This window comes from Pipra filicauda, unplaced genomic scaffold (assembly GCF_003945595.2).
Source record: "Pipra filicauda isolate LSUMZ 115617 unplaced genomic scaffold, ASM394559v2 scaffold317_size908105_pilon, whole genome shotgun sequence".
In the NCBI taxonomy this organism is placed as follows: Eukaryota; Metazoa; Chordata; class Aves; order Passeriformes; family Pipridae; genus Pipra; species Pipra filicauda.
In genome coordinates, this window is record NW_024104440.1 from 76,782 (window position 1) to 137,729 (window position 60,948).

The 60,948-nt window shown below is 41.7% G+C and overlaps 4 protein-coding genes and 1 long non-coding RNA gene across 8 annotated transcripts in view; 3 read left to right on the forward strand and 2 right to left on the reverse strand.

Moving 5' to 3' along the window:
- The window catches only part of TXNDC11 (thioredoxin domain containing 11), a 23,187-nt gene extending 21,105 nt beyond the window's left edge, over positions 1 to 2,082 (forward strand). Inside the window, exon 10 of the mRNA XM_039383575.1 lies at positions 530 to 2,082. Coding sequence (XP_039239509.1) covers positions 530 to 1,157 — 628 coding nt within the window. The 3' untranslated portion in view covers positions 1,158 to 2,082. The remainder of the gene's footprint in view (positions 1 to 529) is intronic.
- Positions 1,179 to 9,809, reverse strand: SNN (stannin). The gene is made up of 3 exons (XM_027711202.2): positions 9,662 to 9,809; positions 8,665 to 8,791; positions 1,179 to 3,893 (listed from the first exon to the last, which is right to left on the reverse strand). Exon 3 carries the CDS (start codon positions 3,813 to 3,815, stop codon positions 3,552 to 3,554), a length of 264 nt encoding a protein of 87 aa, XP_027567003.2. The 5' UTR covers positions 3,816 to 3,893; positions 8,665 to 8,791; positions 9,662 to 9,809; the 3' UTR covers positions 1,179 to 3,551.
- LOC120323683 (proline-rich protein HaeIII subfamily 1-like) lies at positions 7,455 to 9,960 on the forward strand. The gene is made up of 2 exons (XM_039383579.1): positions 7,455 to 7,476; positions 9,152 to 9,960. Exons 1-2 carry the CDS (start codon positions 7,455 to 7,457, stop codon positions 9,958 to 9,960), a joined length of 831 nt encoding a protein of 276 aa, XP_039239513.1.
- A 19,468-nt stretch (positions 9,961 to 29,428) lies between these two features.
- LOC113982729 lies at positions 29,429 to 48,551 on the reverse strand. The gene is made up of 3 exons (XR_005564395.1): positions 48,456 to 48,551; positions 32,676 to 32,875; positions 29,429 to 30,363 (listed from the first exon to the last, which is right to left on the reverse strand). It is a non-coding gene; the product is annotated as an uncharacterized LOC113982729 (long non-coding RNA).
- LITAF (lipopolysaccharide induced TNF factor) lies at positions 44,562 to 59,301 on the forward strand. Of its 4 annotated transcripts, XM_027711200.2 has the most exons (5): positions 44,562 to 44,645; positions 48,657 to 48,771; positions 56,902 to 57,084; positions 57,485 to 57,641; positions 57,964 to 59,301. In XM_027711200.2, exons 3-5 carry the CDS (start codon positions 56,907 to 56,909, stop codon positions 58,070 to 58,072), a joined length of 444 nt encoding a protein of 147 aa, XP_027567001.1. In that variant the 5' UTR covers positions 44,562 to 44,645; positions 48,657 to 48,771; positions 56,902 to 56,906; the 3' UTR covers positions 58,073 to 59,301. The 4 variants fall into 4 exon arrangements, with proteins under 4 accessions (XP_027567001.1, XP_039239512.1, XP_039239510.1 ...); XM_039383578.1 differs by lacking the exon at positions 48,657 to 48,771; XM_039383576.1 differs by lacking the exons at positions 44,562 to 44,645; positions 48,657 to 48,771 and adding an exon at positions 48,953 to 49,001.
- The last annotated feature ends 1,647 nt before the right edge of the window (positions 59,302 to 60,948 follow it).

Below are 60,948 nucleotides of genomic sequence, written 5' to 3' on the forward strand. Positions count from 1 at the left end.
AAACTGCTCCTTGCAATGCCTTTCAGATGCTGGAACACACTAAGCTCCTGTTTCCAGGATAACATCTATAGGGTCAGAGTAGTCATTTCCCAGCAGGTAGCTCTGTAGGTCTGGACTTCAATTCTAACAATACATGTAGAATTAGGAACACTTAAATGTTATCCTTCAACTTCCAAATATGAATTGTCAGTATGCTCTGATCACACCTGCCCAGCAGTAATGCTACCACACGGCCTTCAAGTTCTTAACCCTTGATGCCATGATTGGGATACTTTTTGGTTTTTACCACTCTAGGCAGAGATGTTTATGGCACCCAGACTAGAAGACAGGTAAAAGAGTTCATCAGAAGAAAATCTATGTGCTCTTATCCTTATTACATGAGTTTAGGTTTCTCTTAGCTGCCTTACCAATTATGCTTGATCAAAAAAACCCAAGATATCAAGTTGGAGTTGAACAGCAGATGCTTAGATAAAATTATCATTGCTTATCTATCTGAATGTTTTACTATGACTTGTTAATGTCTTTCTAGGAAGGAGCAAAGTGTGAAGTTCCCTGAAGACTTTTCAGTTAACCTTCCCAATCTCCTTAAATTTATTTTACATCACTCAAGTCTTTCTGCATCAGAGCCCTGTACCAAAGAGTGCCGACATAAAGAGTCAGTTCTGCAGCAAGGACACATCTCACACTTGGAGAGAGAAATTCAGAAGCTGAGATCAGAAATCAGTGCCCTCCACCAGGCACATGACCAGCTGGAAGCACAGCTTTCTGAAGCTCGGAGGGAGGAACAGAGACTGCAGCAGCAGAAACACACACTGGAAAAGCAGCACAAGACTCTGCAGCTCCACAGTGAGCAGTTACAGGCCACATATGACCAGAAGAATCAAGAATTGTTAGAAATGGCTGAAAAGCTTCAAGAATTAGCTGATGCATCAGAAAACCTCCTTAAAGAGAATGCTTTACTGAGAATTCTGGTAGCATCGAGGGAAGGAAAGCTACAGAGCAGAGATGAACTTAAAGAATCCCTTCAGTCTGAGCAAACACTTTCTGAAGATAACAATATATCACCTTCAGCAGCTACTGCCATGTTAGAGGAAAAAAGGACTGATAATACTGATACCATAGAGACAGAGCACAGTAGTGGAAACAGGACAGAATGATTGCTTACATAAAGTCAAATGTTTGGGTAGGTATTTATGCAAATTTTATTGACAGTCATTGTAAATAAAGACTTCTTCCCCCACATGATCTAGGAAAAAAACAATCAAATGGAATATTTTTGTATACTTGAACAACTTATTAGATACCCCAATCTTGAGAGAAGAGGAGAATGGAAAACACTTTCTGCACTTTACTATTGCACTAACTTGCAAACACCTATCCATTTAATTTAAAGATGCTGATTTTTAGGGGCAGCAGTGTGAAGCACCTCTGACTAAGGACCAGTTATTTTTCACTGGCTTTCTCTTACAGCTGCTAGAAAAGAAATTAGACCTTTGATTTATACTTTTCCATAATTTCTGAAGTTTGCCCTTGACACTGCATTCTCTTTGCTGAATTAAAATAGAGATACTTCATCTGTGTAATCAGTAAACTTGAATGGACAAAGTCATCCTGCTACAACTGTTCTGTTCTAGAACTTCAGCACTTTGTATCACTTTTGTATCCCAGTATTCTGACTGTCCTGAAACCCACAAGAGCCATGTGTGAACTGTTCTCTGCTGAAAACTAAAGAAAGTCTTACTGAATTAATCCTTTTCTCTTTGATTTACAAGAGGTCTGGAATACAGCAATTGAAGTGGACAGATCTGGCTACACATGCAAGTCTCAGTAGACCAGAATCTTAAAAAAAATGTGTCAGGTTAAGAACATCTATCAGCTGTACCCCATATGTTGTACTCAAGAGGCAACAGCAGGAGCTTTTTGCTACTGACAGCATTCATTTTGCTTTAAATTACAGCCTTAAAAAAAAAAAAAAAAAGGCAAATGTAGCACTAAAAATGCAATTCAACATCTTAGTGTAGAAGAGAGGACAAGACTTTTTGTCTAGGTCATTATTGTCTTGCATATAAAGTTCTCAAGCAAGCTTGCTAGACCTTAGTTACTCCGTGTGTAGAGGTATAAGAAGCAAGTTGAATGCTTCCTCTAGAGCTGAATTAAGGCTAGACAATTAAGTGTTTAAAAATACCAGTATGCAAAGGAGGCCATGTATAAAGTAATAGAAAACAGGCCAGTGGCCTCAAAGCACGTGTGCCTACACTAAGAGTTTAGAACATGTAAGCTGCCATTGGTTGCTCAGTGTTGTCCCCCGTCCTCCCCCCAAACCTTTGAGGTCCAGAATGTCCCATTTAACACATTTTTACAGTACTGTAGCTGAACTCTAGCACAGAGCAGGAAATGTATGTTCTTACCTGGAAGGACTGGGCCCTAGGTAGCTAAAAACTTCTACAAACTGACCAGCAATCGCCCTTGCCCCTATTACCAAGAGTAGGAAAGACTGAAGCTTCTCTTGCAGAAGTACAGTTAAATCCAGGGAGTTATCTACAAGATACATTAATTGAATTCTATAGGTGACTGTGGATTAAAATGCCTTTTTATAACAGGCTGTTAACATACATCCTACCTGCTAAGTACACAAACCAGGGTTCTAGGAAAAATTCATACTGGTTGCACTTAAGCCCATTTTGATAAGGAACCACTTCTGCAGTTTCAGCACACAGACCTACAGAAGAGAAAAGCCTGCTCTACTGCCATTTCAGACCCCTGGAAACCTTCTGGACCATCCCTGAGGATTCAGTATCCATCATTAGTTCCCATTAGCATGGCAGTTTCTTTGCAGTAGGCTACATAGAGAACTCAGTTCTAGCAGCCAAAACTTAACCTAGATAGCTGCAGCTAAAGGAAATCCCTTCCTTTCTTGTAGCTCCTCTGTTTCCTCCCTCAGCACATTACTGAAGGCTTATCCCTTTTCAAAGTAAATACTCTGCACCAGTCCAATAAACTGTTAAAAGTAGGACTTCTGACTTTACAGCTGTGCACTCAATCTGGTAGCAGAAGCAAGGTTTAACTGCACATTTGGTTTTGAAGGTCTGGGATCCCATCCATGGTTGTGGTTCAGGAGACCCCTTGTGTATTATATACAGTTGCATCATATTATTCCCATATGCTACAGAACACAAAGCAAAAGTTTCTGGTGGCCTATTTACAATTCACAATTGTAAAGTAGTTCACATTACAGTAGTAGCTCCATCAAAATAGGCTCAGCTAAACATTCAAGTAAAAAAAACTGGTAGTAGTCTCTTCACACCAGTATATCCCTGTGCCCATTGCCGGCAATGGACGTTATGCCAGGCGAGTCAGCTCCCGTCATAGAGGAATTAGGATACACAGTTGATGCAAAGTGCAACTTTTCAGTGCATGCAGTTGCAAACAAAGCTTATTTAGTTCTCATCAGGGTGTTTTCTGATGAGTGGTGTGCACGTGACCAGGTTCTTCACAGTATAGATTCTTGTGCTGGTTACACACGTCAGTCCATCGACACGTGTTGCTCCAGGTTAGCTGTGAACTTCGGTGCTGTTGGGAGTCAGCTTAGCTTTCCTCTCCACACAGGGTCCTTTAGCAGAGTACTGCACCAGCAGGAAGGGCTCTTTGGTTTCTCCTTCGCCCACAATGCTTTCCTCATCCTCAGACTGGCTGAGTTTCTGCAGCCTGAGGTAGCACCAGCAGCCCAGGATCAGGGCCCCCAGCGCCGCGATGGCGATCAGGATCACGATCACAGTCACCACGCCCGTGGAGGGGCTGTGATCTGTGATAGACATGGCCAGGAGCTCAGACTCTGCACTTCTTTAGGGAGATCCTTCTGTCCTCACTGTCAGTCTTGCTGCATCTTCAAACTCCTGCAGTGGAAAAAATAACCAATGAAGTTGTGCAGTTTCACCACACTCAGCAACATTATATTAATGGCTGGTATCCTTCACATGGCACGTGACCCCCCTGCATTCACTGCTTTGTGCTGCTCACACTCACAGAATCACGGGATCTTGTTTCAGCTCTTGACGTGCCTGTCAAGATAGCACATGGTCAGCCTACTAAGAGGTAACAGTTTTTACTAGAAGATACGAGACAAGACATTGGTAAGGTATTTGTGAAGGGATCTGCAATGCTGATGCATTACTGTAAGTCTGTCCATAACACTGGTCTGCTTAGAAGGGCTGACTACATGGTAATTAATTGTTCATTGAGCTGATAAAAAACAACAGATGTTGCTTTATATACATTTTTCATAAGAAGCAGGTAGAGCTATATTTATTGAAGACTAACAAAACACAATGGGAAGATGATTATTTTAAGCTCATGTTCCTCTTAGGGGCTTTGAAACAAGAGCAAGGTGTTGTGTTAGGAATGCAGCTGAAATTGGAACAGAGGCAGCAGGCAGGAAAATGGGAGAGAAGAGCTACAAGACTTCCTTAGTCTGCTGTAGTTTTAGCAGGATAAAAATACATAGGTCATGTCATTTGCTACTTCCACTTCCAAATTTAAGGGGTCATGTGAGCCTTGTCTTCAGTGTCAGTTATTGTTTACAAAGCTGGTAGCTTCACTTCCTTCAACTAGGACATACAACAAAGTCAGTTACTCATTACCTTTTCTTTCCTGTACCCCAGCTCTTTAACAAAAGAGAAACTCAGGGAAGACTTTAGTAGAGACTGAAGCCAGTCCTCCCCAGGAGCATCTCTTACTTCTGTACTGCTGTAAAAATCAGGTTAGGGCTCAACACTGCAATATCAGGTACAACATGAGGTTCTAAGGTCAGATGCAAGTGCACATCTGCATTTCACCTGACCTGTAGCCACTGACTGGCAGTGGAGTAACAGCTTCCAGCTGCTCTAAGTTCCAGTCTGTTGAGGGTAACATTTTTCCAGGAAAAGCTCTCCCTCACTGTTGCTGTTGCAGTCTCTCACTCACTGCAGCATCTTCATCCAAACCCCTCAGGAAAAGCCAGTCTTACCCAACCTTGAGCCAGAACCATTAGTTTATGGTGTTACCCACTGCACTAGAAGCCTCACCAGTGTTTCAACATGAGTCAAGGCAATTACAGTGCAGTACCTTTACTAAGAGAGCTCAAGCTAGAGACTAAGTTTGTTCCCTGCTGTCTCATGGAATGAGAGACCCATGTGCATCACCATTTCAGCAAGGACACCTCCACTACAGACAAGTTTAGCATATGTCATTAGGGTCCAGTGTCACATACTCTGGTTACATTTCCAGCCCTGTAAACTACAGCAGTCAATAGCTTGCAGTGTATCTGACACAACCAACCAAGTTCTGCAGACCCGATTTTGCCCAAATAATAAAACCAAAACTGACCACACCACACCCCCTCAGCAGAGCTGTGCCCACTGCAGCCGGAGAGGTGTATGATTTGTCATAATCACCTTGCTTCTGCAATGCTTATTCAACACAGGGTGATCAGCTGAGGGTGATTAAGAGTGACTTTCATGTAGTTCATTTTCCTCGGGGCATGTCTGAACAGCAGCACTGTTTGATCAAGCCAAAACAGTACAGCATCAGCAGAAAAGAGAGTTTACTTTGCTGCCCATGCAGGCATGCACGGCCACATTAAGGTCTCTTCTGCAGCTTCCACCTTTGTTAGCAGCAAACCTACTGTTTCTCTACAGCAGTTTGGTGCAGCATATGTTATGTTGCACAGTTACTGTCACCTAGAAAATAGCTTTTAGAAGTGGAAACTAGCATTGCAAATGCTACCCCTCTGCCAGTCTTCAAGTGAATAGACAGCATCAGCTATATAAATGATGAAACTTTGCACATCACCATCCTCTGTATCACCAGGATCTTTAGGCAGTCTCGGTTCAGGATGCATGAGACTGATTTATACTTACTGACCAATTTTTAGTCCAAATTTGAGTGCAACACAGCAACTTACAGATTCCTCTTAAAGATCTTTCTTGGCCAAACCCATAGGTTTTTAACCTTTAAAGTTCCAACTGTTTTTTATTTGATTAAAAACCCAAAGAATTTCACTTCTCAATGAGATAAAGTGTAGACATCGTTCCTTCTCTGCAGGCATATCCTTCTTTTCCCACTCAAGGACTTTAGAGTCAGCACCCTTTATAAAGTCATGTATTAAGCATCTGTACGGATTTCCAATGGCACAAACAACTAGCTAATAGGGCATAATAGTAGCTCTGAATTGCTGGAAAGCTACAGTGTTGTTGATAGCTCACACTGCTCTTCCTGGCTTTAGGTCACTGAAGGTCTCCTCCAGCTTTAGTGCTATCCTTGGCACAGAATATTTGCATGTTGTAACTACACTGGTAAGAACTTCCAGAGAGTCCTTTGGTTTCTGTGTTGTTTTCTAGACACAGAACTCCAACCTTGCTACTCTTTCCACCAGCAACTGACTGAAATCCAGATTAAGCTGTCTCCATAGTCTGCTTCTTGATAGGAGAAACATTGCACTCTGCAGAATCCCCTTAAACTTATCCAGAGGAGATAAATAGTTTTCGGACTCACTTTCTCCTTAAAGCCTACCTGAGCTAAAACCCGTGAGCGTACCAAGAGTGGCACTGACTTCCCTTATCACTTTTACTGTGAGATATTATGAGCTGTAAATTCCTCATCTTCAAAGGGATTGCCAACACCAGCCATGTGTATTTGGTGGCACTTGTAGTGCTCTGTCCCTTCCCAGCACACTTGCTATCCAAACAAGCACCTAAGCATATTTACTCATTAGCCAGATTAGTCAGATTCACTGCCGTGAACTCCAAATAGCCTGTTTCAGTTCTTATACCAATCAAGCAGTGAAAACATCAGCTAGAAACCATTTTTCCATAAATAACTGCTTCTTTTCTCTTTTTGCTTAATAACCAGCTTCTACTCAGAAATTTCACTTGTGAAGTTTTATTATCCAATTCAGAAGCTGTAACTAAAGGACAAACAGGCACAGCTTAAATTGCAGAAGGCTGTTAGGGGACAAATGCAATGCAAGGCTGGCATTAGTTTCTAAACCAGGTTTTTCATTATTCCAGGCATTGTGCTGCTAAGTTCACTAATTGTAATGCCTGCAGGCATGTTTCTAACAAGAAATACTCCTACTGTTCAAGGCAAAGCTATATATAAAGGAAAAGGCTTCAGATCTGCTATAGTTCACCCAAATATACCAAAGTCCTCATCAAGCAGTTATGTTCAAGGTGCAAATATTAAGTCTTTGGGCTTTAATTTTTTTGGGGAGGAGAGGTGAGGAGGTGGGAGCTGTTTTATTACAGTATTCCACCTTAAGTAAGTTGAATGGGGCAGGGCAAAGGAAATGAGAATAAAACTACCAGAGTGACCTTCAGCTCAAAAAATTAAAAAAAAAAAAGGCTGCTTAGTTAAAAAGCCTCCATGTTAAGAGACAGAAAAACAACAGCTTGTAATCAACACACTTCTAATAGTGAACAATGGTTTCTCCTGTATGTGCCAGTAAGATTGCTTTTGAGGAATGCTGCATACTCATCACAATAGCATCCTTACTGCCAAGGGAAGACAAGGGGAGAACCCACTGGGGAAATCTGAGCTGTACTTCTACCACTGGCACACAAGTGTTTACAGCACCCACACTATCCAGCCACAGAGAGTGAGGCCTTTACAGTATAGGAGTGCTCAGACTTCACCACTTCCAAATAAAAAAAGTGGGATCACTGTTATTCTTCATTAACTCCAGCTTATACCACCTCTTTCTGATAATGCCAAGTTACCTTGCACAAGCTGGAGCTTGGCCAGAGGCTATTTTAGAAGCAGGGAGCTGTTTAGTAGGTGCCTTCAGTGCAAATCATCTTTTCCCAACCCTTATTATACTTCTGATGAGGAATAAAAAAAGCAGGGAAGGCAGCTAAAAAAGTCTTTTCTGTGGCTAATCAGTTGTAGACAGTATTCCAAGAACGTGGCATTCAAGAAACTGCTAGAAAAAAACAGATACCTAACAGTGTTGACTGAACAGCAGTTCCCACATGAAGTGTAGTAGTACCTTAGACTTAATCAAGACTCACTTTCAAAGCTTTACACCAGAAGTTAGCATTTTACAGAAGACAGTAAGATGGAGAGATGAGAGAGCAGCAGTCTAAGATGTTCCTCAGACACAATGACAGTTTCAAGAGCAGACAGACCTCAGTAGCACAGCAAGTGGAGTAGGTTTGTGCTGTAACTGCCTGTCAGGCAAGTCAGCCGGTTAATGTAGAACTAGAAACAGGCTTCTCGTGTTAAAACCACATTTGCTCCAGAGGCAATTGCATGGCTGGGAAAACATCTGTCAGACTGCAGATTTGTATCTGTCAGTGCCACATCCACACGGAGCTCTAATGGAAGGTCTGTCCTGACACGATAACAGAGTCACTTCCGACATTCCGTTACCAGCAGTACCGTGCCGTACACATCCCGTGGCGCAATTCTGATATATTAGAAAACTGCTGAGATACCAACTTTGTTTGCTGATAAAAAACCGCCGTTTTTCTATTTACATTCAAAGTAGTTCTCCAAATGTGTGAGGTTTTTTTTTCTATGGGCTCTATCTAACAGCAACTAGACAGCACCCATAGGTTTCTGACAGTCAGGCACTTGTTATACTCAGCTCAACTCTTCAGACAGCAAGTGCCCCAGAAGTTAATCACGTACCTGCAACAAGCAGCTCAGGAGCTCAGGGTAGGAGCTGTCTACACAGTTTCAGAATCACCTTATTAGAAAAGCAAAGGTCACACTGCTTTTGGATCTTGTCTGGCAAGTCTTCCTCCTCGCTCCTCCCCTGTGGAGAAGGATCACATTGGTCTCCAGCTGCTCCGCATCCCGAGTCCCTTTCACTCCTGGCTTTCCCATTACATAATCGCGTCTAACTATCAGCTTTTGCTACAGGCGGTCAGGGAAAGATCCCTTACTGCTTCACCTACCTGCTAATCAAGGCAAGAGTTTCACAAGTGGTTTAGAGTTCTTTAGGTCTATTCAAAAGCAGCATCTACCAACAGATGCAGATGTCTCTACACCTGCATTCGTGTCGGGAAAAGGAACAGCGCGAGCCGGCACGGTACACTGCAGATGCTCAGAGCGAGCAACGGGACTCAGTCTGAACAATTTGCGCTGCCATGAGCTCCAGGGTTATCCACCTAAGGGTCAGTCCAGACTGCAGCACATAGCCAGCTCCTCGCACGGAGCGAGCAGGGACGAGCCTCCCCGGCCGGGAGGAGCCCGGCGCCCACCGCGAGCTGCCGCTGCCGAGCCGTGAGGCATCGCCGTGTGACTGCAGCGCGGCCGCACAGCGCCGGGGCCGAGCCCGGGGCGCGGGGGCCAAGCCAAGCACGGGCGGCCGGGCCGGGGGAGCCCCGAGCCGCCCCCGGGGCCCACGCGGGGCCTGCGGGGCGCTCGGAGCGCGGCGGGGACCCGCCCGCGGACACAAAGAGCGGGCAGGGGCGGCCCAGGCCCCGCGGGGGGAACGCGGGCGGCCCCCGCCCGCCTCACCGACCCCCGCCCCGGCGGGTTCGCCAGAGCCCCGCACGGCGCCCAGCGCAGCCCAGTCCAGCCCAGTCCAGCCCAGCCAAGCCAAGCCAAGCCAAGCCTACCCCCGCACCGCCCCCTCCGCTCGCCCCGCAGTCACGGTCCCGCACGGCCCCCGCGCACCCACCGGCCTCGCCGCGGCAGCTCCTTCCTTCCCTGCCCGCGCCGCCGCCTTTTACCGGGGAACGGGCGGCGCCGAGCGCGGCCCGGGCAGCAACAGCTGACGGCGGGGCCCGCTCGGCCCGGCCCTCCCTCCGTGACAGCGCCCGGCCCCGCCCCGCCCGGCTTGGAGCCGTGGGATTGAGGAGTCACAGCATCGTGGGTCACAGATTCATGGAATCACAGACTCATGGAATCACAGGCTCCTGGAATCATAGACTCATGGAATCACAGGCTCCTGGAATCATAGACTCATGGAATCATTAAGGTTGGAAGAGGCGTTTAAGATCATCCAGTCCAACCGTCAACCCAGCACTGCCACTGTGACCCCTAAAGCACATCACCCAGTGCCAGATGCAGATGCCTCTTGAACACCTCCAGGAATGGTGACTCCACCGCCTCCCCGGGCAACCTGTTCCCGTGCCTGACCACCCAAAGAGTGAACATTTTTTTCTAATATCTAATCTGAATCTCCCCTGCCTCAGCTTGAGGCAATTTCTTCTATTCCTCGCAATGGGGGCACGGCAGAAGAAACCACCCCCCCCCTTACTGCAACCCTCCTGCAGATGGGCTCCTCCCTGAGCCTCCACTTCTGAAGACTAAACGAACTCAGCTCCCTCAGCACCTCTGTGAACCTGCAAGAGGACCCTTATTGGCTCTCCGGGCAGCAACAGGGCAGGACTGCCATTACCACAGAGGCCACCCCAGACCACCGTGGTGTTTGGTAACACTGCTGGCCACCAACTGACCCCAGCCAGTCTTCCTTCTGTGGGCTCTGAGCAGACAGCAGCACCAACCTTCCTGGCTCAGTGAGTGTGTCTGTCTCAAACATCCAGTAAGATCATTCCCAGTATGCCCATTATATTTAGTAATTCATGCTGTGTTGGGGCAGTAACTACAAAAATGCATTAGGAAATTGCCCAATACAGGGTTTTGTCACCCTTCCGCTGAAGTTGGTCCTTACTAGAGCAAAAAAGGAGTATTGCAACTTCTCTGATGTGGTATAGTTGCTCGTAAAACAGATCCCAACTTGTTTGAGGTTCACCTAAAGTCTTAAGAGGTTTCTGACAAAATGAGTTTTAAGGGAATGGACTGTGACAGAAGATCAAGTTCAGAGGTTGCCACGACTTATATAAAAACCTGGTTTACAATATAGTTGCTGGTTTATCTTGTTGTGGTTTCGCTCCCAGTCAGCAGCCAAGCCCTCCATCAGCAGGATGAGGCAGAGAATTCGATGAGTTTACTTTTTCACTCACTTTTAAGTAAGAAAACACATGGGTTGAGATAAAGACAGTTTAATAGGTAAATCAAATGCTGCATGTGCCAGCAAAGCAAAGCAAGGAATTCATTCACCACTTGCCATGGGCAGACAGGTGTTCAGCCATCCCAGGAAAGCAGGGCTCCATCACACCTAACAGTTACTTGGGAAGACAAATGCCATCACTCTGAACACGTTTTCTTCTTCTTCCCCAGCTTTATATGCTGAGCATGATGCCGTATGGTCTGGAATATCTCTTGGGAATATCCCAGCTGTGTCCCCTCCCTGTGCACCCCCAGCCTCCTCGCTGGTGGTGTGGGGTGAGGAGCAGAAAAGACCTTGTCTCTGTGTAAGCCCTGCTCAGCAGTAACAGAATCATCTCTGTATTATCAACCCTTCTTTCAGAGCAGATCCAAAAGGTAGCCCCACATTAGCTACTGTGAAAAAACCCTCCCTCTATTCTAGCCCAAACCAGCAGAATTACACAATTTTCTATGAAGTAAAAACAATTTTTCCTTCCATTAATGCAGTGCCCACCATAAGCATGTGACAAGGTGCACGGTCTCTTTCCATTCTCAGCCACTGAAAAGCTAAATATGACCCAGTACCAGATGGATGCCTCACCTCCTCTGCTTGCTCTCAAAGCCATCCAGACATGAACCATCTTTTACTTGGAAGCTGTACAGCCCCTTTCACACATGTTGGTGTGGCAGGAGACCTTCCTAGGGTGACAGGTAGCTCTGGACTGCTCCTGAATCCTATCCAGCCAGTTTGCAGCATTAACAGAGCAGCTGATTCATTGTAGACACTGCCCTAAGCACACCATTTTACAGTTTCATTTAAACAAAAATGCCCAGTGGCGTGGAATACCTGAGAGTTAAGAACATTTTAGAAAAGTCATTGTTTAATGTAAAATTAGTAGTTTATTTAAGCTTTGGAACTAAGTGTGGTGCAGCTTAATTTTCTACTGTCTTTATGCATCAACCACCACAGAAGAGATGATAAAATACTACTAAACATACCCTTAAAAGTTCAGAATCTTTTTTGAAAGTAGTAGAAGAGCAAGCACAGGCACTGGGTTATTTTCACTGTTGATAGCTAATGGTCTGGACTGTCTGGCAAACCAATATTGGCCATGGCAGCAACCTTCTGTCAAGTGAGCAGATGCAGAGGTAGCCTTTGGGCCAGGACTTTAATAAGACATCTAAGTCCCATTTAGATACTTGAACCTCTACTGAGATTCCTGTTTTACTTACATAACCATGGGTGGAGTCTTCCCTGCATGTAAGTGTCCCAATCCACTTCAGTGAGAAGAGTCATGGCCTTTTGTACAAAAACCATGAATGCAATTACGACAGAGCTGACTGGTAAAAGCCATCCAGTAATAGCACAGGCCTGAAGAGAAGACCAGCAATCTCTTTTGTCATAATTTGAAAAATTTTTGCCTTTGAGAGGCTTTTAATGGTGATTTTGTAGCCCATATTTAGTAAATGGTGCAGAGAACAAAGCAGGTTCATTCGCTTCAGTTTTTTATCTTTGTAAATGGGCTGCTTGCTCTGTGCAGGCTTGTATGGGGAATTTTCAGTCTGCTGTGGAGAAAGCAGAAGGCTGTTAATCCTTCAAAATTGCTTAAAAGCTTCTCTTGCTTTGCCCCCTTCATCCATCCCCAGTTAATACTGAACAGGGGCAAGGCTTTAGTGACCTCAGATCCTCACAGCTGGGGAGCAGAAAGAACCTGCTTCATGCTTTGCCAGGAGCTGGTGAAGAACACTGGCATGTTCAGCTAAAGCAGCTGAGTAATGTGCTCTTCAGCTGTGCTAGGGATGAAAACGTGAGAGTTTTCTCTCATTTATTGGCTGTTGCTCCTTAGCTGTGCACTAATAATGTAAAACTGTGAACATGCAACATGCTAGTACAGGGGATAGTTTTCTCTTCCTTGAAAAAGAATGGCAGGTTTATCAGTAAGATTCTTCCTCAATATTCATAACTTATATAAAGAGATTTGACAATTTTCTGGATTTATACTATCATTTGAAGCATACCCTCATGCTTTGATGTTTTCATCTCACAAGCACTCAACATTTTAAAACATTACATGTGCTTATGGAATTCACTGGGAATTATCTGCAGAAGAATTCTGGGGTCAGTTGTAGCCACTGTCACAATCATCTGGTTCTGCTGGAGCCACTCTGACCCCCAGCATAGTTTCCAGCAATGTTAATTTTAAGTGTTACTAATTATAGAGATTCTTTGGTTTCTCTTCAGGGACTAGACCACTGCCAGAGAAATTCATGATCAGATTAGGATTTGCCTGTAATTTGTTTTGTTAGAAAAAAATGTTTTCCATCGTTGCAAATTCACATCACACTCTCCTTGTCTGCTAATGTGGCTATTTTAAATGTACTTATTTTTGGAGTTTCCTTCTGTCAGTCACACCCTGTGTCCTCTAAGTATATTCTTGTAAATGTCCATTACCTTTAAATTTTTAACAGCTACTGTCAATATTTGTTCCTTTAATTAGGGCCATATGTTGTGTTAGTTCCTTAATGGTGGCTAGTAAAATAAAACATGTGCTTCCTCCATTCCCACTTGGAAAGACAATGAATATGTAACAGATGTTTATCACACATATAGTATCTGTTCAGTTTTCTGCTGTTTTGTAGCACTCCTTGGAGCAAACTGTGTTCAGTACTCATCTTTGCACTCTAGGGTGCTTTGGACATAGACAGACATTTGTAATTGTGCAAATGACTGGCAAAGTGCAAAAGCACTTTTAAGATTAGTGTGAGTTTAATGGTACTCCTTGCTTATCATGAGAAGCTAGCAGCTGAATTTCGATCTCAGACATCAACAAAGTGCTTAGCTATAAAATCACACCAACCTTATCTATTTAAAAGGAAATCCTCAGAAGATGGTTTTTATGTGACAGCATAATTGAATGATGAGTTCTCTGATTCTGATCAGTGCTGTAAGTGGTACTTCATGATGACAGACTGTGAATCCAGGCCAGGGAAAATGGATTGTTCAAAACTCATTTGAGCATAAGCTTAAATTTAGGCTTCTGAAGGCTGTAGCCTAACCTGGGACAAGAGGTGCTTCTGCTGGCATGCCTTGCCTTCTGTCCTGAAAGAGCAGCTTTTGTATGTAACTCTGCAGATGATAATTAGAAAGGTGAAAACAGTGCTATACATCATATTGACATAGAAAAGTATAATCTTTATTTATTATAGCTGAAGCTATCTCCTATTCACTTGTAGTGCTTCAAAAGAGGCAAATAGATACATTTAATGTCTTTTGCTGTGTTGAAACATTTTTGTCCCGTGCTTTGGAGACTGATTTTGTACCTGAAGGCTGATGAGCAATGTACAAAGCATTTCCTTTCTGCAGCAGTTATTTTTAAAGCTCTATGCCAGAGTTAACAAGCCTACTGGGAGCCTAATGTGTTAGCTGGGGAAACCCAAAGGAAATCTCTTTAGATTGCTAATTTGCATGTTTAAAACAATTTTTTTTTTTTACCTTTTCAGCACACAGAGTAGAAAAAGCTATTTGATCCATATGCTCCACGGTGTACTTGAGATACTTTCACATAGAATTACACATTCACACTGGAGTAGTGTTGTTTTGAGACTGAGTAGTCAAATGTTTGGTAACTTCTTGACAGTCTTATTAGACTTCATCACCATAGTTCTGCTTTTTACAGCAAATACTTCCTGAAACAGTGTAAGAGCAGTGACACAAACCATAGTGTACCCCAGGGCATTGCATTTATTGTGACAGGCAGAAAGGGACCTGGGGGTACTAATTGACAGGAAGCTCAACATGAGCCAACAGTGTGCCCAGGTGGCCAAGAAGGCCAATGGGATCTTGTCCTGTATCAAAAATAGCGTGGCCAGCAGGACCAGGGAAGTGATCCTTCCCCTGTACTCTGCGTTGGTGAGGCCACACCTGGAGTATTGTGTTCAGTTCTGGGCCCCTCAGTTCAGAAAGGATATTGAGGTTCTGGAGCGCCAGCGCACCAAGGCTGGTGAAGGGACTGGAGCATAAGTTCCTATGGGGAGAGGCTGAGGGAGCTGGGGTTGTTTAGCCTGGAGAAGAGGAGGCTCAGAGGTGACCTCATCGCCCGTCTATAACTAAGGGAAGTTCTAGGTGGGGTTGGTCTTTCTCAAGCCATCTCTAGCTTCTTTACAGCAGAGTGTCCACGTGCAGATTGGACGTGGCACTGAGTGCCATGATCTAGTAAATGGACTGGATTTGGACCAAGGGTTGGACTCGATGATCTCGGAGGTCTTTTCCAACCCAATCGATTCTATGATTCTATGATTGTGTTGCAGTGAAACATCTCTCCAGATGAAGCCTAGTTTGAACCTTCCCTGCTGTAGCCAAGAGAAAAAGAAATCCCTTGTTATCTCAACATTTGTGCCAATTTATCTGATTTGCTTTGAATTTTAGAAGCACTCCTGAAAACAACTCACAGCAAACAGTTCAAACTGGAAGTGTCAGCCATTATAAAAACCAGAGAACACTAACTGGCTGATACCTATAAGCCATCCTAGCTTGGTGTCCACAGAAACTTCTGAGGAATTCACCTGTTTAAAGCTTTCAGGACACTAGATTATATACTATTACAGCTTGCAAAGAAGTAAAATAGATGCTACACAGTTCCAGTGATAATTATAATTTATATTTCTTTATAGCACATTCATTAAATGGTGCAATTGAGGGGGTTTTTTGTTAAAATTAAACCCATTTGGATGAGAAGGCTTGATCCTACTCTGTTGCACTCTTTTCAGGGTAGACTACACATATTCATGTTCTAAATGTTTTTTTTTTCCCTCTTTATTTTCCCAGTAAATTCTGAAGTGACTTAGTGGTGCCAGTGAACCTAAGCCATTTTCATTCTTTGTAGATATTGCATTTCCCCCTCCTCCCAGTGTTTGCTTCACCTTTCCCTTTCAATATGCAGAGAAGAGCCTATTTAAAAAAAGGGAAAGAGCTGTAATTAGGACACCAAATTACTAGATACACTTAATAACAGAATTGGAGATCAAGAACTTGGCAGGCACCTTAAATCCATCTTGGCTCTGCTTTTTTGGCTGTTGCTGAATCAGCTCAGGGCACAGTTTTAAAATTGAATCAGCAACCCTATTATTATAAATGGGAACTTTTGTTAAGCTCTTCAATTGATGTTCTCTCACACAAAGACCCCATCTCTTCTGGGAAATACCTTATAGTACACCTCTGTTTTCTGCTGTTGGTGTGTTCCTTATGCACAGTCAGAATGTGAGATGGAGGAGTCACATGAACTGTACCAATGGCTGGAACCACAATTTCCAAAGCAATGCTGGCAAAACTCTTCAAATGCTCTTCAAATGCTATTTTCTCCTCACAGCATGAAAGACTCTGCATGATGTGACCCATACAAATATAGATGACAACCAGGCTTTTTGCATAAAATAGCTTAACAGTGATTTCCTACTGCCACCTCCTAGAACAGCGAGCTTGCCTCTACTTTGTGCCAAGTGCTAGAGGTGTCCAAGCTTCTCTGTGAAAAGCTTTAGCACTTTGCTGCTACAGGAACTTGAAATAACTCAGCTATTTCCAGCCATGTCTGCGTTTCACCAGTGTTTGGAGTGGTGACACATCCAGGAATGACGAGATTTGAGATGAGAACCTATCCCACCCAGGACTGAATGCAGTGACTGGAGTTCCCTTTGGGATCCACCACTCCCATGGTTGGGAACTGTGAGAGTTCCCTCACTTCTCAGGTGTGTGAGCTGGGTAAATCTGGTTTCAAACCAAACCAAGTCATGTCTGCAACAGCGACAGGCTCTTGGTCTCATTCATTAGGTGGAATTCAGCTACAGGATATGTGGGCACTCTTTATGACCCTTCCCATACATTCTGAGTCTCCTGCAAACTGGCTGTGGTGACTGTAACAGCACACACTCTGCTCTGATTTCAGTGAGAGAAGCCTCCAGTACCCGTGCTAAAGGTTCTGAGCTGATTCCTGCTGACCTCTCCACAGGCAGGCTTCATTATACATGGAAATGATTCACGGGCTTTCAGCTTTATGGGGTCTTCTAGGTCTTGGATCTCTACCTAAAAATAGGCTGCAGCAGCACAATTTGTGGGGATGCATTAAAATCACTTGCAGACACAGATTACCAGAATACTTTCCCCCTGCCTTTTTTTTTAAATGTGCTAAATTAGTTTTAGCTAATTGACAATTTTTTAATAAGAGTTTAAGAAAAAGTTAATCCAGCTATCTTGTTCTCATGAATTGTTAAACTCTCTAGCCTAGGCAGAGATTACTACAGGATCTCTAAACTGATTTTTCTGGGAAATGGGGCTGTAACTCCATGATATTATTTTCTATAGAAAATGTTTAAATACATAGTGAGTATCTCTTGATATTTATATGCTGTGTGCTAGTTTGTCCAGACTTTCACTTTGCTAAATTAAGCCATTGCCTCTTTTTACCTCTTGAAAGCAAATTGTTTTTTTCCTCTGTTTCTACCACAGAGCATAAAAATAACACTAAACTCTCTCATATGCTCCTAAAAAGGATGAAAGAGAAGATTAAATTTATGGAAAGTAATTGGCTCCATAGGAAATGCATACCTTGATTCCTGCAACAGGACAGGCCTGTATGCTTGCAGGATTAGGAAAGCAAACAGTAACATACACAGGAAAGAAATTCAAAATTGAGATCAGTATTTTGTGGAGGGGAGGGAAATGCGATTATTGGTATTTTCTTTTTATTATTAATTTCTTTTTGCCACAGTTGCTCAAACAAAATGGAAACACAAAGAAGCTGTGAAATTTGTTATTTCTAAAATGGGCAGTAGGACTCGAAGTGAATGGTGTCAGATTACTGTCAGAGGGAATGAATTTGTGTGCTCGGTGCCAACAGATGTGGTGGATTGCTGACATCAAGTGAAGGAACACGATAAAAACACAGCACTTATGTGCTGGAGGAAAAATTATTAATTTACAGCTCTGCAGCTTTGAACATCCTGACTCTTTGAACTGTCAGTTTTCAAAATGCTTTCCAGAGTGCCTCTTTTATTCAGGCTTCCCCCTCTGCACTGAGCAGAGTGCAGAACTGCTTTGACTTTTCTCTGAAACGTGCACCTGATGGGAGGTGTGAGGACAAAAGAGAAGTAGAACTGTTCTAAAGGGTCTGTACCACCTGGGGAAATGCCAGAAGGCCACTTCAGACAGCTCTGCAACCTCTTCATCCTGACAAGCCCAAGAAGAAAAGCCAGTTCAGGAACTTTAAATTCAAACTTTTCTATCTATCCTTCTCTTCATGTAAATAATTCTTCCTTTTTGCTGCTACCCATTAGTCTGAAGGTCTGCACAACTATTCCAAATTGAGTGTATATTCCTTAAAAACCTTATTTTAAAATAACCTAATCCAGATAGTGGAACAATGCAGAGAGACCTTCTTCCATGTGACGACAGGCAAAATTATTTTTTCTCACCATCTGATGTCTACTACATAACAAAAGGACAGGTTTTAGAAAATTTGTAATGTTTGGACGTGGTTTAGGCTGAATGTATTTTCAGATGAAAGCAGGAGAGCAGTTGGGCAGCTTCTAATGTCAGTTAAAATCCTCTATTTCTTTCCAGTTTCCCAGGCAGTGAAGCAGCAGGGACAGCTCTGCTCAGCCTCTCGTACCCCAGGGGCTGGAGCTGGCAGCTGTGCAGTCAGCTGGCTTGCAAGAGGCACAGGGATATCCCAGAGCTCCACACCTCCAGGAAAATACATGTTCCTGGCATCATAGCAGGATAATTGGAAACCCAAAAAACCAGTTTATGTTAATTTTGGTGACAGGTCAGAGAGAGGGATTTTCATTATCATGCCACTGTATACTTCATTTATTTAGAGATTTGGTGCTTCAAGTACCGAAATTCCTGCCTATTTGGCTCCAGGATAAAAAAAAAATCACTTCAACAAATATTTTAAACTTTGTACTATAAATGTAGAGAAAGGAACATTGGATGAGAAGCTTGAAATGGGAAGTATCAAGTGAGGCTTTCGTTTTAGCAGGATCCTTCTTAATGATTTTGTGATATCCCATTTTAACAATATTTTCTTTAAGCTAGAAAGAAAAAAAATATTTACAGATTTTTTGAATAAAACTTTCTCTTTGCCATGTTTTAGGGCATCCTCAGTCACCTGTAAATGTAACAGACAAACAGATGTGGCTTGTTTTTTCCTCTCTGCACAACCAATACTGTTTCAATGCCATCTTGAAGACTTCTGCTTTTCTAACTCACCTGTGAACTAATGTGGAATTGGGTTAAAATAACATTTGTGCTATATTCATAAGTAATACCAAGAAAAGGAGACTGTACTTCCTGGGTCTGAAGTATATTTTTATAGGTAGGTGAGTTATAAAACCTCTAAAATAGGAGGCTATTAGAATAGAAATGCTGACATAGATGTTCCTGGAATGACCTGACTGCGAGGAATTGAACTTAAAATTCTTTGAAAATAATGAGGAGTTTAAGTATTGCTACAGTAACACAATACTGGTATTTTAATTTTAAATGTTAGAAGTCAAGTAGCTGGATTTACTTGCTTTTCTCTGTACTGAATTTTGCTAAATCACTTAACCCCAGTGATCCTGCCCTGGGTAGCAGAGTACCTAAAGGGGCACCAGGCAGAAAACATATAGCATTTATCTCAGCACACAGGCTACTGCTTCTTCAGTTAAAAGGAACAGTTATATTATCTATGAAGTGAAGAAATTCACATATAAGAATAGAAAAATTGGTATCTGGAAGCTTCTCTAGAGAGAGAAGGCCCCCACCAACTCCTCCTGCATATTTCTGCAGCTGGTACCCTTTGAGGGTGGCATGGCAGCACCAACCATTCACCTCTGTGCTTTGGCACTGATCAGACTGGTACCACTTTTTATCCCAAGGTTGAGCAGAAGCTGGTTGTGCAGCTTCATCATTCCAAATTATAAGTACATGTAAATGGGCTATTTAATTTGAGGAAACACTAAGATCCTCATCTTACACTGTTACTACCTGCATTGGTAACTACATAGAGGAGTGACTGTAACCAGGTTAAAAATTGAAGTTGTCTCATGATATTTCCAGAAACCTTTAAAGTGTCTGTTCTGTGCCGGATCAACAGTGTGCAGGGAGCCAGACAATCTCATGCCCCTGCAGTTGCACTTCAGTGTCTGATCCTGTGCTTGCAAGAAAACTGCTCAAATAGGCATTCAGTTAATGTCAAAGAAATGCAGAACAGCAGGAGGATTTTCATACTCAGGGTGCCCTTTTTGAAGAAGGGTCTAAAATATTGCTGCTGGGAGAAAGGGAGATATGCTGACAGTTCCTAAGGAAGGATTATCATTCCCTTTCCTGTATCTGTGAGCCAGCTTTAGCTGACTTGCCCTTTTATTCTTTAGTATTTGCTTTTGCATTTTCACTGATGTTGAGCCCTCAGTGGGCAGAGACAGAGATGAAATTCTTCCCAAGGCTCTGAAGTGGGATATGGCAGTTGAAGGATGATAATTCAGTGAATGGCTGAGCACTTCAATGAGACAAGGGGCTATGTGGATATACTGTGGCAGCACTGTATGATACCCCAGAGTATCTCCACAATAAACAGAGCTGGTTTTTTCATCCCTTTATTGATGAGGCAGATATCCTAGTATTTTGATGGCTACCAGAGCTTATTTAGTATTCACAGAAAAATTAACTGTAGGCGGAGAAAGTGCTTTTCTCATTCCTCTTCTAACTCCTGCTCTCCTTTGCCCAAAGCCTTCTGCCAGGCCAGCCTTCCACATCTTCCTGCTTTAATCTCTAATACCCCTCCAGTAACCTATTCATGAGAAAAATTCTTTATATTCTTGTTTCCCTGCTGCATAAATATCTGCATTTTGTGGTACTCAGGCATTCCACATATGAAAGGCAAGAAAGATTTTCTTCAAAATTGCTGGCTGATCTATATGATATGTCCTTGAGTTTTGAATATCTTCCAGGCTGGAGATTGCACAGCCTCAGTTTGCAATATGTTCCAGTGTTTCCCCCTCACTGTGAAGAATTCTTTTTAATGATTTAACAGAGATTTTCCTTGCTGCAACTTATGACTGTTGATTCTTGTACATCTGTTGTTTTCAGCCACTCTCACAGTTGCACGAAGTGTTTTACCTCAGTAGCATGTTAGAGCTCCATACACAGTTCTGTGCAAGCAAATAACCTATCTCCAGTTAATATATCCACTGAAACCCCTTACATTTTGGTTAATCTTACTATGATCCTTTAAAAGAATGCAAACCTGCAGGGACTAATGGGCTCAATAGGCTTCCAGAAGTCTGCTAATTCATTTCAAGGAGTGGGTATTGCAGTTATTCTTTTGACAGATGTTTCCTTGTTTTGTCCTAGACCAATCATTTGATTGCTGATTTTTAAAGGTTCTCAACTTAATAGTGTGCTGACAACCTCAAGGGAGGAAGTGAGAATCATGCTTTCTTTTCCTTTGGCAGGAAATAAGTCAAGGTTGAAATACTGGCAGCCCAATAAGGCACATGTTCTGGCTGAGTATTGCTGCTCATCACTGCTTGTCCTTTGCACTCCACATGTACACAAACACGATGTTCTCAATAATCCTGCAGTTATTACTAAGCATTTAACTGGTTTGGCTCCCTCTTTGGAAGCGAAATACACATTTATGTTCATAATTTGCAGGTTTGAACAAGAGTTCAAACCATCAACTGTCTCTAGACTCAATTGTAAAGACAAAAGGAGAAACTGTTTTGTTCAAAAGCAGGTCTTGTCTAATCTAATGTTAACTCCTTCCATAAGAAGAAATAATAACAGGGTTATTCTGTCCAGCTAAATAATGCATGAAAAGTGGCACACATGGCTGTTTTCATTACAGTCTTTCCCAACAACTTGAGGTTCACTACTTTTCTTAGCTTAGGGAAAGATCCTATGAATAGGAAAAGTAATGAGAAAACAGTCATAGTGTTATGAAGGTTGCAGAAGCTCTAAGTGGCATGAAATGGATTTTATTCTTCTGTTTGCACTTGACAAGTACTTCAGCTGGTCTTATTACAGCACAAATTTTTGCTTCATAATCATCTCTATATTAAAGCATTTAAGGCTTTAATTTTATGTAGGAGTATTGGAAATGGTTGAAGTGTTTCATCAAAGAGACTAGGTTGAGCAAAAATATTGAGTTCTAAATTTAAAAAGCAGATAGTTTAGATGGGGAAAAAAACACTTTTAAAAACAGATAATGTGTATCAGGAAACTGTTTCTGAAAATGAACAAGTCTTTGTTTTGAGGAGAGAGAGAATAGAAGTGTCCCCAGCTGATACACACTCACCAACCAACGAAGGTAGGAGAATCAGAAAGGGATCTTTCAAGCAGATTTTGACTGAATAGTTTAAAAACTCCCAGAGTAAAAAGTGTTGTTGAAGAAAGTCGGTAGCATGACGAAGCTGAAGTAGCAGTTTTAATTATGCCCCTAATATATTAAAGGAAAAACAGAAGCAAAGAAAAATTCAGTAAATAAATTAGAAAAAGTCCAGAATGTATTAAGACCATTCTGCATGGGAGGTTTTATAGTGCTCGTGTGCAAGGGGCCGGGCAAAGGAAGTGGGAGAAGTGCAAACATTTGGATCAAGGTGATTTCAGTGGCATGGGTTGATCAGGAGAAACCGAACAGTGAGATTCCTCACGTCAGGATAACTCGGACAAACTGGGGAAGCTCCTGTAGCAACAAAATAACGGCTCAAAGCAGTTTAAAGGGGAATTGATTGCTCAGGAAAGAAAATCAATGTGCAGAAGTCAGTCCAAAAGAAGGACTGAGTCGTGAGAGGGAAAAATCCACACATTCCTCTAGACCTCATTAATCAACTTCATTCTTTTCCTGATACCCATAATACATTAGGCAGTTTCTGGGGCTGTGGCAGTGCTGGCTGGAGGCAATAAAGGCAGTGCCTGGCTTTGAATGTCCCAGCAGTCGTGCTGGTGGATAAGAGAGCGTTGAGGAAAACTTGTTTACCACCATTTCATCTCCCTTTCCGTTACCTTTTTTTCCCCCCAGGAGGTAAGTCAGTTTAAGTCTGACCTTTCTCCTCAGTGGTTAGTTACAGCCTGTTCTACTCCAAATTAGAACTGCTGGTTACTGCCAGCTCCACTGCAGGAGTGGGAGTGCCTTGATAACTTTCTGCTGAGTAATACCTAGAGATCTGATTAACATGTATCCAAAGCAATCTGATTAACATCTATCAAAATTAGCCACTTTTAACAACAAACAAATAATGACTAATACAAAAGCATTCACTGCCAACAGCTATGATGTTCTCTTTGAAGCCAGAAGAATTTCCTCAGGATTTGATATTCATTAGTGACTTACTTCTTTTTGCTGAGCCAACTGGATTCAGTTTGTCGTGATCAAAGCTCCCTGGGTAAAAAGAGAATGAAAAATGAAGAAAAGTAAGCAAACACTTTTTCTTTCCAGAAAACTGCCCTGTGTATCTTATTTGTTTAATGTATCCTTCAAAAATGCTTATATACTTTTTTCATTCCTCTCTGTAGAGGGTTTTTATTTCCTTCCATAAGCCTTTAGTTTTGCTCTCCTCTTGAAAGGCTTTGATCTCTTCATCAAAATTCTTCTTGGCTTTGCAGAAGGCTTTCAGGTCCTTCCTGAAGTCCCATTTCTCTTCTTCCAAAGTCTTGGAAAGCTGCTGCTTCCGGAATTTAGATGTGTTTGCCTGGAAGTTCTCACACTGTATCTTGAGTAGTTGAAAGCAGGTATTTCAGAGCTCTGTAAGAAGAGATGAATTCTTTGCACAGGTGCTTAAATGTGCTTTGTCATTTTTGATCATTTTTTCAGCATCGATTTTGCATCTTTTCTGCTTTAGACTTTTGTCAGGTTTATGAATCAATGATTCAATGAAATAGAATATAAAATCAGGGGAATCCAGATGTGCAGTCACATGGAATTTATACTTTGGTTACTTATTTTCACACTGTGTTGTTGGGAAAGCGGAGTTGCCACCCCCCCAGCCTCCTCACTGTTGAGTAGGTACGAGAAGTGGAAAAGATATTGCTCCTGGCATAATGTTGGTAGAACATTGTAATCCTTCCTTGGGGCCTGAAATAAAAGCAAAACTTCTCTTCATTTGGATAGGGACTCGTTTGCACATTAGCCAATTAAATTATTCTCTTATTAAATATTTCCAGAAAGTATGACCTAAATGGGGATTGTTCATAGACAAAAAAATCCACCTTTTGATCTATCCAGGAGATGTTTTAACTTGACTCCCTTACAGGTGTGGCAAATGGCAAGGAAACCCACTTTCCTTCTGCTGAAGGCATAGCTCTTGGCTCTTGTCTAACGCTGAGGCACAACAGGTTTTCTGATTTTGTTCCCAACACAATCTGTGTGTGACTGTCCATGTTTAAATCAGGGTGTCCATCAATGTTCCTCTTTCCTGGAGTTATTGTGAGGTGTTAATAAACCAGTATGTTTATTTACATTGAAATTAGAAATGTGCAGAACACTATTAAAATATAGTATGTGTTTGTTTTCAAAGTTTCAGGTGAAAAGTACAAAGTATAGATTTACTACTTATTTTGTTTTGTCAATCCAGCAATGTAACAGAGGGATGAAATGTGAAAAGTGTATTCCTACTGCTTTACCAGTCATTTCAATAAACATGTGTCTGGTGTTCCTTCTGTATATTAAGAATACCTTGAAAATCAAATGCTGACTTCACAGGTATCATGAGGGGACATGCTTTTATGGCCACATAACATAAAATGGGAATAATCTAAATTATTGTATGCTTCAAAACATTCTTACTCCTTCATGACCAGCAGACCTGAATAAATGCTTTATGTTGACCAGCTCTTTGTTATTATAATCCTGCCTGCAGGAATTAAAACCCAGGGTGATTAGAGGAAAAATGGCATCCAAATAGTTGTGAAGATTAGTATTTCAGTCCCGAGTGCAGTGGATTTATATTTGCAACATTTTCTCCCTCATAATGCATCACTTTATTTGTTTTTAAGCCAATTGCATTTCAGTTTTGTCGGACTACTTGGTGCAAGAAGGGAACTGGCCTGGACTTGGAATCCAATAAATATTGAGCTGTGTTGTTCTAATGTGCTTTCTGGTTGTATTCCATCTACCCTGCACAGAGATGGGAGGTCAAACAATATTGGCTGTACCAGCAGAGATATTGTGTTCAATAGACCTTCATGCACTCAGCCAGTGGAGACACTTTTTAATTAAAACATTCTATAATGATTCACTGGCATCTGGAAATTTGTGCATAGTTAAAGATAAACCAGTAAAATAAAATGCAGATTTCAAATGTAGTTCTGTAGTTCTGCTAGCTCATTTATCAAGAATGTATTTTAATTTCCTCTTTTACGCACTATAATAATGACTTTGCCTTTTTAAACAACGTCTCAAAGATTAACTATTTTTCCCCTTCCTCTCTTTTCTACCTAATGTTTAATTCCAAATGTAGATATTGCATAAAGAAGTCCAGATCAACAAGAACTTGTATGAGATCTACAATTCTGTAACTTCCAGAAAAGGAGCTACTTGGTTCCTAATGCTTAGATTTACTTCTGCTGTCATATTATCCTTCAGTTGTAAAGATTTATTTGGCCTGGGCCAGTTCCAAACTAAACCTTGATTTTGCAGTCTCAACAGATGCTGATATTTTCAAATTAAAATGATTCATTTATATTAAACCTAGGTTGAATATCTCAGTTTATACATTTGAAAGGAAGACCATCTCTTGATGATAAATATCTAGAATATTGTACTAGATGGGGCAATTTATTTGCAAAGTACAGCTCTCAGTCACTCAGGTCAGATGAGAACTGTAAATCCAATCTGCATTAATACAGAGAAAGAGCAAATCTGAAATGTTATTTATCAGTCTGTGACTGAAGACAATCCTCACTGTCCTTAAACTTGATGGAGGGAAGAGGAGGGTGAGAGAAAGGAGGGGGAAGGAACGACATGGAGTCTACTGCAGACAAGTTATCCATGTGATATATGAAAAAGTCTGATTTTCCATGGGATTCTTGGAAAATTTGGACTCAGCCATTGTAAATTAATTAGCTTTCCTATGAAAGACATTGCTTGCCAGATTAACCTCAAAATGTGCAGCAAAACCAAAAGAAATCACAAAAAAATAGAGGTGTGGAAGAAGAAAAGATTTAATTTTCCTAATTTATCTTTAAGCCTGCTGTGTATCACTTTCGCCTTTCAAGGACTATGATAATAAAGCTATTTTTATTCTCTTCCCTCTCCTCATCCACTGCCTAAAATATCCCAGCCAGAGGAATGGATTTGCATTTTCTGCTCCACGGAACTTGATAAGAAAGTGTTCGGTCTGCAGAATGTGCCCAGAACTTGCCTGGCCCTGCTTTGTGCAGGAATCAGAAGTTTAGCACCAGAGGATTAGGCAGGAGAATCAAGATATTTTTCTATTTTTGCCATGCTACAAAGAAGTCTAGAATCTTTTAAACCAAGGAGAATGTTTGCAATATATTTTTGGTACTATCACTGTGTAGTTTCCTTTCTGTGGAAGGTAACATCAGCCCTGCTCTTTACTTTCAGTGCCTAAAGGGACAATATCTTCATCTTTGCCTTTCTATTTATGGCATGATAGAGGATGGTACTTTAAATCAACTCGCCAAATTGTTTCTAAAGGTCACAAAATACCTGCTCAGCTTGTTGAAGTTTCATTTATGAGGTCTAATTTTTTGAGATGTGGAAGGAAAATTAAAATTAAGTCCACTGAATTATATCTACAGCAAAGGCAGTTTTTTGGTAGATTTTCAATATTTTTTCCATTAAGAGGATTTTAGAAGTACCTTTTCATGCAAATGAGGCCTTCATTTTTAAGTGGTGTGCAGGGATCCATCATTTTAAAAAGTTGACTTCACAGAACATGACACCTGTGATGGTGCTTCTGGTGCAGATGCTGCCCAAATGGACTTTGGGATTGCCAAGGGATATGGAGAATGAGCCTCTGCTCTGAGTGCCTGTGGAAAACTGCATGAAGTGTTTGGAGGCTTTTAGGGACACGGTGTAATCAGTATGCCTGGAGTAGAGATAAATGCACACCGAGTTTGAAGAGCCTTATCTCCAGTCTAACTGTCAGTGTGAAGTCATGTTGAACTTGAGATTTCAGACAAAACTTTAATTAATTATGAATAGGTATCAAAACTGCTGGTATCAGTGGTACCTGCTGGTTTGACATTTGGAACACTTTTGCATCCAAACCCTCATAGCCAGGTTATTGCTCATAAGGTATGAATATGAACTATCTTGAAACAGGTGTATTGCTATAAATTTCCTCCCCAGATAATATGAAGAACCACAGCTCATTAAATGCAACAGATAAAAAGTAATTGATAGTTCTTTATGGCTCCCAAGTGGCAGCTAATTTCAGCTGATGTAAAGCAGATAGTGACATCTCACTAAGGATGGGCAAAGGATATGAACATTTGCTTCCCCTTTTGAAGAGGATAACATTCACACTCACAGCTTAAAGAACTAACTTTTTGGCATTGTTTGCTTCAGGGCATGAACCTTTGTAGGAATGCAGCAGATCAAGTCATGTTGAAAGGCTCTATATTAGACACTTTCCACTATTATATGGAGTATGTAATTACAAGTAATAGCTCTGCTGCTGAGCATTTGAATCTTCTTCATATAAAGTGCATGTGCACACATTCTCTTGGGATAATTACACATGACATTGTAAACACCCAGCTGCTTGAGGGATATTCTTCCATTTTCTGGGTCTGTACTCCATCTCCACCAAAAACTAAGCTAAATTCTGCTACAATCAGAGTGACAAATGCCACTTCGGTCATCTCGCACTGTGAAGAATATATTTCGTTTGTTTGTTTTCATCCACTACTCTGTGGAGAAATATGTAAAGCCAGAAAAAACCCTCAACATTAGCATTTGCATTTGAATAAAATACTTTTGCTTCCTTTGTGTATTGAAACCTGCTTTTCAGACTAAGTAAAACAATTGTCTTTCTTCCTAAATATCCTGAATTTATTGCAATAGTTCTTAATTTAAACTGTAATTGCTCTTCCTCGTCCTTTTTTAAGAGAAGGAATCCTGAGTAGGATTCAAGAGAAGGAATTCTGAGTAGCTTTGTGGCAGTGAAGTAATTTCTAAAGCATGAGAAACTAGCAACTGGTGTAATAATGTCTGTGCTCACAAGACTTTGTTAATCTCTTTAACATTGCATTAGCATTCTGTTGTACATATTTGGGTGGTTTTCACTGTGTGACAGCTTTCACTTGACAGTTACTGAAAGGACTTTGTCAGAGTAAAACCAAACTAAAGAAGGGAGACATAAAGCTCTGTCAGCTTCACCTGCACTTATTAAGAAGCTTCTAAAACTTCTTGCATGGCACAAAATTAAAACATAAGGATAGGGTGATATCTAAGCATGTCAAACAGCAAAATGCAGGGAATTTGAGTTCTTCATTCATTTTTTTCAAAGCATTTTGATGAAATTCTGTGGCAGGCTGTGTCTAATCCCATCTCTCTGCTAATACTCTTGCCATTATAGCATCAAGCTGAAGACCTGAGCAGTCTTGCAGGAGCTCATCAGGGAGAGCCAGTCAGGAGCTGCATTTCTCAGCCTCTCTCAAGCCTACCTTCAATAGGCAGCAAAGACTGAGGCCTCATTTAGTGCACATTGTCACTGACCTAAACTGCTGTTTTAGTATTGATTTCAGTGGAGCAAAACAAGGCCCTTGCAGCTCTAACTGCAGCTATAATATATGGAAACTGGATAGTTACAGCTGAGGGCAAAATTAACTCCAGTATTTGGAGAGAGGGAGAAAGTTGTACATTTGCAATTATGAGGAACCAAAAATATTTTGAATTAGTCACAGGACATTCAATGTCTTAATAGCACAATTTAAGATTCTAGCATAAATAAATTCTGTTCAGAAATTTGTATGCAAGACAGCAGCAAATAGGCTGAGCTAACAGTCCTCTAGAAATATTAGCATTCTCACTGGTCTCAAAGGGTAGGTCATGTACAATTATGTGTTTGTGATAAACCACTATTGAAAGCTGAATTGGAAAAATAAGGTAGAAGATTATTTCATTGCTAACACAGGACTAATTTTATATCCAAAGCTGAACATCTATTTTCTGTAAGTGCCTCGGGTATCACTGGTTCAGTTAGAAAGGCAGAGAAGCTGGACATTTTGAGCAAACCCTTAGTGGTATTCCATGACTGATTTCTGCTTTTGTCATACATTTTCAAACACAAGGTGTAAGAAATACTTCTGAATTCAAACCTACCCTTATCAGAAGAGAGCACTGTTTGTTCTATTCATCACTCAATTCATGTGTAAGGAGAAAACTCCTACTACGGTTTTGCAGAGTTCCAAACACAACAATCTGAAAAAACTATTCCCAATGTCATGACCTTTTGCACAGAACTGATGTTTATTTATTTACTTTTATAAATTTGTATATGTTCAAGTTTTCTGCAATCTTGAAATAGCTCCAAGCTATTTCTCCAATTTTTCAATCACAGTCTCTACATTTAGGCACCAGTGCTTAATTGAGCATCTTGTGTTGGTACTTGAGCAATTTAAATGATGGCACACAGATTGTCACCATGCTGCAACTGCTTTGAAATTCACTTCCCACAAACATTTTTGTTACTAAATAGAGTTCTTGGTCTTGCATCAGTACTCAAAGGGCATCCAATCTCCCTGTAGCCTGTGAGATAGAACTCCAGCTGAATAGTCACAGAATGATTTAAAAATAATTATTTAAGCAGTCCATTGTATGATGGAGCACAAAGTAGGATCAGATCAAGAACTGAATGTGCAGTTCCCCAGTGTCCTGAAAGCCCTTACTAACAGCAATTAGAAACTCTGGCAGCAGCAAATGGCAAATGTGATTAAACTTAAATGGAAACAATTTTATTAAACTGAAGATCTGATTAGCAACTGAACCGCACAATGCAGATTTTCCAGCAGGAGTTACAATACTACCACAGTCTATAATTTAATGCTGAAATGAGTTAATTCATTTCCCCCTGTGAATGATGTGGCAAAGAATTTTTTTTTTTTAAACCAGAGGTGTCCATCTTCAAAATAATTCCTAGTGGATTTATTGTTGCTATTCACTAGGCTGTGTTGGAAATGACATAGATTATTAGGAAAGAAGGCAGATGGCAGCTCATTCACACCGATGGCTTCTCTTGTTTAAGGAACTCCTGGGGTAGGTATAGCAATAGGTATTGCTGCCCTTCCATTCTCTGTGATGATATTACAAAATGTCCACAGTTTACTTCCAGTATTTTTCCTTCCAAATTGTCCAGCAGAATTAAAGGACAGTCCCTGTTTGAAAGCTGTAAGAAATTGAGAGAACACATGCAAAATTATTCCATAAATTCCTTGCTTGTTTGTTTTTAAGCTGTTTGCGTGTTCTGAACTATCCAGCCAAGGTGTGACAAACAGAGACAGAATATCTTAGCCAATGTCTAGTACAGTCACTGCTTTTCTCAGCTCAGTCTGCACATCAGGCTCCCCCAGAGAATGTGATATGCGTTCAACTCATGACACACCTGGAATCAAACTATTATGTAAGAAACCCCATGGATCTAAACCCACCATGCTCAGTTTTATGGAAGCAGTGAATGTAGGCACGGCTCATGGACATGGGAAGACCTTGGTCTATGTATAAAAACCATTAAGACAAGATAATTCCTTCATTTGTAATTTCTAGGGATGTTATTGCTCAACTGCTCTTTCCAGGGCCATGTTTTATATAGTTGAGGGAGAGCTCTACAAAGAAAAGATTTTACCACGAAAGTGGGAGTTCAGCTAACACAGCACACCAATCTCTATGGATGTCTGTGGGTGGGTGGAAACAAAGTCCTGTTCACCATTTTCTATAGGAAGTGAAATGCTTCTGCAATCCATCAACAACATAAAAGGTATATGCCTTTTGATGCTTCAAGGCTTGTTATCACAGTGCAGTGATGTAGACTTTGACATACTCTGCACTCTTCTTGTAGGGAATCCCATTTTTGGTTTGGGTTTGGGTGACAGTTGTTCGTTAGAATGGAATTTGAGAGGAAAGAATGGAGTATTGTGTGTGTGGTGTGGGGATGTCTGATCCTCACTCTGGGTTTGTGTCATTATAACTGACTCTTTTGTGAGGGAAACAATGTTCCTCTTCCACTGCCTTCCCAATTCCCCGGCCAGTGATGCAGTGCATGCAGTCCTTCTGCCACTGCTGCCTTGTGTCTGCTGCCTCTCCACTTCCCAGCATTTTCTATGGGAAAAGAATCTCGTTCCTCACTCGGAAAGCTGGGAACAAAGCTCATTAGGATCTTGGCAGCATGAATGAAGCTTGTCATTTAACATCAGATTTCACTACAGCCGAACAGAGGATACAAATTGTCAGATAGGGAACCAAACTAGTGCATTCTATATTTAGTCATCTTTTTTTCCCCCAATTTTAGCATATTTTTTGCATGTAAAGTAGAAGAGTTTAAAGCTCTCACTGAAGTGTTTTTGAAAGTAATTCCGTTTCTTCTGGATCTCCAACTTTACTGTGCTGCCCTCTTTCTGCCAGACAATCCAAAGGTGCTTAAGGAAGTTAAGTGCTAGGGATAAGATGCAAGAGTTGATAAATGGCAACTCCCTTAACAAGGGAAATAACTTATATTTATATATTTCAGTTATTACAAGGAACGAGATGTTTATGTTTGTTCAGCTTGGGGTTTTTTTTGAGCATTTAGAATACAAGAAGTTATATGGACACCTATAGCTTAGAATAAATAGAATTTTGCAATTATTCAAATCACACTGAAATTAATCTTTTAAGAGTCTGAAGCAGCTTTTAATATTTAATTGTGAGTATCTGTAATAGTTGAGCTGCAATGAGACAATCTGCAGTAATGAGATTGATATCCTTGAAGTGATTTTCACTGATTTAACTAGATTGGATATGACTCATTTTATTTCAACTGCAGTTTAAACTCTGTATTTTTCTTGTGTGAGCAAGGCCTCAGAATTTAAAGTACACCAGAATGCAGTCTCACTCAGTTCAGCACATTCAACATCACTTGTTTTCAAATTGCATCTTTTTTTCTTGTGGGGTGGGGAGGTGTTAAATAAGTGCCAAGTCACAACACAAAACCCGTGGTTGTCATCTCTACAGTCTGGTAGGAATGAACCTGGCAGTGTGATTCTCGTGGGAGAATCAATGCAAAAGTCCTCTCTCTTCCTTTGTTTCTTGACAGACACACAGATTTTTCTCTGGAGTTTCCTAGGAGTGAAGCAGACTGTGCTCTGAGCTTAAGGCCTGGGTGTGCTCTCTTTAGGGTACTTTGCACCTGTGTTTTGTTGGAGCACAGGCTTCAAGTCCTTTCCAAACATACCAGTTTCACTGATGCAGTAAGTTCCAACTGCAAATAGTAGAACTGCTGTAGGAAAGCACAGCTTCGGTCCCTTATTAAACAAAACGTGTAAGTACAAAGTGTGTTAAATCATCAACTACAAAGCTGAGCACTTGCTAAAGAATGCTTGAGTTAAGCCTGTCTTTGGGCACCTCTTTTGTGCAATTTGGGGGACTGTATTAACAGTTCAGATGCCTTAGATGCCTGAAATGGAGTGGGATGAATAGAGGTCTAAAGCAGTTTCAGCTGATTACCTGCTTGGCTGCGGCTCCTGCAGCCAACAGTGCAGAAAAAGAACTGTAGCAAAGGCAGCCTGACCAATAAGCCAACGTTTGAGGCTTATGCCAAAAGAAGGGTCACTGCAATTTTCCCTGCACGCTGGATCATTGCCTGAGGTCCGAGAGCTGGTGCTGTGTGGGCACTGCAGCAGGCTCTGCACTGTCAGGGCTGATCTCTGTGGAAGGAGAACAGAACAGTTGGTTCTGACTGAACAGGTACTTGAGCTGACTGAGAAGGGGAAGCAGAGATGTGCCATTCCCATTAGATTTTTGTTAGCAAATAAGTACAAGTACTTTATACAAGTGTCTGTACTTACATCAGAACTTTATACAATGGTGATTGTTGTGTGGATGAGGAATGACATCAGAAAGGCTTAAGCCCAGATTATGAAAAGCTTGAAAAATTTCTGTAATGTAAAAAAATACACTCAGCCCATAATGCAACCTTGTGATTTTCTCACATGCCATGCTGCCTCACTATTTTGGGTGGAAAATGCTTTCAGGTCATAACTAAGGAGTGTACTTATACAAATAACTTGATTTTTTTTAATAATTCCTGTAGGGCTTAAATTGATTTAGCTCATCTGTGGTCTGGGCTGTAGTGCTATCATCTGCTTTTGCTAGGGCATCACTGAAAAGGCCATGCTATTAATTTCCTACAGTCACCAAGCATTTAGAGTGGATAGCTTATTTGAAAAGATTATTTTAGCTATTTAGGCTTGGATACTGGAAGTGCAGCTCGTCCTTTTGCCTTCAGATGTTTTGTTGGACTGTTTCATGGAGTATTATTATTCTCTAACTCCTATGGTTAGAAACTGCATATGAGAGCTTTCATTTTATGATTAAACATGTGGAAAGGGTAAAGTATTTCCCTATATACAAGATCTTTGCAATTGTTTTGTTAAATTGAAAAGGCATTGTGGTTCACTGGAATTTCTAAGTCTAAAGAGGCTTTTAATACATAAAGCCTAGTTTTCATGTTATTGAAGGGTTTTAAATGTTATATAAAACATTGCTAAGCAATTATGTCCTAGATACAAACTCAGCTTCCATGAACTACAAAGCTCAGTGTGTGTCTGGGTGCTGCTGGCTGCAAGGCATTATCTGGGCATGTTTGATGGGGAATTACATGCCCTAGAAAGAAAATTAATAAAGACATCTTCTTTCAACCCTAAATTTTCTCCCTAGTTCGCTCTGTGATTAAAAAGCACATTAATATATGCAATCCTAACACCTAAAATCACACAGCCCATTTTTTTTTTTGTCGTGTCCAGGCCTTCAATAAATCAAGCAACTCAGGGGAGAGTTGTGGGAACCTCTGTATTATCTCTTCTTTTCCTGATGAGCTGGACCACAGTAAATAGGCTGTGTAGAGCTCTGAAAACCCAGCCTGTTTCAAAGGACCCTTTCAGCTGCAAGCCATTATGTCATCCCTTCTCAAGAGCTGCCCAGGCCTGCAGCTCTGTAAAAGCTCAGAGTGTTTGTCCTGGGTGGTTGGACAGAGTCCAGGACTTGGCCATGGCTTGGGATGCAGGGTGAGTGGAACATGCACAGAGCAGCTGCAGGTGAGAACCAGGGGGGTGTGTTGGACTTACAAAAGAATTCCTCTTGGGAGGACTTGTCAGTAACACTGGAAAAGTGAGAGGGTGCTATGAAAAAAAGTATTTATATCACATCCTTTAAGAATCTAGGAAGATGTTTTTATGCACCCATTCTCTGTGAAATTATGAGCAAATTGTCACAGGATGTTGCGTTCTCATCTCCTGACTCGGAGCATGTCTCCTGCAGTCCTTTGAGGGATCACCAGTGGAATGTAAAGCTTGCCTATAATAAGATCTGTGATGAAAAGTTGCTTCCCCCACTTTGTTCACTGTGGCATGGCTTTGATAAACATCCATCTGTGTGTGATACACAAATTCTTTTCTAAATTGCAAAATCTGTGGAGGCAAAGTTAAGTATTTTTGACCCTTAAGTTTCTTTACCCCTTTCTTATCTCTCCTTGAGTAAAACTTGCTTTTTTTTGATGAACATAGTTTATCATCTTCATTTAACTGGTGAATTCTCTTTTATCTGCTATTGTTACTTAGTGTCATCCATAATGATTTTAGGGTTCAAAATACTGGCAAAAATTTCTTTTTTCTTTGGGACAAAAGGCGTAGCTTATAAGAATGTGTATTTTTAGTATCCCTTTACAATAAAGTTTCTCCGAATTGCTGTATCTGTGGATGCAGTGTCCAGATTACCCTGTGGAATTTCCAAAGGGAAAGAAGGAGGAGGAAGGTTTTGTACACGGTTTCAGGAGAATGTCAGTGAAAGTTGAATAAACTGAGACTGAATGTCATTGGTAAATGACTGAATTGCTACCTGTGTAAATCCACTTGTGACTATGTTATACCCCACTTCAAACTGTTTATTTTGTATCTACTGGAGATTAATCACTGAGTTAATGTTCAGTTACACGTTGATCAAGGGGAAAGCAAGACTACAAATTAGCACCGAGATCAGCCGTGGTCAAATGGCATTTTGAATTATTGAGAGGCAGCTGCAACCACTTTCATTGCCTAGGAGGGTAACATTCTGCACTATTGGTGATCTGGAATGCCTTCCTGGTTCACTTTTTATTATTATTACTATTATTATAAATATTATTTCATGGTCTTAAAGCAGGTCTCAAACTTTGATGTATTTAGTGTTGCTTTGAGAGAGGATTGAGGAGCTGTCAGAGTAATTACCGTGCAGGAGCTGCACAGTAATTTTCTGCAAATAGGTTCTTTAACTCACAACCTGTGAAAATCCTGTTGACAGCAGGGATCCTTGAAAGTATAAATTCCCTTCTGAACACATATTTAACGGTTTGAAGAAACAACAGCACCTTGTGGAGCTTCAGGAAGGCCCTGCCTAATGGAAATAAATGAGTGGTGCTGGGAGATGAAGCAGAACAAGGTTGTAGGGCCAGAGTTTGTCCCTCCCCTGGCTCCCATGGCTCTCCCACAGCACACCCTGCAGCCAGCCAGGGTTGTATCCTGTGGGATAGAGCTCAGGAAGAGCTCCTGTGGTTCCAGAGATGGGATGGCATGGGAACACAAGGTGGAGGAGGAAAGATGACTGAAGGATCCACAGCTAGGGTGGGAATAATATCTCATGGATGATGGAAACAACAAAGTGGAATTAAGTTCAACTTTTATTGCCATGCCTCAATTATTAGTAGATGTCATAGACTAGTGTCTAATTAATAAAGGAGCTAAAGGGAAAGAGGGTGATGGTGGTTCTGCCATCCTGATGCAGATGGAAGGAAGAAAAATAGAACTGAGTTCACATATAGGGAATAGTTTGTATCTTCTGGAAGTATTCTATTTCTAGAAGTTTAAAAATTAAAAAAAAATAAAAAGGAGCACAAGTGATTTGGAAGATAAAACTGTTTTGTAACAAGCTAGTAGATGTGAGCAGCTACAAATTACTCTTGCTGCTGGGGAAAAAAACATCCTTGGAAATTATGTAGAAATTGATTTTAAAAGTAAAATGTGCAGTAAAGTAATAGTTGTAGGAATCCAATGAAATACTGCCTGTCCTAATAAATCTTTGCTGTCTATAGTTAGTATTTTGTTTGTCTTTTCTTTTGGAAGTTACATTTCAAATGCAAAAATAATTCTTCAAGTTGATGTTTTAAAATGCAGTTTTACCTTTTCTTGATGCTTTTTTTTAATTGTTTTTTGTGAGCCTGAAAAGCCTAAATCGTGAGTAAAGGAATCTCATTTTTCACATAAGCAGAAGCATTAGTTCTAAGAAAACTCTTTGCTAGAAAGTGGAACTGTGCTTAAAACAGGGCAAGGAGCTGTCAAGGAGCTGTGTGACCTGCATGCAGCACTGCCATTATTTGGCAGCACTGCCATTATTTGGCAATTTATACAGAATAAAATAGGTAAGAGAATCTGCAGCTGTGTACGTCCATAATCATTAGTAGTGATTTTTCTTCAACAGGCACAGGAAATATGTTTAAATTATATTACTTAATAAATACATCTAATATAGCAGACTGAAGATGGGTTTTTTTATTTTTTGTTTGTTTGTTTGTTTTTTGTGTGTGTGTGTGTGTGGTTTTTCTGTTTTTGTTTTTTTTTTTTTTTTCTTTTGGGGAAGAAGGTATATATAAAAACGCTCAGTTACCTTTCCCCCCCACTCTGCAGGAGCACCTGTCCTGTTTGCAATTTTTGCACAGAGTTAACAATATTTCCTGCTGCACAGACAAGGCCTGGACACACCAGCTCCTCTGAGCTGTGTGACCTTTCAGCCAGAGGAGCAAACCCTCACAGACTCTGTATGGCAGTCAGGGACACTGCATGTGTACTGGCACACAGGTTCCAAACTAATGAGAGGACAGGGGAGCCAGCATTCCAGCCTCTGGAGTTGAGCAGAGTTTGCTTTTCATTGCAGAACAAGCAGCAGCAGCTTCCCAACTGTTGAGCTTTCTGGCAGCAACGTGGTCTCTTGGCTTTTGCACAGGCACAGCTCTTTCTGCTATTCCTCCTGTGGTCACCCCAGTAACTAAACCCTGAGCACCAGCATGTTGCAGCAGGAACGTGCTCTGACACATGCCATGGAAGATAACTGGTGCACAGCCTGAGTAACAGCTGAGAAGAAATGAGCAAACACCTCAAAAGGTATCTCCGAGCCTCTGCTTAACAGACGGCAGCAGTCCTGTTTCCCAGGAACCCAGAGGGAATAGAGAGGGACAGGAAAGCAGCAGGGTGCTATTTACTTCATACAATTCTCAACCAGAATGTGATAACATGTATCTTAACATCCTTTGTACAGCCTCCCTTTCCCTGGGATATAAGCAAATGACTTCCTACCCCTCCGGTTCCCTTGTAGAGAAGACAGACAAATATTGTGAGAAGAGACCACAGATACCTCGCTGACTTCAGTAGTGGGGATTTGAAGGGGTGCAAAGTGTATCTTTACCATTTCTAGTACAGATATTTAAGTATCTCTTATCTGCTTCTCCAACTGCATGCAAGTTGCTATGGGCAATTCTTCTAAACCGAGGAAAATCCTGCCGTGGATTGCACTGCCACATTCTCCTGAAGTCTGAAGCTACCTGGATGTCTCCCAGGAGGTTCATTCATGCAGGGCAGCAGGCCCAGGGAGGCCCCAGGGAGATCCTGCCATGGGGAGCCTCATGCAGTGCCCAACTTTAGCAGCATGGTAAAGGTCAGGAGGTACACTGGTGCTCGTGGAAATACAGCTCTGACAGATAAGAAAAGCATAGAGGTTCCCCTCTCCCTCAAGTAGCACATTTCCTCATGCTTTCTCCAGGATCTTTCACCTGCTTCTCTTAGTGCTGCTCTTGTACTTCTGTTGTGAGCTTCAGCAATTTTCTGGGGGTTTAGCTCCCAGCAGCACCCTGGCCTTTCACTTAAAAGGACATCTAATGCTGTGTTGCAAATAAATGCATGGAAAAAGACCTAAAAGCTGATGCTCAAGTCCTTAAGTGTGCGGTGCTGCAGCTCTATCTTTTTGCACTATCATATTTCTCAGATCTGAATTTTATCTAATTCAAGGGGTAAAAGATGGTGTTATGATTTCTAGTTGTTACCTGGGAAGCCTATTTACATTATCCTGAAAACTCAGAGCAGCTTTAAGTAGTATATCCTGCAGCTTCCAAGGAGTCAGTTTGCTTTTGCACAGCTGCTGAAAAAGCAGAATTCCAATTGCAGTGTTGTCAGCTACAGTCCTGACAGGGCTGTTATCACCCATCCAGCTTTCCCTGGATAATTGGGAATTCAATGCAGCTCTTGCTGAAGAAAGAGTTTTTTGAGTTGCACTGAGATTTCATGAATGCTTCAGAAAACCACAGCTAAAAGCATCCAGTGTGCTTGTACTGAAGCAAAGACAAGCAGGTTTCGTTCTTTCTTTTCAGGTCAGTGATCCCCAGAATAATAATGTATGGTTGAACACACAGCCTCAATTCCAGAAGGATGATACTGCAGTTTAAATGTTTAACACTACAGCATTACAAATTCTAGCCTCCACATAGGGCTGTTGTTACCCAATTAAAAAAGCCCAGCAGCAGCAAGTTAACACAGCAGTGTTTATTAATAAGTAAATTCAGTCCCTCCTACGAAAACAAAACTGATCAGTGCTTCCAAAAAAAAAGAGAAATGTTTGAATCTATGTAATATTTCATATCTGCATCCATTGTCTACCCATAGTGAGGGGGGGAAGTAAATGATGCCCGGTGAGTAGATTCTTCATGATCTGTGCCAGCTGTCTCCTGCTCTACAACATCGCTCCCTTCTGGCACACTAATCCTGCAAAACTCTGAATGTGGTGGAACTCAGCTTGGTGGGCAACTCCAAATCTGCCGCAACCTTATTAGCCTGAATTTGGGAAATTGGTAAAAGTCTTTGGAGGAAATTTATACCTGTTATTAAATCAGGGAAATTGGATACTTTTTTCCCCTGTGATTTTTAAACTGCGACTTGCAGCATTGCAAGCTGACTGCTCCCTCTGATGGTTTCAATATGCTGTCAGGACTTCTGAAGTCAAAACCTGATGGGGAGAGGAAAGTAGTATTTCATAATATCTATCCTTTTTTTCTTCTATTCTTGACCCAGAATACAATAGCTGACCGGCAGAGGGGTGTTGCACCACCAGCTGCAGTTGTATGTTTTTTCCTGGAACACTGGAATCAGCCCATCCCTTTGAGCATTTCTAGAATGCTGAGTCTGGAACCTCCTGAACTCTGTGGCTTTCAGGAATGTCTGTAATTGAGCTGTATGTGTACAAAGTGTTTGGAGATTCTTTATGATAATTCCCAAAGAATGAATCCTGTGCAATTTCTGAAATAATAATTCCAAATATACTGAATTCTTGCAGTCAGGTTATCAAATTAGAAAAAAACCTCAAAAGCCTGAACCTGTGGCAACAATAAGACTTGGCAGACTTGCTAGGTAGACACAGATCTCTGATCTCAGTCTGATGTAGGCCTCTTTCTTCAGGGAGTGCACAAAGTAAAGTGGTAAGGAAACACAATTCCCACTGATTTAGTTTAAAAGACACTTCATTAATTTTCATTTTTCTCCACAATAACTAATTGACTCACATTAAATGGGACTTTTCCCATTACCTCCAAGAACAACAAACAATTCAGTCTGTAAAAAAAGCTGACCTAAACCCACACTTTTATATAGCACTGCAAAAGATGTCCTGTGGGAACAGGCTTGAACCGGAATAAATACAGTATTTGCTCTATGCCTTGCATGCAGAGTCTGCAAGTTGATTCATTACTATAATAAAAAGATATGCTGTCATTTCTTAGAATGCTCATGGTAGGGCACTCAGGATAAAAATTAAATGTGCCAGCAGGAGTTTAACCAATTTGTCCATTTTAATTCATTTTCTTAGGTATATTTCACATTCATAACCGATTTGAAAAATATTGACAGGCTGACAGTGAATTAAAAAGTATGTTGCACTGCCATTATTCCTTTACATGGGGCAATTAGATGCTGATTTCACACTGATTTAACATTGCTCTTCTAGGCTGCTCTCATAACTGACAGTTCTGCCTTTCCTCTGGTATCCAAACCCAGCGTCTGAACTAATCAGGGATGGCTGCACATTGGACAGTTTGGGCATTCTGGAACAAAGTAGGCATATTCCAACTCAGAACTAAACAAAAAGGGAATGTGTTAACAGCATCACATGGAGTTATAGGTCCACACATACTGATTTATAGAAGATAAAATAAAATGCCTGGTTTTCTAGACCAACTTTTCATCTAATATTTCAAGTTCTCAGTATAGGCAGCATATTGATACTGTTGCCAACAGTTACCAGTAACTTCATGGAGCAATATAACTTCAAATAAGATGGAATACCAAAAGGAATTTTGTGTGCCTGAGTAAAAGATTTTTCTGATGGGCATTTCCATTGCACACTATGGAAATCTGTGCTTGAAATGGAGACATTGCATGGATGTGTAGCTCCCACTTCAGTGCTGGAATAATTAATGCAGATTATATTTTTTATATATGCCTGTGTGTTATATAAGGTGTTTGGGAGGGTTGGAGGGAGGGTGAGTTTTGGGGGTTTTATTATTTTTAATGAACAATTTGTATAACTTCTACCTCTGCACCTGGGTGATTTTTAAATTGGTCTTTTTACCTTCTGTTTTTTTTAAATGAAACACTAATAAATAATGGACTGTCCCGTTCCATCTGCTCAGAACACAATCCCATAGTAATCATCTGCAACAGAAGAAATTCCATATTCTCTTCTTATTGATTCATCTCCTCTTGCAGCTGTGGACTTGGCTTTCCCAGGTAGTTTGCTGGAGGTCACCTTTGTGGGCTCTGAGTAAGGGCAATTAATCTTAGTCAGTGGAATTACTTGCTCTGTTACAGAGCAATTCAGTAAAGGAATAGGAATCTAAGCTTGGATATTCTGACTGCCAATGTTTAATTCTACCAGCTGTCCCCTCATATAGCTTTCTTATTTTCAAGTACTTGGGTGGTTTCAGCTATTTTCTCCAAGTCTGTAAGAAGCCCCGATCTATGCCTAAGAGAAATTACTACTGGAATAAAGCCCAGGGGTGCAAAGTAGAAGTTGGGGGAGTGATGGTTGTAAGCAATGTTATTGCTTCGCTCTCACAAAGAGCCCTAACCTTGTGTAAAATGAAATTTAGCCCGAATTTTCCACAGTCTCTTTAGTTTAAATGCCAAAAAGAGTGCCTTTAGCGTATATCTGTTTCTCTGTAGCACTGCTGAGCACTTTCTCAAGTTCTGTAGAGCTGTTAACCTTAAAATAATTTTCTTCTAAGCATCATTTCCTCTTCACACCCGCTACGAGCCGGTTCACAGCTCAGAGCACTGCCTGTTCACTGGTCCACTGGAGCTCACTGTGCTCAGGTGAGAGATGCCCTCGTTGGCATTACTTGGAAACTCTTCCTTTCACTCTCAGCAGCCTCATCACCCAGCTCATTTCTTCTCAAAGCTTCAGCTGCAGCAGGCGGAGGAAGCAGCACTGACACGGAGCAACCCTCGCCCTGCAGCACACGGGCCATTCTTGGCTCTCCTCTGTGAAAGGGTCAAGAGTGAACAGAACTGTGATGTCAGCACTAGAAAGGGCCCTTGTCTTGTGGGAGCAGTGCTGTGTATATCCCACCTGCTGTATTTGCCACACTTAAAATTCTGTGGGGTTTAGCCACTTCACATTCACGTTGCTGTGAGTATCTCATGAGAGACACCTTTAACCCCTGGCTGGCCTCTGACATTTCTATTAGGGTTGCCCGTTGTAGCAGGAATTCCTCAATCCCTTGGAAGTTTGTCTATAGCACAGAAACCAAATACATTTCATTTTTCTGAAGAGCCATCAATGATACTTAATTAGGGCAGCTTTTGCTGGGAAGCAGATGGGCCTGAAAACCTGTCCAATGGTCTTGGTTTAGGCTAATTCCAGTTTGCAGCGACAAAAATGTCAATCTCAAGGGGAAGGGAAAAATGAGCATCATGAGACTTTATTTTTAATCTGAACAGACTTGTAAAGGCTCTAAGAATTGGATGCTTTTTTGGTTATCAGGTATGTAAGGATAAATTCTTGTATACCCTTAAAAATTTCACCTTCCTATGAAGCACTGCCATCTTCATTCTGAGTTTTTCTTTGCTTGGTCAGTCCTTTCAGAATTCTCAGCTCTTTCCCTTCCCACTGTCTGCTTCTTCCAGGCAGTAATCTAGAGACTGGTAAAAACCAGATGTCTGGTAAGGTTATAATCTTTCTCCCTGCAGTGCCTGTGCCTCTTGTGTATGACTTAACTTGGTTGCAGCCACCTGAAATCTCAAAGAGAAAAACTAGTTCCCCTGGATGACAGACATTATCTGTTTTCCATGTGAACTGAAGTCTTTGCTCATCTCTGAGACAAGCAGATTTTTAGATCAAGAAAGTAATTACAGACAGGTTTTCTTCTGTGCTTGCCTAGAAGGATAAGGAAGTTAAGAAGGACAATTCCAAGGAAGGGTTTTTTTGTCCCACAGAGGTTACTTTGCTGTCAGCCCCTTTTGGGTACAGTGCATGCCATCTTGTGGACAAATCACATTATGTCTGAGTCGTTGAGACAAATATTTAAAGACCATGATATTTTTCTGTGTTAGTTATTTGCACCTCAATGCAAACAATGTTTCTTCTTGGGTGCTTGTTTTTCAGTTGAAGTTACCTGAGTTTGCTTGGTTATGAATCACTTGTTACCAGCTGTAAAACAAAAAAATTGTAAAATTCTTTGCACTTTTCTTCTTAATTAAGTTTAAATCAATGTTCTTCTGGGAACAAATCAATCCTGAGAAACATCTGTCACTGCAGCATAATGCTACATGCCAACAATGAGAGGAAAATAATTTTAGAAATTCTCCTGCTTCAAGAATGAAAGCAAAAATATTCTTCTTATTACAGACATCAGCAACTGGTACAAATAGTTTTTAAGACATCTATACTCTTTATTGACCTATACTAGTTTTATTCTTTCTTGGTAGAATGCAAGTGACAACTCTTTAGACACTCTTTAGTGACTGAAAAGTCCTTTACAAATGCAATAAGGATTCACTTTACAAGGGAGGCTCTAAAATCCCAAATGTTTGTCAAAATATTATGCTTGCTGAATGAGATAATTTCCCTTTTGTAAAAGTCCTTTAGAGATAGCCCAATGCCTGTTCTTCTAAAATTTAAAATAAAGCAATCTTATGGTAAATGTTTCCAAGAATAAGGACGTAAAAAGTAAAACAAATGGTGAAGTTTTTGCTTGAAAATACAACTCTAACATGAAAAAGTTTCAAATAAGCTGATCTGACTTAAAACCTAATTTGAACTCGATTTTCTGTTAAAAAAGAGGTTAATTTAATTTTTTTTAATTAATAAAAATTAATAAACAAATAAAGTATTGTCACTTACATGCTGATTAAAGGAACATTAGGGTTCACTGTGCCTATAGCTCTGTCTGTCCTACAGCTTTGGAGTAGATGTTCCTAATTGCTCACGTGGAGATACTGGAAATGTGACTGATTATCCAGCTTTCCCACCATCCAGGTACAACACATTTAGTACCACAGGCATGGAAACAGCAACAGATTTGTCAGGCAACTCTGACGACCTGAAAGCTCTCAAGGCAATGGCAAAGCAGCTGGGTCAGATACACAAATGTGGGTAACAAAAGCTGGTAGGAGAACTCATGACCTACTAAACAAACATCTGGGGCCAGACCCACGTGTTGCAATATGTGAAGATACTAAAATAGCCAACTCTAATGACAATTAGTGAGGTTGTGCACAGTGTGATAATCACAAGGAACGGTGTTTGCTGACCAATGCTGAAAAGCTATTTACAAGCTGGACTAAACTGAGCCATGAATTTGCAGAGAAGCAGTTTATTTTTAGTTACTGTAGACTGTTGTGGTTGTGTCACAGAACACGTGATTTTGCTGCAGGGCAAATTCAGGAGGAGCTGTGCATACAATCAAGATTTACAGAATCTGTGCATACAGCAGATAAGCCAGCTCTCACAATCCCACCTGAGAGTTTCTGGTTCTCTTGTCTTTATTACTGATCTTTGTAAGCATATTCATTAGTTTATTGCTTGCTTTGCTTATCACAAAGGATTAGTCTGAAAAGACAACGGTTTCATTTCAACTAAGGAAGGCCCTAAACATTTGGCATCCAGTTTAACAAGCCACTCAAGGCTGCAAGCAGCTTTGGAGAAGTGCTTTCTTAACGTGTAGCAATGGATGACGATATTGCATTTCACCATGATTAGTCATCCTTTTGGTAAATGGGTATTAATCCTCACATTGCTGTTGCTGTTTTAGATCTGTAGCTATGACACTAGTGCTGATCTGGTCCCCAGATGATAAGCTTCCTGGCTGACTGCTTCCTTCAGACAACCAGTATCAAGTGACAAGATATGGTATGTAATGTCTGAGTTTCTGGAACAGGAACTGGCCCCTTCTGAGCCGAAACTGTTGGTGTTTAATTTGTATGTGGACTTGAGAGATTCACTGGAATGTCTTCAATGAAGGCAGTCCTGCCAGAGATGGGGAAGTGAAATGCTAAACACCGTGGCAAAGCTATTCTTAAATCATGATCTAAGTTAAAAAAACTACAGATTATAAAGCAATACAGAATTCAGTATCAATAACTTTGCAATTACCATAACTACTGCAAGCGTTACTACTGCTAAGTTCAAATGTTTGTTGCATAAAGTGAGAGGAGCACAAGACAATAAATGCTTATTGGCATCCAGCTTTGCATATAATGTGTGTCAGTGATGCTAGAAACAGGCTTTCAGAGAAGTGGATATTTGAGGCCCTAAGGAAAGCCTCATCAGATAACTATGAATTTTTAGTAATATGGTCTTAATCTCTATACATATTTCTTATTTCTTGCCTATATCCCAATTAGATTGCAATAATTCTGGTGCCCAGATGACAGCTGTGTGAAAATTGTATCAGAATTATGCACAAGAAACTACTGCATTATTGCTTACTCGTTTTAGATCCACAGAATTGGATCAAAGCAGTTAATTAAAACATGTCTTGTGCTGCCTTAAGCAAAACAGCAGGAAGTTTCAACTTCAGATTTAGATCAGTGATTTCAGTGGTCAGATACAAGAAGAGCTGGCAAGGCTGATTTACAGCCAAGACTATACCACAGCTTGGCCAAGCAGCAGATCTGGCATTATTCAGCAGAAAGGGCAACAAGATGGGATTGTTGCACCTCTTCATTCAGCAATGGCACCAGAGCAGTGGAAATCATGCTTCAGTTCTGTCTACAGGAAAAATAATCTGGCAGCTTTATTTTTAAAATCACATCCTTCCTGTACCCTGTCAAGGGAGTAGGAAGATGAATTCTAAGGGTAAATGGTTGGAGAATCATAATTTTTCCTCTCTGTTTTCTCATGTCATTAATAGATAATCCATCAAATAATGGATGACTTAATCAGGACAGATCTGCTGTTTTTAAATGTGAAGCTTTTCTATCATTTCTTTCTGGTTGTTCATGCTAGGAGAACCATTACTGGCAGTGAATGGTTACTCTCCTTGTAATTCTTTACATGAAGTGCCAAATATTTGGGGAAAAAGAAATCTATCATTACCTCTTTTGACACCACGTTGCTGTCTCACTCTCTAGGGGAGATGATATGATTTACATGCTTAAATATTTTGCTGTAGTGTGAAACAGTGCTTTGCAGTCTGGCAGCTGTTACTAGCTGTTATGATGATCAAATAACACTATGGGAGCTGGTAATTAAGGAAGTAATACTATGAGGACAGTAAAGCACTAATATTTAGGTTTGGATTAATTTAGCAATTCTGTCAACCAATTGCAACCCTGGGGGATCATTTGCAGTTTTAGACTAGATATGCTACTTCTGTTTCACATGGTAAATCCATTAATACTCCTGTCTTCCACAAGCATATTACCCCACATACAACCAACCTGCACATGAAAAAAAGAGGTCTCTTTTTCCTCAGTGATCATGCTAAGCAGGGCTTGTACAGTGAGGAGGGTGCACACTTGGGGTGGGAGATGTTTAGTATCAAAGAGCTGGCCTGCCTGGGAAGGGGACAGTCTGTGACCCTGCTCTGTGGAGGCAGGGAAGGACACCTTGTTTGTCTGGCTGGCACATGGACAGCCTCTAGGGGAAGGAGTTCAGGTAAGTAAATGGGCAGCTGCAGCTCAACAGAGAGAACAGCAGCAGCCAGGAAACCTCAGCCCCACCAGAGAGCACAAGTGGCTGAGTGGCTGGTGGGGTGAAGACACTGGAAGAAAATGGGAACTGAGAAAGAAGAGGATTTTATGCAAGATAACGTGTGAGAGGGCTGACTTGAAGTCATCATTTCTCTATTGTGAGGGGGTTTTTTTGTTGGGGGTTTTTTCCCTACCAGTTCCATATTGGTGTGGAGCAATAGTGTAAGCCATGATGCTGTCAATCACGGGGCATTTATCTTCACAAAGTAGTTTCTGAAAGGGAGGGTGTATTTGTAGTCTCTCTAACCTCTTTCTCTTTTTTTCCCCCCCGTCCCCTCTGTCACACACAGAATTTATTTGGGGATAATTTCAGTTGAAGATATTAGCTCCCAAATGAACATTGCAAAGCCTCTATCACAATTTGTTTGTTTTTTTTTTAAGCCAAGTGTTTGGAACCAGGGTTCAAGGTAACCCACTTCCTGGTAGTTTCGACCCCAGGCTCTGCTCTTGTTCACACAATCAAACTGCACCATACTTTCTCATGAATTTGGCACCTCTTGACATCAGACTGTTTGACAACTGCATGTCGGTATATTTGTTTATATTGAACAGAGCTAGTGCTCACCCAAGCAGAAACAATACAGCAGTGTTACCTAGGCCTGCCTCTGCAAGCTGTTAATGATTGGGTTATTAGCTCTGAAGCATTTTGTGATCAGGAGTTTTGCAGTAATAGTACATGAGAGGAAGTGTATTATGGCTGTGTTTATTTTTAATTATTGTAGATGCTTTTATGTGCACTCACTTAAAAGTAGCCTAGAGAACAAAACTGTACTGTCTGACAGTACAACCAAAGTGCTGAAGCTACTATAGAGTGGGTCTGGAAGAAAAATAAGGTGACATTAAGGTTTACTTATTTTACACACTAAGGCCATATTGCAGTATGTAAAATATGACTAACAGGCTGTCAAATGTACATCAACTTCTGAACTTCATTTAGCTTCTTTGGTGGAAAGTTGCTGCTTTAGGAACAAAAGCGAATAAATCCAGCATTCATTTTTGGGGCTAAACTGACATCTGCTGGTGTTCTGTAATACAATATGTGCAATTAGCGTGATGACCAAACATACACTGTATTCTGTGTACTTTTCCCTTTCCATGGTGCTGTTGGCAGCCCTGGTGATGACTCAGGAGAGCTCAGAGAGGTGTAACAGTGGATGGAACAGGTGGGGCTGCCCGGCACATCCTGCCACGGGACTGGTGATGCAGCAGAGCTGCTCGTGGTTACCTCGTACTGCGCTCACACTTTAAGCTTATGAAATTGCCACGTGGCCTATTTTTTCTTATAATTTTTTAAAAATAAGTAATTTTTGTAATCTTCAGGTACACAGCTCATGGGGGCAGGGGGAGAGGTAAAAAAGATGTAGCAATTTCTAGCCAGGCTTCCTCATTCACGCCTTGAGCTGGCGCCAGCCGTGTCCCCACCCAGTCACCTGCTCTGCTGCAGGAAGAGAACTGCCGTGGGTTCCTACACGGGCAGCAGCTTTGGGGGAGCTGTGCTGCTTTGCTGGGGGAGCATCTTGCCTACCCTAGCCAGGCTGGCAGGCTGCAGCTCTGTTCCATCAGAGTCTGAAATCTGGCAGAAAATAACCTCCTCTGCATTGGAGATCAGAGGGGCTGGAGGCAGCTGGGCTTAATTTCTGATTATTATCAATTTGGCGTTGTAAGTCTGGTTGTGTTTAATAAGAATATTCACAATCATGGATTCACAAACAGAGCTGTTTTACTGAAGAAGCAGCCCCACCCTTCACCCCAGACACCATGCAGTTTTTAAGCCTCACTCAAGGGAGGTGTAAGATAGGCAAGCGGCTCGACTCAGCCCCATGGATTTCTCCATAGCAAACCTGCCATTTTTCCACAAACTTGCCACTGAAAATTGGGATTAAAACTCCTTAACACCGATGTGGTATTAAGAAGCAGGCATTACTTTATTACAGCTGTCAATACACGGAGGGAAACTCTGCCTTACATGCATGGTTGGCTCAAGATAGCACACGTACTTATTAGCCAGGATATAAATATTCATCAGAAAAGTGTTACAATTTGTTACTTTGGGCGGCCACAGAGCCCCTAAAGTGGATTGGGCTGACTTGACTTGTTACTAAACTGTCACAGTTCCACTGACCATTACATAAGGTTCTGTTAACTGTGATGTCTGTGCTGTTTGCAGCAAGCTCCCAGATCCTGTGGTGACCTGGCCAACCACTGACTGACTTTTAAAAGTGATTCTTCTTTTGCCCAGTGCCATCCAGCAAAATGCCTGGAAAGGCAGGAACTGGAGAATGGTGAGCTGAGTGGGAAGGAGGGCGGTTAGTGAGAGGAAATACACTCCTGTAGTGGTACGTGGATGCTGACTGCCTGCTGTACTGGGACACTGGATGGAAACAGTGGTCAGGCAAAAAGGAGAAATGTTGCTGGGGTCCCCAAGGAGGAGCATGAGCCAGCCTCTGATTAGATGCAAGAAAAAACACGGGAGAGAGCATGGCAATTGGAGTAAGAAGGCTTCCAGTTGAAGGTCATGCCTTATTTTGTTCTGGGAGATGTGTTCAGTCATGGTATCCCTCTCCTCTGGCTTCTAAGCTGCTCATAGCCACCTTGAGAAGGGGATTTAGTTACTAAGAGAAAAATTATTCCATTTTAATCCAGGGCACCAAAGCCAAAATTACTCATGTTCTGCTCCTGAGAAAAATAATATATAATGTGATTTCTTGAAAATGATGTAAATTTATTCACCTCTATGTCTAGTTCTAATCCCACTGAATGCTGCTGAATCACAGTTTATACCTTCTCCCTGTTCCCCCTGAGTCAGGGAATGGGAGTATTCATGCCCTCAATACTCCAACATCGATGACATCCCCAAGCACCAGTAGCTGCAGGTGATTCAGTAATTAATGTGACCGCAGAGCTTGATGTTGGGCTCACTGTCACTGGGATAAGAGTCCCTTTTGTCCTATAAAACCTGACTCCTTGCTCCAGGATGGGTTTGAATTGAAGCTTTGTGCATGTTACTTAGGGAGAGGTCCAATAAAGGTTTTAAATACAAAAATAGGACTTTAACCGATTTTAGATGCTTTCAGCCAAAAGGCCTAATGCACAATCCCTGCTGAGCCCACAGGGGTCATTGACTCCCTTCAGTCTGAGGTAGATTTACCCAAACTACAGCATATGAAGCCATCCCTGTTGAATCCCTTTCAGGGATTTGGCCAGTAATTCACTTTTTGTGTTATCTTGAAGCTGGATAGAGAAAGGAGTGACATACTCCATGTTTTCCAAAGACTGAATCCAACTTAATTGCTTGTAAAGGCACTAACTAAAATCACTGAATCTGTTGAAGGTTTTGTTGATCATTTTATGTGCTCTTGCACGTTGTCTGAAATAACCGATTTGGTAACCTACGGAACATCGTAGAATTAGGGGAGGGTTTTTTTCCTCAAGTGTTACAGAACATGGAGCCTGGAAAGCTGAAGACCACTGGTTTGTCAATCTGTGAGCGAACTCTTGGCAAGAGCCGCGGAGTTCCCGGTCCCGGGGACTGCCAAGTGCGTCAGGAGTGATTGTCCTTCCACCCAGTTTTCCCGTTCCCGTTCCCCGCCGCCCGCGCCCAGACGCGCCTCTCCCGCTGCCGGTGGGTCCGCGGGAGCGCTCGGGCGAGGCGGCTCCTCCGACAGCCGCGGGAAGGGGAGGAGGAACCGCGGGTGGGGACGGGACGGGACAAGCCCTGCTGACGGGGGTGCACCCGGCGAGCGGAGCGGAGCGGAGCGGCGAGCAGAGCGAGGAGGGTCGGCGGGCACGGCCCAGAGCGGTAAGGGCTGTGCCCGGAGCCGGGCGCGGGCAGAGCAGAGCAGAGCAAAGCAGAGCAGAGCAAAGCAGAGCAGAGCAAAGCAGAGCGGGGGGCTTTGCTCCCGGCCCCGAGCGCTGCCCTTCCCGGGCCGCTCCCGGCGCTCCGTCCGGGCCGGGGGAGCCCCCGGGGCACCGCGGGCTGGTTGGGGCTTGGGCACAGCGGAGACCCGGGCGGGCGGCCCCGGGACGGTCCGGACAGCGCAGGGAGCCCGCGGGCGGTGGCTCCTGCCCGGGGGGAGCGGGCTCGGGGCCGGCCAGGCAGGAGTTTCGTTTTCCCGAGTGTTTTGGGCGGCAGCCGGAACAGCCCCTTGGCTCAGGGAATGCGCTCGGGAACGGCTCATTTGGGACGGGCCCTGCCCTGCCCCGGGGAGGGGGTGTCCGGCCCCAGCAGCACCCGGGGTGAAGCCGCTCGCGGGGTTATTCCGAGGCTGTTGATTACTTGGTTTATTTCGGGGAGAACTCAGCGTGTGGTGCTATTTCTACTTTACCGGTATAAAATTCTGTGCGACCTCAGTGCCATTGTTTGTCTTACTAAAATAATAGTATGTCAAAGTTGTTCGTTGTTTTTTTTTTTTTTTTTTTTTTTTTTGTAATTATTACTGAATTTTATTCTCTCAGAAACGCCTGAGAAGTTTAAACGACTTTAAGATAATATTTCTCAGCAAGTTGGCCAACTAGGAAGTTGTTGTCCAGAATTCAGATAACCAGGGTGGTGGCCCAAGTGAGTGCTGTGTTAGGGCTTGCTGCCGTGAACTGGAAAAGTCCCCAGTACTCCAATAAACCTGTATATCCTGCTGGATTTTTAACAAAAATTCGCTTCAACCTGTGTTTCATTCCAGGTACTGATCGGTAGCTGTCTTAAACTCTGCTGTGCAGGGAGCCCCTCTAATTACACGTGGTGTTGGAGGGCAGCTTGGCATTTCTAGTGAAGAGAACTGTATAGAAATTGTTTAATTTAAGGATTAAATTGTGTTAATTCTTAGCAAGAGATTATGGGAAGGGCAACAACAGATTTGTTTGGCTAAACTGGGTTAGGAAAGCTGTATTTGTAAGCAGTTCTTTACTGTGTGGGTTGTTGGTTGGTTGGTTGATTGGTTTGTTTTTTGCATACCAAGCAGAGAGGTGAGTTATTACCTTCTTTTTCCCTTGTCCCCTGCGTAATATCCAAGTAGTGACCCCGATTGAGACACATGCTTGCACTGACTGTATGAAGTGATAGTTCAGTCTCTCAGTTCACATTTAAAGCAGAAGGGACATTAGAAAAATGAAGTTGAAAAGCTGAAGTTGTGGTTACCTCCACAATACTCAGTATTTTGAAGAGGTTTTTTGTAGTCCTGATGTCCTCTTGATCTTTATTAGGAGTTTTTGTTTTGATAGATAACTTACAGGGACTCATGTGCTTTTAGTTTTATACTATTCACTGTAGTACTTTGTAAATGTTATATGTATTACAGTTTTGAAACTTTAACTTTAAAAAAAGGCAGGCATAGGAGAGGTGGTTGCCACAAAGTGCTGTGAAGACCTGAGACCTGTTTGCATCTGTCTTCAGTAAAGGGGGAAAAAAAAAAAAGGAAAGTGCAGAAAAAGCACAGCAACCATTGTTAAATAGAAACAGTTGTTCAAAAGCAAGCAGTGGTAAGAAGTGAACATACAACATAATTTAAAAATTAGTATTGAAAGTTAAATATCGAGGCTAGAAGTGTTCATGTTGGAAGTTATGATCATGATCATTTTGAAGTCTGTGAAAGGGTGTTGATTTCTTAGGACTCACCCTTCGGTGACGGTGACGCAGAGCTGAGGATGGTCTTTGAGCAGAAGTAGCTGTGTTGTGGTTTAACCCCCTCCTGGCACCAGCAGCTGCTCGCTCACTGCTCCCTCAGCAGGACCGGCTGAAGAGAACTGCAAGGGGTAAAGTGAGAAACCTCATGGGTTGAGATAAGAACTGTTTCATAATTCAAGTAAAATAATAATAATAATAATAAAAGTTGTAATGAAAAGGAAAATTACAGAGAGAAATAAAACCCAGCAAGTGATGCAAATGAGAACAATTACTCACCACCAGCAAACTGACGCCCGGCCTGAGCAGCATTTCCCTCCCAGCCACCCTCTTCCTAGATTTATTGCTGAGTGTGATGCTGTATGGTCTGGAATATCCCAGCTGGGGTCAGCTGTCTCAGCAGCATCCCTTCCCAGTTCCTAGTGCACCCCCAGCCAAAACCAGCCACTGTGACTGGGGGCGATAGATCCTGATTCAGCTCTGTAGTTTAGTCACAAGGGGAAAACTTTTCTAAAGAAAACAGAAGGTCAGTGGTTTTTAAAAGTATAGCTGTGGGATACTTGATAATACAAAAACTGTCACTAAAACTTACTCAGTTTAGACGTCTTTGGCTGCTGTCTTGTTCCCTTGTCAGTCTGCCAAAGCTGCAGTGTGAGTGTGAGAATGGTGGGAAGGAGCAGTGCCTGTCCCCAGGGTTACCAAATTACTGTCCCTGCCTACACACTGTGCATGTAGCCACGTCTGTCCTTCCGCACAAGCTTCTGGTTACTTAGTTTGTCTGAGCTACTGTAAATCCCACACTTGACTGAGTACACAGTTCCCTTTCTAACAAACCTTTTCGTTTCCGCTTAGTCTGCTGGGAAGACTGTTGGACTACTGAAATGTATAAACATTGGTGTTTGCTGATGTATCACCACGCCTCCAGTGCAGCAGATTAGCCCTGTGTAACCTGGAAGGGTGAACAAACTTGTGACAAGGTCTCTGCAGAAGTGTTTACGTCACTGAAATCCTGATGAAAGCTGTGCTGCATAAGGAAGGCAATCGCCGATATTCCAGAGACTTTTTCCATGCTCCAAGCATGGAAAGCAGAAAGGCGTGTGCCATTTTTGGGAACCCCGGATGGAGTGACTCCAGCCCTAATTGGATACTTAAGACTGAAATTCTTTTTCTTTGCACATTGACTTTTGTCCCTGCAAAGTTCTCTGTAGGCTGAAAGGGCTTTTTGACTTGAGAAGCTTAGTCAGCTAAAGTGTAAAATTAAGAGGTGCTCCCTGGAGCCTGTTTTGAGAACTTTGAAGAATGACCATGGAAATGTGTACAGGAATGGGCTTGGTTGGAGAAGAGCAGACATGGATTGCAAGTGGATTTGGTTTTGTTGCTTAGAAATAACACTTGCTTTGTTTTTGAGGTTTGCAGTCTGGAGATGTGTGTCCACAGAGCCTTATCCCTGTAGTTGAGGGTTTAAGGGGGAGATTTTTGGATGCTGAGTGAGGAAAAGCTGAATAAATAGCTACCAGAAGAGGAACCACCAAGAATTTTAGATTACTTTTTTTTTCTTTTTGATATGTGGACAGGTGGCACATACGATAAGAGGGATAAGGACTGGCTGCTGACTCGGCAGAGGAATTGGCTCACAGGGCTGATGAGGCACTGAGGGTGACTGGCTGCATAGCTGAGCTTTGCTTGTGCTTGCCTGGTGTGGTCAGAGTTGATTATTCCCAGGTGGAATGTGGAAGGAAAAGACAGCTGATCCTGGAGGGCAGCAGTGTCCACATGGACAGGTAGAGATGTGAGTGGTGAGGAGGCAGCATGGACATTGTCAGACCAGCAGAGGGGATGAGTTAAGGTTAAAACTTACTACAAAGTTTGGAGCCATGATAGATGGGAGTTTCTAGAGCATCTCACAAAAATACAAGAAAATCGAACTTGTCTTATAATGGTCAGAAATTCATATGTTCTCAAATAGATGTATTTACATTATGTCTTGTGAAGTAAGGGGGAAAATAGTCACGAGCACTAATAAAACCCAGCTTCCTTTTGGTATCAAGATACCGATCCAGAGTCTGCATTGCACTAGGTGTACACCAGTATTTGGGGCAGTGGGAGTACTGAATAGTCATACAGTTCCTGTTGTTGCTGCCAGTCTGTACTTGAGATGAATTAGTGCTTCTGTGACCTGAACCAAGCTGGCAGCAGTGGAGGCAGTTCAGCAAGTGGCAGTTTTCTGGAGGATTGTCCTCAGTGAAGAATTCATTAAAGCAAATGAACTTGTTGGATTTCCATCATGAGTGGTATCTTCTGCATCAGTTTTGTCATAACTTAGTATTTAGTCTTTAGTGCTTGGATACAATCAGAACTAGACCTTTGTAACCTTTTTCTAGAAGAATAAACTAACTTCTGTTTCCTGAATTGTTACAGAGTAATTTAGGTTGGACAGGTGTTGTTTGGATCAGCCACCTGCTTAGGACCTACTTAGGTGACGTTCTTCAAGGCCCTTGGACTTTGTATGCACCTTTACTTTCACTGTTACATCTTTTCATTCCAAAGTGTGTTTCCTACTTTTGTTCTTGTTGTGGAATTATTTAGAGCCAGATAAGGTCCTGATGAGGAAATTCTGCACTATTATCTGGCTTGTTTACTACTGGTAAAAACTCCCTGGTTGTAGTTTCTGTTTCCTTCCAGCCAATCTGTTCTGTGCCCTTGTGTGTTTTGCCTACAGATTCTGCTGGTATTCCTAAGGGGTGTCTTCTCAGACCTAAAGATTAGGTACCAGAGTCATCTGTGGGCAGCACCTTTGTGCTGTGTGTAACGAAAGTGCAACAATCCAAGTAAATTTTCTTACTGCCTGAACTTTTTTCCCCCTTATTTCTCTCCCTGCCAAGTACAGGCTGTGCTGTGCTCTGTACCACCTTGAGGCCTGCTAAGGTAAAGTCAAATTGAGGGCTATAGCTTCTTGGAATAAGCTTGGGCAGTTGGGAGTATGTGAAGGATGCCATATCCAGGAGAAGGTGGTTGGGCTGGGAATAGGGCAGCAGGAGTACAGAGCCTGGCAGGAGTTTCTGAGACAAGCTGTGAGCTCTTAGGTTTGGATGGCAGTGGCAGAGAGACAGTGGCTTGTCTCTTGTGCTCCTGGCAGCCACATGGATCTTCTGGTTTTGTTCTCAGTGGTGTCTGCTCCCTTGCTCAGCTGAAGTCCCTCGCATGCTGTGCTGGGGACAGCCAGGAAGCTGTCCTCAGGAAGAAACAGCCTTCCTCTGGCCCCGTTTCTCCTGCCAGCTCCTCTGCTGTGCCCCCAGCAGGAGTTGTCAGCACTGCCTTCATCCTGGGCAGAAGCCAGGATGGCCCTGCTTGAGATCTGCTCTCTTGTACACAAACATGAATAACCAAATTTACATATGTCTTGTTTCTTTTCATCCCCCAAACACACTATTCAATAAAAGTCCCTGAGATAATGAAGGCTGCTAAGAAATCTAAGAAAATAACCAGTTGTTATGCCCTTATAAAAAGCATGCTTTGTTGGTGATATTGCCACCTCGTTCATCACTTGGGTAGCCAGATACAGACTTGCTTTATTTTCTTGTCCTTGCTTTATGTTGTGGTTTAACCCCATCCAGCAGCTCAATACCACAAAACTGCTCACCACTCTCCTGGTGGGGAGGAGAATCAGAAGAAAGCAGGATCTGTTGCTTGTTGGTCTCTGCAGCCAGCATAAGTAACTAATCTGCTTTCACTTCAGTAGAATGGTTTCTGAATGCTGTACCTTTTCCCCCCCTTTAGGCCAGCTTGGTTCTGTATGCAGAGCAGTAGAACTGCAGAAAGGCATGGACTGGAGGGGTGCTTTGTCCCAGTGTTCTTCCAGTGTGTGCATATGTTCCAAATACAGATTGCCCTTCCCAGATAGTACTGAGTGAAAAGATTTGCATGAACACAAAGTGATTGTGCAACAACAGAATGGAATGTGGCTCTTGGAGAGCTGTCTGATGGTCCTTAAGAGGAGGAGAAAAAGGGAGACGATGAAGTCAGCACTGATGTTCCACAGAAAATGGTGGGCAGAGTATAGGAAGTGTGTAGGTAGGAAGGAGGAGAGGAAGTCTGCACTGAAACCACAGTTGTTTCTTTCCATTTTGGGAAAAAGCCATGGTCAGCATTCTTATACTCTGGAATTTAATTAAGAATTGGTGGAGGAGAGTTGCATTACAAACTCATTAAAACTTTGTTAAGTGGCAAAAATGGCAACCTTAGATATCTTTGAGGGTCATAAAAGCTTTGAGTTGAGTTGGATATACTTAATTGTTTGGGTTTCTTTTTCCTTCAATGTAAATATTTTTTATTTCAAGTCACAGCAGAGATAAATACTGTTTTTTAAATATTTGAGCTTCATTTCAAACACTCAGGCTCATGTTAGCTAGCAACTACCACGTGGCCTATTGTACTGTTTGATTTTTCAGGTGAACAAGAGGGATCAGAAATACTGTTCTTGGAGAATTAGGAGACTGCCAGATAGATTAGTGTACTAGTAAACATGCCCCTCATCCCTGTTTTAGCATTTTTAACTTAGAAAGGGAGAACTGGTATTTACTGCCCTGTGAGAAGGAAGTGGGAAGTAGGCAACAACAACAATGAAATCAAGATCAACCTTTAATTCTGTCAGAAACAAGTACCAGTCAATAGACTTTATGCTGGTAAAAGTCCATTTTAATCCAGTTATATTCTTGCTTCTGAATTGAACCTAATTATTTACTACTTACCCTTAATAAATAATGTCTTTTGTTACAATTTTCTCTCTATTATGTTTTAGATACCATGTCTGCTCCAAGTGTCAACCCCGTCCCATCTGCACCACCTTCTTATGAGGAAACTGTAGGAATCAATATGAACTACCCTCACCCTTATCCTGTTCCTGGCCCTGGAGTGAAGCCAGATATGAAGGGAATGAACCCTCCCCCATACATGGGACAGCCTCCACCAGCAAATAACCCCAGTAAGCCTCAAAAACTCTTCTGTACCTCAGGCTGAGGAGGTGTCAGGTGGCTGTGGGACAGGTGCTGTCAGAAGATGAAAGATCTGGTTCACAGGTGTTCACCACCTTCCAAAAAATACTTTTGAAGGGAATAACGTGAACCAATTCTCATGAATCCTTCAGGGTACACTAACATCAATAACATCATTTGGCTTTCTGCAGTTTTTAGTGCACCCTTATTCTTAAGACAATGTATTTTGCATTAGCAAATGCCATGGTGGTTTCTCTTTGTCATTGTGCATTTCATTGCTCTGAGTCCCTAATGTTTCAAAGTTATAGCTGGTTCTGGCTCAGGGGAAATTGCTTACTGTTCTTTTTTCCTTATTTGCTCACTGATTAAACAGCGTATTTCTCTGCCCAGTTAGAGTTCAGACGGTGTATGTGCAGCAACCAGTGGTGTTTTATGACCGCCCAGTTCAGATGTGCTGCCCCTCCTGTAACCAGATGATAGTGACACGTCTCTCCTACGAGGCAGGAGCTCTGACTTGGCTGTCCTGTGGTGGCCTCTGCCTGCTGGGGTAGGTCAAGACCAGTTTCCCCTCTTTTTACTTCTTACCTGACCTTTTATATTTCTAAAGAGTAACAGAGCTCTCAGCTTTGCTTTGTCTTTCTGTCTGAGGCCTGAGCCTTTGTGATTCAAACAGCCTACATCTGCATTTATGTCCTGTAGGACCTTAAAGCAGGTCTGGAACACTATAGACTCCAGAGCCATGTGTGTTCTTCCTAAAGCTTCACAGCACCAGTTTTACTGATGGATTTCACAGGAAATATATTTTAACTTTTTGTGTATGGAACAAGTGGCAAACCAGTGTTTTTTTCTTTTTTTTTTTTCCTTTGCAGGTGTATAGGAGGCTGCTGCTTGTTTCCATTCTGCATTAATGCTCTCAAGGACGTGGATCACACCTGTCCGAACTGCAATACTCTTCTTGGTGCTTACAAACGTTTCTAGGCAGTGTTAAAACATTGGTTGATGAAGTTGGTTAGCACCTCTACAAGCCCTCTCTGAAGTTTCATGGAGACTGCTCGTTTCTGTGCATCTTGTCACTGGAAACCAATAAAAAGTAATGTTTCTTACTAGGTTGTTTGAATACAAGTTTGCCTGAGGGGATTTTCACTTAGGTCTGTAAAAAGTCTACATAATCTGTATGGGCCACTCAGTCCAGCAGCAGCTGAGAGCAAGGGAACATTTCCCTTTTTGCTTTATGCAAAACAGGTTGGTGATGTTCTGCAGGTAATCTTATCTCAATCATGTTGCACGTTGTTCTTGCTGCAGTCTCAGCACAGACCGAGAGGAGGATGCCTATGGAGAACTCTTTAGGCTTGTGCTTGGTGTCAATGCTTTGGCAACAGCACTGTTTACACACTGGCAGGGAATTGCCTCAGAGACAGGTGCCCTTCTTTGACAAAAGAAATTATTTGCTGGCATCTTTTCATGAGCACTAGAATTCACTTTAAAACTTGGAAGAGAACCAAACCTAAAGGCTTCTTCCTTCTTGGAGGTTGCTTTACCAAATGGACAACTCAGGTTATTGTGCATCAGTGGTGATTGAATCCAGTATCTGAATTTTCTTACCAGTTTCAAGTCTCTAATCTGCAGTAAAGGTGTTCACAGAGGAATTTTTAAGAGATACTTGTCCAGTGTTTGGCTGGAGTTTTTTTTACCATTGACTGCAAGTCTGTGAAGTGTTCTCTTCATCCCAGAGAGCCTTGGTTATAGCATTGGAAAACTTCTTTGTACATTTATATAAGTCAACTGATAGATCATGCATAAACCTCACCCTTTTCTTAAGGCTTGAATTCTGCCTGAAAAACATTAGATAAAGGACCTGGGCTTCTAGCTGTTGATCTGCTCGTTCATTACTATTTCTTCATTAAGAAGGCTAAATGTTTGTTAAGGAGTTTCTCTGACTTGTACTATGATTTTTTTTTAAATGAAATAAAAGATAAATTTTGTTTTCAGATATACTTATTTAAGACAATAATCATAAAAAACTAGGGAATGAGGCTCTGAAGGTTGAAGTAATTTCCATGTCATAAGCAGCAGATTTGATGCATTTGAATGATACCTGTCCAGAAAAGGCAGACAGGTGTTTAAACAAGGCTATGATGGTAACACTGTGTTAACCTCTGTAAAAGCAAAAAACTAAAATAAATACAAATAAAAAATACTGCATTTACTGTTCTTGCCAAATGTGCCTTCTGTAAATACCTGCTATAAGTTAGTTTTTCAAAAGTCTTTCAACACTTCAGGTTTGAAATCCAGTAATTCTGTAGATCACATACAACCTCTAGGCCTCCTGTTAATTAGTTTCTGTAAACTGCTGCTGCTTGTGAGTCAGTCTGCAAGTGGTTTAAGAGCTTCCTTGTGCATTTGTAAAAGGTTTCTGGTCTCCCCATACCATAAGAATTTACATCAGTAGCTACTAACTGTCAGAAGAATGAAGGAGATAAAAAGGTGGTAGTTTTGTAGCTTTCCACGTTGATGTTGCAGTACCAGCATGTGCTTTTGTCTGCTGGTGCTCCACCACAGTGCTCTCCATGTTCTTGAGGGGCCTGGGTGATGCTGCATTGAATTTTCTGTTCCGGTGGCATAAGCAAGACAAAAGTGTGTAACTGGAAAGCAGCACAACCCCACTGGGTGTCACAGAAAATGTGCTGCTTGTCAGTTTATCACCAGAGCAAGGCAGGAGGAAGCAATGAAGATTGCAGAGTTCCCAAACTTGGTATTTGCTTGCACGGTGGGGAGGATTTTTAGTTCTGTTAGTACCTCTGTTAGTCAATCTGGTCTGGGTAATCCTCCCATGCATTCATTTGGTAAGTTTTCTAGTTGTTATTCTCTGAGCTCCCTTTTTCTCTCCAGAGTGATGGTTGGAAAATCTGAGATGGTGGCACCAGAATATAGAACACTGACCAAAACAAAAGTGTTTTTCTTTCTTTTATGTGCACAGTCCATTGCTTCTCTTTGAGTTCCCTGTATGGATTGAGAGTGGGACATAAAATGTTGGCAGCTCTTCAGTCTAGTTCAGCATTCTGCAAAACTTTCTGCTGCCCCCTCTATACTTAAATTTCCTTAAATGCAAAGCCTGCGTTTGTTCTCTTGCGTATGGAATTATCTACAGAATGCACCACTTTGTGAAACTTATCTTGGAAAAACAAATGCAGGATATAACTTGCCTTGTGTGAAAGCACTTTGTGTTTATTATCTTGAAATTGTTGTTTGGGTTTTCTTTTAAAACTGACTCCTTTTAAAATAAAAACTTTGTCTTTCCTATCTAGTGGTTGTAATTGGAAAATTGTAACACTTGGACTGTTTCCAAACATACGGAGAGCTGAAATGTTAAGAAATGTTATTACAGGAAGAAATTTTTCAGTGTCACTTGGGCCAAGTCTCTGATAAATGGCATTCTCTGCCCTGCAGACCAACTGTCACACACGGAGCCACATGGAAAATGTGTTGTTTTCCTGCAACTCAGGCACAATAAGTTTTTCAGTTAAAACACTTCTGGGTAAAACTTTCACCTGCAATACAACTAAACAAACACACATAAATATGGCTCCACACTCACATACCAGTAACCAGTGGAGAGAAAATAGAAGCCAAATATCACTGTATTTAGTTGGAAAGAATCCCTGTTAATCAGGTAAGAATACTCTGGGGTTTTTTTAATGTCTGAAGCACTTTTTTTTTTATGAGGTGCAGAAAATACAGGAAGGTGATGTTAATACCTCAAACAATTTTGTTCTAATGCATTGGGATTTATTTTATTTAGTAATTTTATGGTTATTTTGGTAGTAAGCAAGTGGTGAACAAATGGTTTTTCTTCT

Coding starts and splice junctions, on each gene's coding strand:
- LITAF (XM_039383576.1), top strand. CDS start 48,968: ATGGCAATTGGAGTAAGAAGGCTTCCAGTTGAAG. Junction 49,002..56,901: donor AAGAAGGCTTCCAGTTGAAG/GTCATGCCTTAT, acceptor ATTATGTTTTAG/ATACCATGTCTGCTCCAAGT. Junction 57,642..57,963: donor GGTGGCCTCTGCCTGCTGGG/GTAGGTCAAGAC, acceptor TTTCCTTTGCAG/GTGTATAGGAGGCTGCTGCT.
- LOC120323683 (XM_039383579.1), top strand. CDS start 7,455: ATGGTTTCTCCTGTATGTGCCA. Junction 7,477..9,151: donor GGTTTCTCCTGTATGTGCCA/GTAAGATTGCTT, acceptor TATCCACCTAAG/GGTCAGTCCAGACTGCAGCA.
- SNN (XM_027711202.2), bottom strand. CDS start 3,815: ATGTCTATCACAGATCACAGCCCCTCCACGGGCGTGGTGACTGTGATC.